The 72089-nt window shown below is 40.1% G+C and overlaps 1 long non-coding RNA gene across 1 annotated transcript; it reads left to right on the top strand.

Annotated features, from left to right (window-relative positions):
- Window positions 1-25630: 25630 nt before the first annotated feature.
- LOC144587864 (uncharacterized) lies at window positions 25631-67917 on the top strand. Its single transcript, XR_013543052.1, has 2 exons — window positions 25631-25702; window positions 26379-67917. It is a non-coding gene; the product is annotated as an uncharacterized LOC144587864 (long non-coding RNA).
- The last annotated feature ends 4172 nt before the right edge of the window (window positions 67918-72089 follow it).

Raw genomic sequence — 72089 nt, 5'->3', positions numbered from 1 at the left:
TAATCACTTTTTAATGCATTTCTATGGGCTTTTAAAAATTTCCCCCCTCTCTCCTTTTCCTAGTGTCTGTCCCATCTTGTCCAAAGTTTTTCCCCTTATATAAAATTGTTTTTAATTATATTGTTATATTTTGTTGTAAGCCGCCTAGAGTGGCCTTAATTGACTAGATAGGTGGGATATTAAATAAATAAATAAATAAATAAATAAATAAATAAATAAATAAATAAATAAATAAATAAATAAATAAATAAATAAATTTGCATTGCGACATTTTCGTTCAACAGCGATTTCGCTGGAACAAATTAACGTTGCAATGTGAGGCACCACTGTACTGTCTTTCAGCAAATGATTCTGGGGCCTTCTGCAGCTTATCTGAAATTTTCCTGTGTGTAACCTGATAGGTTCCATAGAATGGCTATACATAGAACATCACTATCATAGCATGCCACTTTGGCAGAGAGGGCAGATCTTTGGCTACTTGAAGTGGTTATATATGTGGAATGGCTTTCTAAAAGAACTGATCAGAGATTTGCTCTAACTTATGGCAAACATTTGTGTGAGCATCAGGGGCTAAATGTGAGCACTTGTTCCAAGTAGAGTACTGTAGATCTGCTGAAAAAACAGGACTTGTAACATCAGCCTTCATGTAAATCACATTGATTCATTTGGTCAGCTTCAGTTGGGACTAACATCTGGATTTATCAATTAGCTGAGCATGAGGTAGTTGATAAAGGCACACCGAAGGTCTTATGATTCTTGGGCCTCTGCTTTGATTAAAGCATCCATGATGCTTATACAGTGTTTCTCTTTCCCTGTAGTAATTTTGCCCTTCTCAACAACAAAAAACTGTAACAAAAGCATGCTTGATTGTATTATAAATGTATCTGTGGAATACCCATTGCTGGGGAGGGGGAATTATGTCATGGCTGTTGGGAATTCCAAGTTGTTTTCCTTCTGGAAGGTAAGATTAATTTCTAAATGAATTAAGCTGCGGGTGGGGGAATCTGTTGCATCATTGGTAAGCTGTCTTCTTTTTCGGTGGGAGAGAGAAGAAGATTTTTAAAAAGAAAGCACAACCTGTCCATCATGAAATATGTCGCAGTATGCACGAATCGACGCAGGAGCCATCTTGTATGTATGGCACGAGCCGTGAGTACCAGAAAAGGGGGAGAGCGGAACATGAGTTATAATTTGGAAAACTAATTGAAACCTCTGATTTATGAACAGCCCCGTTAAGCTGGGGAAAAAAAAAAGTAGAGTGAAAGGAATTTGGCAAAAGGAGGAAAGAAGCGGCGAGCGTTTGCTTACCAGTCTGCCTTTGATTTCTGAACTTTTAAACGGTCTTGGAAACAGGCTGGCACACAGCCAAAAGAGAGACAGTGAAAGAAGCTTGTTTGTTTTTTAAAATCCCGGAGGGAAACACCGAGGGATAGGATTTATGAGACTGAAACTTAGGCATTGCGACTCAATGTGGAAGAACCAGTCTGTGTGAGACCCTGAAATAGGCATTTATCGGGCTGCTGCAAGAAGACGGGATGAGTTGCTATTTTTAGATCATGAGAACAGATGGAGGAGGAAACGAAACAGCGACAACTGGCTAGTGGCTGGGCAGACCGGAAAACAAGGACTGGAGCTTCATTTAACGGACTCTAGAGACTCTGGACTTTCTAGTAATACTATATTGCTTGCTTAAATGGGACTATGGACTATGGACTAATGGAAAGAAGATCAGTTGGATTATAAGGTGATTTGTTGGAGAGATTGAAATCTGGTGAGCTGAAATCCGGATGCTTTTGGCTGGACTTCGTGGGATCCTGATAATAGAACTTTGTTGACTCTTTGCAGGAAAAAAAGGCTAACTCTGCCATAGCCATATTTCAAGCTTTTGGATTTAAAGTGGACTTATACGTGATTTATGTATGGTATATATATATATGACTATAGAAGAAAGCATTGGTTTATGGTGAGAGGAAGAAATTAGGAGTAGGAATGATGGTACAAAATATAGATAAGGAATGGCAGTTTAATATACAGAAATTAATAATTTCAGGATTTCAGAGAATAAATGAACATCTTTGCCAGATAGAAAATTTGATGAAAGAGAAATCATCAGATGGTGAAATACAGCTATGTAAAAAGGTAAACATTTCAGAACAGCCTCCACTGAGTAAGGTACCAAGCAATATAGATGGGGTAAAGAGCCATTTAGTGATCCATTCAAATACTGCAGTCAGAAAATGTGAGATTGAAAAATTGATGGTTGTGCCGGATGCATCCTCCTCTCTCAAAAATTGGAAGAAAGCAGAATTAGGGAAACAAGAGGAGTCTATTGAGAAAGTAGGGAATGAGAAAGAAATAGATAAGGACTCAGATGTGCTTAATAGTTTTTTAAGCCAAAAGAATTTAATATACAAATCGAGATGGGTCTCAGACAGTGTCAGAATAACATAGATGTTGGATAGTAAGTGGGCAAATGAATTACAAACAAAAAAAGAGTTGAGAATTGTTGCCTTGCAATATGATTTGATTGGATGATGGCATATTATGTGTTCTGCTATCCCCCCCAACCCTAACCCCTTCCTTCCCTTTCACCCCTTCCATCCCCCCCACTGCCCTCTGCCTTTTGTATTCCTTCCCCATTACCCAATAGTTTTGAAAATAAAAATTAAAAAAAATGAAATATGTCGCAGTATATTTTGTTTATTTTTCTCAGAGAAATGTTATAACAAACATGAGCAGAATAGCAATGAACTAAGCCATATGTAATAATTTATCCTAGTATCTCTATTTGCAAATAAATGTTAAATTTCCCTGTACTGTTCACCTCCCAACAAGCCACTATGGTAGTAAATGATGTAGGTATGAAGGCTAAAGATACTGATTTGCCCTTTCAGGAAACTCCATAAACAATATCACTTTCAGGAGAGCTGCAAAACTGCTGGTTTTTCAGTAGGTGTTTCTTTCCTTACTTTTAATATATTCAATAACATGTTCTCCACTTTTCTTTATGCATAGAACAAAATGTTCAAAATTACTAACTGTGTACAACAATAGAAGCAGTCATATAATATGTCCAGGTTAAAAATGTGAAAGGAAGATAAAAACATAGATCTACAATGAAAATTTGGTGGAATTAAAAGACAGCACACCTGGAGCTTAAAATGGAAATAAATGGCCATATTTCTTTAATATAAGTGCCATAGTAGAAAGGGCTCTGTCTTGCACTGAACTATCTTTGTTTCTCAACATGGCAGGATTTCCAAATTTCAAGACAGTAGCTGAGCAGGAGCATATGAGTGGAGATAGTCCTGGATCCAAACCATACAAGTCATTTTGGCACTGGAGGTCACCATCAACATCTTGAGTTGTGCCCAGAAATGGACTGGAAGCTGTTGCATGCTGTGGATCAGCATATCTTTTCCTCATGGGTTTTGCCTAACCAACTTAAGTTGCTCAGTATCCAGAAGCAGAATATAAGTAGGCTTCCTTTGGCAGCTTGCAATCCCTACAACATTATTTCTTCACCTCCTTGTCTTTTCAGCCTACGTGATATCCCAGCATGCCCCTGAACTACATTTAAGTTACTAGAAGCCAACTTGTGTTGTCTTGCTGAAAATAGGGGATTAATTGTTTTTACTCAGCTCTGTAGGTGTTTTAATGGAACCTGTTATATGCTTTATTGAGCCACTTACATCCATTTACTGTCAGAGATGAGCAAGGATGAGAAAAAAAACCCCACTTTGCCAGCTTTCTGCTTTCTACCCAGGGAAGTATGATGGTACCCATTATTCTCAGATACATGCCTTTTAACATGTAATTACCTACAGTGATTCAGGCATCAAACATCTCACTTAAAGAATTCTATTATTTAATCTCTGCTCCTACCTCTAGTTCCTCACTGGGGAGGAATTTGGTGGGGGAGTTCTTGTTTTTTTGTGTGGTGGAGGGAAGCAGAGTAATTTCATCTTAATTAGAACCCAGTGAAAACTGAGGTGTTTAGAATTAAGAGAATTCACAGGTTTCCTTGTGTCAGCCATGTTAGTTTCTCTAAGTGAAAAGCAAGAGTCTTGTGACACTTTATAGAGTAACATGATTTATTTTGTAGACAGACACTTTCATAGACTGCAGGCCAGTTTTCTTCAGTTGCTTCTGAGAAAACGTATGCCAAGTAAAACTTGTTAATCCTTGAGGACTAACAAGCCACAAACTCTCCTGTTTTTACAGCTTTCCAGTCATTACTCTTATTTGTGTATGTGTAAAACTCCATGTCTTGCATGGGAAACTGAGCCACCATTCTTTTTTTTTTTAATTTCCCCAAAAATGAGACATTCTCTTCCCATAACCCCCTCTCTCTATAGCAGACCCTAATAAAAAACCCTAATTTACAATGTCTCACTTTATGATCCTCCCTTTTTGTGTGTGTGACTGCACTAAGGGTACCCACTGCCATTTTATGATCTTTGTTACTGCTCCATTCATGCCATGAAGTATAACAGCAGAGAAGGCAGTGAAGGCTGGGTGTGAGAACACAATAGAGGACAGGTGGGAAAATAGAGAAGAATGGGGAGGATGCAAGAAAGAAGGAGCAAACAGGATAGTGGAGGACAAATGGGCAAGGATGGGAGAGGGGACAGAAAGAGCAAACAAACAGGCTGAGGATGGGTGGGGAAAGAGAGAAGGTGGCAGAGGGGGGCAGAAGAGTCAAGCAATACAGTGCAGGATGGAGGGGGAAAGGCAAGGAGGGTGGAATTGAGGCTTGAAAATTACCAAGTGTCAGACCCCTGTTTTGACAGTGAACACAATGGAGAGGTAGAGTTTGACTTATAATAGCTCATTTTGCTGCTGTTTCTGAGGAACTGATTCAGTTGTGCATTACAGGGCTCTGCTGTATTTTTATTCAAAGAGCAGTGAAAGTGAAAATTGTGGAATAAGATGGTCCAATGAGCTGGTTTGGTGTAAGAATGCTTCATTCTGTGTGCTTATACGTATTGGTCATATTATCTGTGAAGATTCTCAGTAATCCAGGTGAGGTTATCTGGAAACTGAGTCATGCCAACTGTACTTATATCTTATTAGGTTGAAATGTTTCATTACTCATCCAAGTAGCTTCTTCAGTCTGAGGAGAGTTGGTACGAGATCCTTGATGTATTCTCCATGTTGGTTTGATTTCCCCCTGGTCTGAACAGGCTTATTAGATGGACGAAGGACTGGGGGGGGGTGTGAGTGAAAATCCCACTTCTGCAGTCCTCCTCCACCCATTGTCATGGGCCATTAACAGTTGTAAACAGTGGTCTTTCTGGTGAGTGTGGTCCTAATCTTCCTGGGGATGGATGAAAGGGCAGCATGATAAATAGGAGACAGATTGTATCTGAGGCTTCCACCCCTGTTGAGTGAGGAATTTTCTATATGCCCATGTATGGTCTCCCTGACTCCTCTCTCAAACCATCTATTTCTTCTGTAGAATATAATACAGAACATTTATTTATTTATATTCAATTAATCAAAAAATATCCAGTATATGAATATGGGATATTGTGCTTCTGTATCCTCTACTCAAAACATCAGGAAATGGCCCAATATTGCTGCACAATATTGTCCCCGCATTGCCTGCAGAAAAATGGACATCAAGCTTCACATAGTAAAGAGCAGCCTAAATGTTGACAACATCAATGGCGGCAGTCAAGATGTTCTACACGATAGCCTTTTGTGCTCACTACCATTCAAAAGTGACACCACAGAAGGGAATATCCCAGAAGCCAGCTTCTTTTCCATCAATTAACTATGTCTCACCCAAACACAAAGCAGTTGCCAGGACTGTTTTTCAAAAAAATGTGAATGGTAGATGAATGTCTACCATTGTGCAAAATCTGGTGCTAATCTGAAGTCCAGTTGCAAAGTTATAATGTGTTTGGGCTGCCCCATTTTTGGATTGCTGTATCAAATGTTGATTTGCTGTGTCAACAGAATATCATAATACTGCATTTTACACCGGTCATATTCATCCTAGGACAGCCCTGTTTATGGATTAGTAAAAAGTGAAGTGTTGTTACAAAGAAGAGAGCCTCAAAGAAAGCTTGGTGCACATCTATAATGTTCCCATAGAGCTAAAGATCCTGGAAACTATTACTCCATTGGAGAAGGATGTGCATATACATCTCAGGAACCTCTGAAATTGAGTCACTGCAAGTAATTCATGAAAAACAGGCTGCTGACTGACTAATATCAATGGACTTAAATCTGACTAAAATACAATTGTCTCTTAGGGAAACCCACATGGGAAAGGAGAATCAATTCTAACTGGGAATTGGACTGTAGCGGAAGAAATTCTCAGATAAATCATTTGACAATTAATTGAATAAGCATGGACTGTATGACATGATCAATTATCTGTGTAAATATATTAGCCTTTACACACAGTGAAAAAGTTCATTAAAGCTTTAAGCCAAAGAGTTATAAAAATTTTATACTAAAGACACAAACAAACAAAAAATGGGATAACACATCAATAATGAATATCCATACAGACTTCTTTCTCCATAATATAATTTCAGTTGTGAATTTTTGGCATTTACCATAGGAAACCAAGAAACTATGATAATTATCATACATTATCATTCAATAAAAAGAGATTTTATATTTTAAGGATTCAAGGTGTTTTATGGCCATGCCTGCTATTAAGTAATCTGGAAGACCATCCATTAAATTCTTACTGATAATAGATAAATTCATGGAACTTGAGTTGAAGTTTTTGAGCTTTCTCAGCAAGCATACAGGAAAAGAAAAGCTACTATATATGAATTAAATGAGAGGATATAGCACACTCAGTGTGCTATAGTATTGGGCTAGGGCTGGGGAGGTCACAGTTCAAGTCTCTTTCTGGTGTGAAGCTCACCCTGGACCAATCATTCTCTCTAACTGCACCTGACAGGGATACTGCAATGCAAAAATTGAAATAATAACCCTTTTATATCAACATGTTGGTATATGATGCCCCTTACATGTGCATAATTGTAGTTTTGGCAAGGGTTCATAGCTTGCTTTTAGGATGAGAGTGAAAGACGGGGGGGGGGTGGTATTTATTTATTTGTTTGTTTTATTTATATTCCACTTTTCTTCCAATTTCTATCAGCCCACCAAAAGGTGCCACCAAAAACTAGTCTTCAGTGCTGTCAGTGGTAGGTCTGCTGATGAGGTCTTGCTTCATCAAGAAGAACCTCTTTGCTCTCCCTCCTGGGATAGCATGAGATGAGACAATCACATTCAGCTATCCAGGAGGGGAGAGGGAAGGGGCAGCTTTCTTATAGCTTCTCTGCTCCAACATCAGCTTCTTTTGAAGCTTGCAAGTGCAAGAGAAGGGTTCGTCTCCTTCCTGCCTCACGTCATGTCACTTTCATTTTTAGAGTTGGGGGCAGCGACAGCAAACCTCCCCCCATGGTTTGAAGTGGATTTCATAATTTGAGAGAGAGAGAGAGAAGAAAAAGATAAGAAGATGAAAGAGTATTAGAAAAGAGGACGTGCAAAGGCAATCACAGTAGTGGGGCTTAGCCCCACATTGGGTAGCACTCTCTCTTGTCTTATAGGGAGAGTGGGAGGGAAGAAGTCTGCAGGGGGTGGAGTGACTTTTCCCCCCTTACCCCTTGTGACAACCCCAGACCTACTGGAGTATGCCACCCTGTACTTATGCTGCCACCAACCATTCCCTATAAGGAGTCACACAGACCAGGAATGGATTTTAATAAATAAAAGAACAAGGTTGATTGAAATAACAAACAGGGTACATAAAAGAATCAGGTAAATAGGATAATGTAACGTGGCATAACCCCAATCACACACATACAACAGCTTGGTTCCCACTGAACCCTTTAAGGTAACGCACAGACCCTGAACCTATCAGTTCTGGCTACCTAAATAGAAACCTGAACCTATCAGGTATGTACTAACTGACACACAGTTGTACCCAGTCTGACACACAGACTCCAACTCCTCCAACTCCACACAAGCTCCAAATATATACACAGTACAGCTCCTCCCCCTGATGTCCCGCCTTCCACTCCCCATAGGATGGAACTTTCCCTCCAAACCCATGACAGACAGGTACCATCAGTGCTGTATGTGACACCCCTTCTTGTAACTCCCCCCCATCATTGGCTCAATGAACAGGCTGATAATTAGAAGAAGAAAGGAAGGGCATATTATATGGGGGTGTAGGTGTGTGTGTCTGTATGCACTCACACATGCATGATATATCAGACGAGAGGTTATAGTCACTCCCCATGGCCACAGAGAGAGAGAGAGAGAGAGAGAGAGAGAGAGAGAGAGAGAGAGAGGGAGGGAGAGGGAGGGAGGGAGAGGGAGAGGGAGAGAGGGTAAGGGAGTATTGAAAGCAAGCAAGCAAACAAACATACAAATCAACTAGAGGGAGGACCAGGAAGTGCTGGGAATCCTTGCTAAAACATAAAGTGAAGGAGTTGTCCAAAGAGGGTTGCAGACCTTTGCGCCCAGGAGAAGATGAAGAGAGGTTGGCTAGTGTTCCTTGTAGTTAGTAATTATGGGTCCTAAAAAGGTGCAAGAGAAGAGTAAAAGAAAGCAACCCACCAAGCAGGAAGCACCGCCAGCAACCCTACCATCTTTTACAGTGAAGTTTTTAATACAATCTAGGTGTGACACTGACCCACATAGTATGAGATAAAGCTTAAACAAGAATCAAGAGAATATATTTATTTAGAATATAATACGTGTGCACACGGAATTCATTTAAAGATCACAGGGTAATACACTGCTGTTAGATCAAATGTTATAAATTCAGAGCCAGCCAGGTACACTTTTAGCTCATGCTTGCTTTCAAGCTAAGATGTTTAACAGGGTGGACCGGGCCTACCGGGGAAGCCTTCCCCCAGTAGGCCTGGTCTACTCCTTGGGAAAGCCTACGTCGGCCGGGGGAACCTCTGGATTCCTTCCCCGATGCCATGGGAGGCCCCTTGAAGGTCCCCTGCCGCCGCCGATGGTGCTTTGGAGGCAGGGAGAAAGGGTGGGAAATTCGAATTTCCAGCCCTTTCTCCCTGCCTTTTTGCCTTTGGAGGTCTCAAAGGGTTTCCTCCGATGTCGGGTGGAAAGCCCTTTGAGAGCTCCAAAGGCTCCCAGCAGCGGCGGCGGCGGCAGACCTCCGGATGCCTTCCAAGGCTTCTCTGGAAGGCATCCGGAGGCCCCCCTGCCTCCACCATCACTGCTGGGACAGTCCAGGAGTCCGAGCATGGCTAGGATTGCCCGGCACGGTACGGCTCCCAGCAGCGGCAGTGGCAGCGGGGGACCTCCGGATGCCTTCCAGGGATTCTCTGCCACCATGGGAGGCATTTCGGAGGTCCCCCCCCCCCACTGCCGATAGTGGCTCTGAAGCACTATCGGTGGTGGTGGTACCTCCGAGATGCCTCCCATGGAGGCGGAGAAGCCCTGGAAGGCATTCGGAGGTACGGCCTACGGCCTGGAAGGGGGAGGTGGGGCAAACACCAAATTTGAATTTGGTGCTTTCCCTGCCTCCCCCTTCTGGTCCGTAGGTTAATTCTCCGGACGCAAGTCAAAGTTGAACTTTGCGGCCAGAGAACTCCGTAGGTTGAAAAGTATGTAAGTGGAGCCGACCGTAAGTCGAGACTTTTCTGGTTTTCTGTCAGGAGTTACTGTTTGTTTTTTGGTTTTTTAGGTGTAGGTAAGATTGCTCCATTTTTGTTTTGAGTCCAATGTGTGTGATCACTGGAATTGAACCAAAGTGTATGGCTGGCTATCCGTTTGGAGAAGCTGCTGAATTGAAAACTTCTGCTCAGCTCTGCTTTGGAGGACAAGGCAGGGAAGAAGTTCTGTGTTTCATATTACTTGTTGCTAGTGTGTCAGCAATGATTTGAAAGGGTTTTTAAAAATGTGCTATCAAAGCATTGCTGACTCACTGTGTCAGTTGCCAACCATTAAAAAAGAAATGCAAAACTTCTCCTCCCCTCTCCTCCAAAGGTGAGTGGCAAGGAAGGTTTAAGAGGAAAGCTCTTAGCCTCCCAAAGGTCTAAGATCATCCACATAGATGACCTAGAGGCTTAACCTCCAGGATGTCTGAAGATCTGTGATCTGCAGGATCCAGCAGTTCATTACTTACATTAGGTTTAAGGGACTTTGCCTCATCTTGGCTGGAAGATTCATCTGACAATTCCATAACAATCCCAAAGACTCTATAAAAATATTTAGCATCAGATTATCATGGTAGAAGAAACAAGTAAATAGTACTAAATCCAAGATAAGTCCTGCTGTATATTGCTTAATCATTCTTGCCTGCAAATACTGGACTCAGAGAGCCTCGATAAAACCATATACTCTGGTTAGAAACTATAGCTATTAGTCACAAAATACATATTCTCTTCATTTCCTTCTCTCACTCTATTCTAGTATTTTTCTTAGAAACTACACTTAGAAAAAACATCTCATTTTTTTGCTCCCACACTTTCTGGGTCTCTATGCCTTCAGGTTTTGATCAGAGCTTAGATGCAGATTTGTTCCACTTTTGAGATGTCATGCTTCAATTCAAGTATGTCCCAAATCAGTCTGGATCAGCCTCAATTTGCCTGTGTGTTGCAATTCAACCAAATGTAAATCTCAACCTATTTTAATAATGATTAGTTTTATTCATAGCAGCCAAGGCAAATTTTATCTCTCAAAATGTGACCTGAAAGAGATTAAAAAACGATGGCCAGAATCCTATGGGTATTTGCATATGGTTCAAGTAGCTTGCTGCACTCTAACTGCAAGTAATTGAGAAAGTGCTGTGGCACATTTTGGTTGCATAATCAGGCTTATGACAAGGCACCTGAATGAGGTGTATCTGGGCAACTTATAAATTAGGAGTAATTAGCTGCAGTAAATTATGCAAAGCTTACAGAAAACCAGGAGGATTCTGACTGATAGCTTACTGTCCTGAACAAGAAGATGAGCCACTATGTTACTAACTACTATTGTTAGTATAGCGATAAGGCGAGACTCATTGGAAAAGACAATAATGCTGGGAAAAGTTGAAAGCAGAAGGAAAAGAGGAAGACCAAATACTGTATGAGACGGATTGATTCTATAAAGAAAACCCCAGTTTAAGAGGTGAGCAGGGCTGTAGGGGATAGATAGGACATTTTGGAGATCATTTATACAGTGTTACCATAAGTTGGAGGTGACTTAACAATGTAAAAATGCATGTAGCAATAATGCTTTTTCACTGCCAGAAGAATGAGAAGCCTTCGAGAATACAATGCTTTTTCCTTCCCCCCCCTTCACTGTTTCTAATAAGTTTACTGTCTTGTATGTTGCATTCAGGATTGCAGCCTGTGTGTATACCATCATAGTTGTGCATGTCTAAAAACAAAGGTTGTCAGTTAATCTTCAGTGGGATGCAATATAATTAGCTAAACGGTGGGAAAGTTACCTCTGTTCTGATGAGATATTTCACAACTGCAAAGAGCCATAGCCTTAAAAACCAGTAACCTCCCACTCCTCCCTTTTGTTAGCTTAGAACACAGGTAACTTTAACTCCAACTGAGTGTGCAGACACTCTTATCTGTCATTCCCTTTCTGTTTTATTAAATCAAATACGCCTTACAAGATGCAGAGGAAACAGCTGCTTGAGATTATGGAGTCCAACTGTTCCTTGGTCCACGTAATGTCTGTCATGATGGGCTCACTATGCCTTTAATGACGGTCAGAGCTGTACAGAAGGCAAAGTAAATGGGATGACTGTCTTGTCTTTTTTTCTTGGTTTCACATTCTGGCTTATCCTATGACAGGTTACTGAGCCTCATATTGGGAAGGAAAACCTTTGGCTCCATTTTCACTTCTGTTTTGCAAACAACGTGAACTTTTCTTACAGTTCTGCAGATTTTTATTATCCTTTTTCTGAAAAGATCTGCAGCCTTGGATTCTAGTTTCTGAAAAAAGGGAGTATGATAGACTGCAAAAAGTGTACTTGCTCCTGGGATTATCATCACATTTCTTGTTGAGTTTCTTGTTTATATAGGCTATTTAACAGTCAACAGACAAACAAACATTCACAATATAAGGTGTTAAAATTTTCTGGCAGTAGTTAGGATTTTGTTACATGTTCTGAATTACTGGTATTGAGTTGTGAGAAAAGAACCTGCGAAGAGAGGAACAGATCTTTATCATTTATTTATGTTTTCCAGTGGCTTTGAGTTTGTCCTCAAGTGCTACCACTGTGCCCTCAAAAGCAGCTCCTATAAAGACAATTTGGAGGGAATCAATCCATAGGCCCTAAAAAACTGCTCTGGGAGCTAGAAAACGCTCCTGGAAAAATGTTTTTGATGCTGAGGTGGGCTACAGGGAGCAGGGAAGGAGAGCCCCAAAATTCCTGGAGTGTCACCTTGGATTTAGTTCTATCAGTGTTCTTGTAGGCAGGTTCATTTTAATCATGCCATCTGCTGGTATATTGAAAATTGCCTGTTCTTCCATATGCGGCCAGTTAATGTGGAGAGACCTGAGGAATGAATGCGATTGAAATTGCATTTCCATCGTTGTGTAGTCACAGCCTTAGACTCATGTATTTACTTTAGCTCCTTTTAAGGAACATTTTTACTTTAGCTTCTTTTCAAGAACACTTTAAAGAATACAGCTTATTTGTATCATTTGTGAATGAAGTGACTTATTCATTCATTCATTCATTCATTCATTCATTCATTCATTCATTCATTCATTCATTCATTCATTCATTCATATACTGTCCATCAAGCAAACTACTACTCTGGGCAGTATAGAACAAACTCAACATACATTATGCAGGATCTTTTCCTGCAGTAGTCTCTTTCCTCCATTCTCTTTAAGTGTTCCAGATATCAATGGCAAGACCTCTGTCAGAAACTGAAATGAGTTCTTCTGCCATTGTAATCTATCAGCACAAAAATCCAAGAAAGCTCAACAGACTGAAGAACAATGAGACACACAGGATAGGGAAGGGACAACATTTGTTCAATGCATATTTTAATGCTCACATACATAATTTTGCATTGTCCAGCTGTAGATTGAAGCTCTCTTCACTTTCAGAATCACTGTCCTCCGAATAGTGTCTGTTTGTGTGTGCATGCAGATTTACTTTTTAAAGGAATTTTAAAAATTGTTGAATAACTATTTAGTACCAAGTAAAATTTAAACATGTACTTCTATTGGTTTAGGTAGCCCTGTAGCATCAGCCTTAGCAACCTACCTGGTAGATAGTGGTGTCCTTTATCAAAAAGGTTTATCTATACGATGGGACTTTTTCTGCCTCATCTTTGCCCTGCACCCAGCACACTCACCCTAAATCTTCTCCAGATGGTCCCTCCAACTTCAGGAGCAGACATTTCACCTCTTTCTGTTCATGGACAACAGTTGTTCTGCTACTGGTTAAATGGACACACAAACCCCAAAGATTTCAATGCTCAATGCTACTTTTTCCCCCTTTTTATTGGTTTTTTAAAGGATTAATGTGCCAGCTTTGGAGAGAGTTTAAATTCCATGTCTGCAAAATGTCAGCTTTAAGTAAGTCATGCAAAAAGTCTGTCTAAATGAATGAGTCTATCACTGGGTTTGAGAAGCCAAATGGGATATGCTATTTGATTGTTAGAATGAAATGCTCTGTGTGGCGAAGAATAGATTAGGGCTGCTCACAGTACCTGAGCAGAGATAATAGGAGATGATATGAATGTGGTAATAGCAATTTGTGATGTGCTTCATAACACTTGTAGCATGTGTGTGAACAGGGAAAGCATCAAAGAACTATTTTCTTTCCCCTGCCTTAATAAAAATTGAACCAAGCCATTTGTCTGAGATTTTCAGTCATACATTTTGGACACAGGGTGACAGCATCACGGAAAATTGATTGGAAAATGTTGTCAGTGCAGCCGAACAGTGATTTGCTGTAAGCACCATGTTTCTAGTCCACATGGTGCAAGAAATAAATAATAACATTATGCAAGTCAGATAGAAATGACAGGCCCAAGTGAAGTAGAATGATGTAAGCAAACAGGCATCATTAGCATTTATTGTCTTTGATTGGGATGTGGGCAAGAAATTAAGTCCATGGCTTCATGTAAGACATGAAATGTGAATGGAGTTTGTTTGTTTGTTTGTTTATTAAGTTGAAAGAAGTGAGGTGATTGTTGTCTGCTGTGTCATATAAGAAAGCAGAAGACATTTTAGGCAGCTGGGAGTGGTAAAATCTGAATTGGAGATAGGGATATAGTATTAAATATGCTTTCAAAGAAAGTCATGCACAGCTTTAAAAGTAGGGATCACAATTTTGTGTATGACTCAAAAGGAGAACAGAAATCAGTTCTGACTGTGTGCTAACATATAGTATTCTGAAAAAGCAAAGTGTGCTGCTTATATACTGCCCCATAGCACTTCAAGCACTCTCTGGATGGTTTACAAGCTAATTATGCAGGCGACACATTGCCCCCCCCCGAGAGCTGAGTATTCATTTTGTGTGTGTGTGTTTAGTCGTTTAGTCGTGTCCGACTCTTCGTGACCCCATGGACCAGAGCACGCCAGGCCCTCCTGTCTTCTACTGCCTCCCGGAGTTGTGTCAGGTTCATTTTACCGGCCTCAAAAGGATAGAAGGCTGAGTCAATCTTGAGCCGGCTACCTGGGATTGAACCCCAGGTCGTGAGCACAGTTTTGGCTGCAGTACAGCAGTTTTAACCACTCTGCCACAAGGCTCTTTAAAAAAACACATGTATACGAAATTTGTACCTGCAATCATGGCAGGAGCTCATGCCGGGAGATAGTTTCAAATTACACAGAGCTGTTTTTCAGAGTTGAATTTTTTTAATTGAAAATATGCACAATAATTGCACTGGGTATTAGCCAATATTGCTGTAGAGCCTGTAATGAGAAATCAATTAGTTCATAAATGACCATCCAATACACATTGGGCAAATAAAGCAAATAATTAAATGAACAAAACACAATTTCATGAACCGATTTTGCTAAAGATGAATAAAATTAAATAATCCCAAAGGAGACTCACTGTGAGAGTGGAAACTACAGCAGTTCTAAGGATCTGGCTAAGAGTGGGGACAAGCTTCCTCTAATCTAGCTCACCTATGCACGGGGGGACAATGTGCTCTGTGTCATTTTAACTTGACTTTATACCCTATGCTTTAGTTTGCCATCTAATTCTGATCTAATTATCTGTGATGGCATTAAGTATTCTGAAATAAGCATCATTCATATGTTGCACATATACTCGCAAAGATAACATTATCTTGCAGAAGAACATCTAACATGACATTACCAGGCATCTAACATGGTCTTTAGTTTCCCACTACTAAACCTTAGAGACTCCAACCTTACTTTTCCTTTTCCTTGCTATCACTACCTGTTCACTGTTTTCCTCCTCCCCTTGTTAGTTTCTTTCAAGTTTGTTAAGGTAAATATTGATTTATAGTACTGTTACCAAATGTATATGAAATGTTATCTATTTGGAAGGTGAGGGTTCTGCAAGGGAAAGAAAATTAAGCCTTCATATAATTTTAACTGGAAAGGTTAATTAACAGCCCACAACACGGGCATAACACTACCAGGAAGTCTAATTATTCCATACATACCACCAAGATAATTTGCTTGTTATACATTTCTTAGTCATGTAATTATCCCCTTGCTGTTTGCTGATATGAAGTTACAGTAAGGCCCATAAATAAAACATCCAGTATTTTTGCCCAGTTAAACATCAACAGACCTAGTGCATGTGAATGTTTTAGAAGCAAAGAGGATGGAGGAGATAGAAAATACCAAGAGATGAAAACTAGAGAAATGTTGCTCCCACTACTTTTTCTGCTGAGTTCTCTTTTTGATGATGAACTAGAGTTTGCAGGAGAGGGGAGGGGAGGTGATACAGAGGCTAACTCGCCTGATATCTTTTATGACCAACTGAGTTCAGCTGCTCAGGAAAACTGGTGCCAGAATCCTTTCAAGCCATAGACATAAACATAAACTCTATATAGAAAATGAAAATATTCAGTTCTTCAAAAAAGACAAAAACAAAAACAAAAACAACTCTCCGGTTTATGAATATGGGATACTGTGCTTCTGTATCCACAATTCAAAACACCAAGTAATGACCCAGTATTGCTGCACTATATTGTGCCTGCTAGGAAGAAAATGGATGCCAAGCTTTGCATAACAAAGGACAGCCTGAATGCTGACAACAATAATGGCAGCAGTTAGTGTTGTTAGGTACCCTCTTGTGCTCATCATCATTCACACTTGTCAGGAAACAGCCCTGATATCTGCCTGATGTTTGGGTAAGAAGTGGCTAATGGGTTGAAAAGGGAGTCAGCTTCTAGGATATCCCCTTGCTTGGCATGACTGTGAATAGTTGATAGGCCTGGGAGTAGGTCAGTGTGATCTATTTCTGGGTGGATCAGAGAATGCTGTTATAGCCAATAAAGTTGTGGCCTTTCCATCTCCCAAGAGTTGTGTGTTGTCTTTTTTTTTCTTTTGTCAGTGTAGATGGCCTAGGGATCTGCTCAGCACTACAATGAACCTATTAGCTAGGCTAAACATATAACCAACCTATCAAAACAAGAACTGTTTCAATCCGTTAGTTATCTGTTTAGCCTGCTGCACATGCAAAACACTTGTGTCCCCGGTGCAGTCATTCATAAGGATACAATTATAATTCTGTTTTCATTTCCCTTCTTTTCTCTTCTGTTTTTGCTGCTCACTTGGCAGTATATATTGCTTCCTCAAAACATTTGTTTAGAGACGCAGTTCTTTGGAGTATTTGTTGCTGTTGCTACACTAGAGAGAGGCTTAGCCCAGCTCAATGGACAAGATCTTGTAACTCAGCTCATGGGTGTGTATGTATGGAGAAGTTACGCAGGAGGCCCTTGTTCCTTCACCAAATCCGTGAGCGCTTTGTTCTAGTTTTCTCTCAGATTTGCAGAAACAAAAGACGTCTTGTGGGATGCAAATAAAAAGACAATTGGAAAATGTAAAATTTATGCATGCTTACTCAGATGTTTCCTTGGGTTCAAAGAATCTTATTCCCAGATAAGTGTGCTTAGTCCCTTAAACTTTGAAGAAATAGCACCAAAGGAAACCCAAAATATCAGTATACAAATTAAAAGTGTGCTACTCTACATTTCTGTAAGACAGAGACATTCTAGCTTACTTTCCATGTTTTGTTCCAGGGCTCCTTCTCCCACACAAATTGAACATCTGCTTTAGGAACTTCTCGTGAAAATACCATGGTAGTGATGTAAACATCCAAGAAGCCTCATTGAAACTAGTGCCTACCACTGGTGACAGGACAAGGTTTGCTGGGTAGCATCTGGGAACTATTGTTTACATATTCAACATATTTTACCTTACCTTTCTCCTTAAAAAGGACCCAAGGAGGCTTACATCATTAAAAGACAATATTTAAAAACCAAAAATAGTACATATACAAATATTTTTAAAGAATCAAACAAATACCACATTAAAAATGATAAACAACATCCAAAGGTTGCCTAAATATCTAAATGAAACTTACCTTTAGAACGCAAAAGTACCAAAGGCAGCACACTGCTTTCTCATGCTACATGAGATTCAGGGAGAGAATTAGAACCTTACCCTATCTTATCTGTATTTGTACATTGTACGTGTGGATAATATCTTAAAAAGGCTTGTGACATATTTGTCTAAAAAGAATCCTGAAAGTAATAGTGAACTCCCAAACAATGTGGTATTGCCCCTACTAGACACAAAATGGACAGTTGTAATATAATTTATTTTCTTCTCTTAAAACAACAATAAACACTATAACAAAGGAAAGTTGGGAACAGTGGGGTGTCTACAGACATCTGCTCTGATCATTATTTCCTTTTTCCTGACCAACACACTGTGACTGATGTGTAAGTAACATGGGTGCTGGCAGGTATTGGTTAAAAAATAATCACCTCTTTCTGCTAATAACAAGTGTTGAAGAGCTTCCTCCCGTCGGATTACCCATTACTGTTACGGGACATGTCAGAGGAGTTTTCTTCATGATTAATGGCGTGTCAGTGACTAACAAAGCTGGTAATAACGGTTTGCCACTTGTTATCAGGTGTTTCAGGTTTCTTTGTGCAGAATGACAATTTGTCAGGGGAAATCCTGCACAGCTCTTCATTAAAGGGTTTGCAGCACCATACAGAAATTTCACTCAGGATAAAATGTTGCCATTGTTGAAGGCTAATGGTCCAAAGAGCTTCTCCTACCTGGGGATATCCATCTGATAATTTTGAATCAAAGAGTCCCCATTATGAGACTTCATATGTAGAGGGAAACATATTTAGTCCCCTTTCTGACATATTTAGTCAACCTAGAGGTGAACACCTGAAGAGGGCTGCTGATTACTGGAAAAGTAATTAACCAGTGCTGAAAGTGTGGGACATGAAATGAACTTAATAAATGAGCCAACCATAATGGTACAGCACAAATGAGCTACATGTGGGACAGAATGTTGAACTAAGGCATTCTGTATCTTCTTTACACATTTCAGTAGGGCTAAGATCTGTTGGCATGTAGACTTCAACACATATCTAAATCAAGTAAATAAATAAAAATATCTAGGCTTGCAAAATGTGAGATTACTGTATACGTGGGTATGCATGTATAATTTTATCCAGTAGCTGATTTTTAAAAAAAACATGAGACTGGGAGGAAGTAATTATTAAAGGAAAAGTAAGTCCATGAACAGTGCACTTAATTCCAGTTATATGTTGTGCACCAATGTGCATTTACTTCTTCAGATGACAATAAGTCATCAGACATCTATTTCAGCCTTGAGTGGAACTTCAACTCAGCTATGGCTCTCTACATTCATTACCTTCATAATGCAGTTGTTGAATAATACTCTGAATCACTATTAGTCCCTGTATCCAGCAAACTTGACACTCGTTGTTGATTCAATGATGACAAATGAATATAGTCAGAAGATGTCGGCTGCACATCATGAATATTACAATACTCGCTATTACTTGTGTGATTTTGCACCAAATGGAACATGGATATTACAGTGGGAGCTGAAATTTTGACCATAACCATGCCATAAGTCCAAAGTATGTATTGCTCCTATTTAATGCACACAACAATACGTCTGTTTCATTCCCTTGTTCTACACCTCTGCATACTTTTGCACCTGTTATGATGAATCAGGAAGCCAGCTACAGTGCAGGCCTGGAGAGGTAGGTAAGAATGAAGTTCTGATGATTCTGTTACAAGGCATTAGTATACAGGCACTTGAGGAATGCACAGAGCACAATATTTGTCTTGTTTATCAACCTGCTGTGCATGGAACAATGCATGAATCGTACTGTCCTTTTCAAAAATAAATGTATGCACTGCTCTGAATCCTACATTGCATTTTCTAAATCTGTGTGGTAAAATTCTGTGCACATGTAACAGTGCTATCAACAGGAAATCTAATTACCTGTATGTAACTTAGTAATTGCAGAAATGCTGTATCTACACACCTGCCTGAATGTGTTGGGCATTTACACTGGTCGAAAGATGGGACTGCAGATTCTGGCCCTAGTCATTACATCTGTACTTGACCCACCTGATCACATAATCCCTGGTGTCCTATGGCTTCTTGTATCACATTATGAAAGAGGACTGCTTGGGTTGTCCTTATTGGTTCCAGGTACTCCATCCTCCCCACCTGAATTTGGGTCAGAAAGATCCAAGAAAAAGTGGGTATGTGTGTAAAGTAACAGGTAAGCAAGCACAATTTATGCCATCACACACATCATTCCCCATCACAGTAGCCTTGGCTTTCAACTTCCTAGCTTTGTGAAGCCTGAGTTGATTTGAGATAGTTTTAACTCTGGTATTAAACTTATAGTGTTTTGTATCATTAAATTGTTCTGTGTGATTTAGCAAACCTATATAAGGAAGCCTCCTCACATTTGTTGTTATTGTTATATGCCATAAAGTTTAAACTGACTTATAGCGCTCCTAATAGGAATTTCAAGGTGAAATATTTAAGGAGTGGATTTACAAGATCCACACCCCCAGTGAGTCTCTCTACAGCTGAGTGGGGATTCAAACCCAGACTCCTGAGTCCTAGTCCATCACTCTATCCACTACACCATATTGGGTTTCCTCACATTTATAGATGCTAACAGGAAATTAACTTAAAAACTCAAAAACTATTAGAAGTACTAACAAAATAATCTTCATTTACCAGATTGTTTTTGAAATAAATCTCTGAATAAATATCCTTTCCATGTAATCTTAACATTAATTATCTGCAGTTGAACCATTAACTCTTACTGAAATAAGCACTCTTCCCAAATCTTTCTATTCTAGATTAAGCATTTAAATTCAGTCAATAGTTCTGAGAACATCATATTGTAATAGAGGCAATTGGATGCTGATATCCTGGTTATGCGATAGCTAATCAAAAAGTTGTAGAGCATCAAATTGCTCCTATTACAGTATGATATTCTTATAACTATTGAGAGTGAATGTACCCTAAAGAAAAAAGAGGTGGCATTTGCTTTGATACAGAAGGAAAAAATGAGCTGGATAAGACCTGTTCATTCAGGAATGGATGCCACATGTAGTAAATGGTACAAATGGGTAAATTTTTGTTACTCACATTTGTAGTCCTTTGTGGGACAGTGGTATCTTTTTTTCCCTACTGTTAGAGCAGACTCAGCCACCAAGTTATTTTCCCAGAAGGCCATGAATGTTTTGAATCATTATTTGGAGGAAAATGGTAGGACCCAGTGGGCCACCCTTTTTGGGAAGGCTTTTGTCCTTTTGGAATACTCTGAAGCAGCACAGTAATTGGGATATTCTGGGAGTCAGAAATCAATTCTACGGCCACCATCGAGAGACAAATACGTAATATACTAACCAAAATCCTTCTGAACAGATGACATAATTTTTGGGAGATAAATTGCCCCAAGTTAAATAAAAATACCGTAGGCATTTTCAGTAGCATGCTGGATCACAAAACTCAATATGAAACTGATAATGACTGCAATGATTTCATAATTTGGAGCAATTCACCTCCAAATGTGAGATAATTTGTGCTATGCCAGCATAACTAGGTAAGAGGATCTGGGCGCATAAAAAAAGGGGGGGGAGATATAATAATGGATAACAAAATGAATGCAAGCATGAATATGTTTATTTATTTATTAAAAATAAAAAGTTAATAGATTAGTAACAAAACAAAATGGTTTAATGACGAAAATAAATGCAGCCACAAAACAAGATTATGCTGCTACTAACGAATCTTTGAAATCCACAGGGAGAGACTTCTGGGTAACTTTTAAACCAACTTTCATTGAGTTGATCCCTTGTGTCAGCTGCTATTTATTTTAACAATATGGTATGGATCTCCTCATTGGAGCTCTGTCTATAGATAATTTAGAGGTGATCCTTCATCTTCAGTGAGAGAGAAGACGGGATGCTTTATAGCCATAAGCTTCTTTATCCATTTATAAATATGAATTGTAAAGAGAAGTGCTATGGAAATGTTTAGTAGTTGTAGAGACACTCTGCAGCAGTAGTGGTGGGAAGCCTGTGTCCATTTAGAAGTTCTATAATTTTAACTCCTGACATCCCTGATCATGAGTAGAATAGGTTGATTAGAGAGTCCAGATTGTTCACATATTTTCCATCCATGCTCTACAGGCTTCAGAAAAGGATTTCGAGGATAATTTTCATTTTGTTTTCAGTTTTGGTAAGAACCTACCAAGATCCCATGTCATGAATCAAATCAGAACACAGTAAACCATGATATTCATGCCTCAGAGTTCTGCAATGTATTTCTCTAAAAGAAAACAGTATATAAAGAAATCAGTAAGTGGAAAATTGTTTAATTAATTTAAAAAGTCACAAAAAGGCACATATTATCCAAGTTTGCAAAAAAAATGTATCTATTGATTTAAATGTACACAAAAACAGTCTGAATTTTAAAAATCCATTGCAGACTTTAGAAATATTAGAATAATACAGATATCAGATGCAATGTAACTATAATAGGAGAAATAGGACTCTGTAAACTGTTAAGACACTGGTCAGATTCATGCATTTAGAAATAAGTTAGTATCAACAATCAAGACAGTCACTGATAAGGTATTCATTGGTACGCTTTCACCATCCATTTCTAGATCTGGTTCCATTGCTCTTCCATGAGAAGAGAGTGACAATCTCAAATGGTGAAACTCTCCCATCCATGGAGACTCTTCATGTGAGTTGGACTCATGGAAAACTGTATTTCCAACAAACATGGAGAATTTCTACAAATATTGGAGGCTCTCCAGTTGAGACTTTTACTTTACAGTGGGGTCTTGACTTGAGAACGTAATCCGTATTGGAAGGCGGTTCTCAAGTCAAAAAGTCTGTAAGTCAAGTCTCCATTGACCTACAGTGCATTGAAAACCGATTAATCCCGTAACAGGCCATTTTTGTTCCATTTTGGGTTTTTTTCTGGTCTGTAAGTCAAATCTCAGTCTGCAAGTCAAACCTAAATTTTGCGGCCAGAGAAGTCTGTAACTCAAAAAGTCTGTAAGTCAAGCCGTCTGTAAGTCAAGGGTCCACTGTACATGTGTAGGAGAGTGAGAGAAGTGCCAACAGAAAGAATGAGTATAATCCTCTCATTCTGTGCATGCTAATACAACACATTTTTTCAAATGCCTGAACTTCTGTTTGCAATCATAGGAACTCTGCAAATGCATTCAAGTATTTGCAGTTACAGAACCATTTGAGGCCTTTGCACTGACCACGCAGCCATGCCTTTGATAATGTTGAGATCTGGGACTCTTACATCCCCTGCACGATTTAGCTCTACTTGTGTAATGTGCATAGTAGAGTCTAGATTCTAAAGAGAAGTTGAAATGGGTAAGTAGTTCAAACTCCCAAAAAAGAACTAGGCAGCCTTATATGACTGATTCTAGATATGACCTACTCTTTGAGATAAAATAGAAGGATGGAGACATTGCCTTCCTTTCATAGGGAGAAGCTGTATCCTCTAAAATAGAAAAGCTTAGTCCTTTAATGAAAAACACCACTGGATTACATGGTAGAAACCTGGAAGAGTCACTGAATGAGCACTGTAGAGTCAGTAGGTCACCAAGGTTAACTTGACCCAACATCTGACAGTACATTGTAAGCTGACCTGACGTCTAAAGCATTCTTGGTCATCAAACCTCTGTTTAAGAACCTTCAGTGGATAAAAGTCCATCACTTTCTGATAGATTCCGTCCCACTTTCAAATTGTTCTTACTGTCAGGATGTTTTTCTTAAAGGTATGATTCTGTTTTCCTGTAGTTTGAAACCACTGGTTTAGGTCCTGCTCTCTAGGACAGCTCCAACAATCTTTCTTCATCCTCTGTGTAGCAGCATTTCAGATATCTGAAGATGGTAATCATATAACCTCCCAATAATATCTTCTCCAAGCTAATGATATCCAACACCCCCACCTGTTCCTTATGAAGGCTGGTTTTATGAATTTTCTCACACACCCCTGGAGATGGTCTAAAGCAGGGTCCGCAAACTTTTCAACCCCGCGGACTGGCTGAGAAAGGTGTGGTACCCCCGTGCACATGAGGAGTGCGAAGGAGCGGGAGGGTGTTCATGCAGGGGTGCACACGCTTGTGTGCATGCACAAATGGTGGTGCAGCACTTGTGCAGGCACTTGCTCGCTCATGCACATGCACAAACAGTGGTGCACATTCTCTTGTGTGCATGCACAAAGGAGTGGGGAGTGAGTGCGTGCGGAGGGGGGCGGGAGGTCTGTTTCTGAGGCCCAGTCCAGCTCAGGCCATGGACTGACACCAGGCCACAGACCAGGAGTGCTCTAAACTACTGCGGCTGATCATAACCCATCATATTCCTGCTACTCAGAAAAAAGGAAAAATGTAGCTGATCATAACCCACAGAAAAAAAAGCTCAACAGGGAGCAGCTCATTCTGTAGTGCACAATCTTAGTACAAACAGTAACAACCCAGGGTCTAATGACATCAAACATTTTTCTTTCAAGACTGCTCGAGCCACTGCTGAGCTAAAGTTTTGGCAGCGTGGCTCGCCTCCCTCCCTGGGTAATGCGAGGCCCTAGGTCTCACGAGAGCAGCTGGGTGAGAGGGGGTGAATGTTACGTTATTTAAGGGATGTTCCCCCCTCTCTCCACCCTCTTCTTTTTCTGGCAATGGCAAAGGATAGAGCCATGCTGCTCAGTTGCTCCCAGTTGCATCATGGATCAAGGCCTCGTGGAACAGCGCCCAGGAGGACAGCTCCCTCCTGTGGTTTTGTTGACATTTTTGTTACTCATATTTAATTTCTATATAAGCTAAGATAAGTTTAGAAATTTACTACATTATTAATGACAAAGAAGTTTTGGGGCGGCCGCAGTGGTACGGTTCATGTTGAACATGCTCTGGTGTGAGCAGGGCTTACAAACACCTTAAGTTATTTTAAAAAGTAATAAAGGCTAGCTATAGGTGACAGGTCCAGCAGAGGTGCTGGTACCTTCTAACAGTTTGCACAACTTACATTGAGGTTTTGGTAGTTGATGAAAAGTCAAAACCCAGAAAAATTGAGATGCATTTTTCATAAAAGGCAAGACAAATTAAAGCTTTAGTGAGAGAAGCATCCAGGAAATTAATAAATGAAAAGGACAAGAGAAGTATCACTAAGAGTGGGAATGAACAGGTTCATTTGTTTCTTGACTTATGTCTTTGGAAGAATATCTAAAACAAGTGGAAATAAGGAAAACACAATCCTCTTATAGTTGCTGTTTTTTCCTCTTTAAACATTGCTCTCCATTTGCTTGCAAACCTTTCCTCCAGACTTAGATTTTCATTGTAGAAAACTAGTTAAAATGCCTGTCAGATGATCTGCACGGTCCAACAGAAAATAAACAAGTGCCATGGTTAATAAAATGAAATGTTGCTTTGCTAATATAAATTGTGTCCAGCAGCAAAAGAAAGCAAATAGCGTCTGTTTATCAGTGCCTGGAATGTAACCAAATGTTGTTCTTTCAGCTGGAACATTTATCCCCCTGAAAGAATCATTCAGAAGAGGTCCCTAAACATGCATAGGTTAGATTTTTTTATTGACCTTTCTCTTATTTATCATTACCCATGGGTTATAAATTGTACTTTAGTGGCATATTTGTGGGCTTATGTGTTTGTGTGGGGGGGTTTCAGTGTATGTATATCAACAAAACACACACACACACACACATTAATATTAAAAATGGAGAAAATTAGAAATATGTTGACTGTGAATGTAAATATTTTTTTATTTTTAAAGAAGTGATAATTAATAGTGAATGCACTATACACAATAAATTATGGTAGGATCAAATGTGAATGTCTAGCTGCGTGGTTGTTGGACTGAACTGAAAATTATGCATACTGAGAATTTAATAGCTGCTGACATTTGAACAGGATCACACTAATGAATCACCAGATAATTGTGGCTGTGATTACCAGTTGTGATCATGATTAATAAGAACTATTGATTAATCTCCCAATAACTCTGGCATAGTTTATGGTTAGAAGAATAAGCCACATTTCATGGGATGCAGGAAGCATGATTAACAAAAGCAATAATAAAAACACTTCACTCTCATTACAGAGCTGTCCTTGGGGGACAAGATTTGTGGAGGTGGAAAACATGGATAGATTTGCTTGAGGTGGAAGCCAAGGTAAAACAACATTACACCAAATATTGCCTTAATAAAAGAGACTTATTGGGAAGGTTAGGTGCATTTTTTATAATGATGAATCACCCCAGAGTTTACATTCATTACACACGCATACACATCTCCCTAACTCATCAAATCAACTTTCATTATAATAGTGCTTCACTTTCAGGCTGGCCCTGACTGGTGCTGCCTTCTTACTTCTTCACAGAGAACAGTAATAAATGTGAAAGTTCAGCATGACAAGGTGTTCACTATAAGTCCCTTCAGCATATTTGGAAGAGCAGCATTCACAGAAGACTGTGGTTGCTTCATTTTACTGTAGCCGCTGTTGAGCTAAGGCTTTGGCAGCACAACTCTCTTTTGCCTTCCCCCCCCCCCCCCACACACAGATAACATGAGACCTTAAGGTCTCATGAGAGCAGTTGGGCGGGCGGGAGGAATGCCAGGTTATTTAAGGGGTCTTCCCCCTCTATCTGCCCTCATCCTTTTTTGGCAACAGTGAAGGAGAGAGCTCTGCGGTGCGGTAGGAAATTTGACGGCATCACGAGGCATTTAGCATTCAGTATCTAGGAGGAGGGGAGGGCTGCATCAACTCCCTCCCAGGGTTCCTTCATCTTACTTTATCTATTGTTTTACCTAAATTAAGTTTGTTTGAATTATGTTTTTTTAATATTAGGTTGTAACCGGAAGACAAGAAGGGGGCGTTAGAGGCGGTGCAGCCTACGCCTATTGCGCTCAGGCATGAGCGAGAGAGAGTCGAAGAAGAAGAAGAAGAAGAAGAAGAAGAAGAAGAAGAAGAAGAAGAAGAACAACAACAACAACAACAACAACAACAACAACAACAACAACAACAACAACAACAACAACAACAACAACATAAAGTGAGGCAGAGGTGCTGCCTGATTCGTAGGGGATCCCTAGACTGGCCTCGGGAGGCGCGGAGGTGCAGCTCAGGCGTTTGGGGGCAGCTGTTAGGTGCAAGCGGCTTTGCTCAGCTCCTAGGCCATGAGTGTTTAGTTGAAATTCTTCACCCACCCACCCCGGTTTCTTCCTCAACTGGTGGACTTGTGTTCTAGCCCCTGGAGGGTTGTTTGGTACTGAAGCCAGTACCTTACTGGTTTTGTGAAGAACAGACCTGCATTGTATTAAATAAATAAATAAATAAATAAATAAATAAATAAATAAATAAATAAATAAATAAATAAATAAATAAATAAATAAATAAATAAATAAATAAATAAATAAATAAATATTTGGGAGGGCAAATGGCTGCACACATGAAAATTGGTTTTCCAGCTCCCACTCATATTGCTGAGAACACTTGCTACCACCTAGACACATGTACAATGAGAAAATGTAGAGGGAAAAAATAGTTTTTTTAAACAATAAAAGGTACCTCCCCTTATTGGGAGAAAGGCAGTGTATAAATAAAACAAATAAAGAATAAATATTGAGCAGACACAGGAAGCATTGCTTTTTTGGTGAGACTATACAACAAGTTAAAAGAAAAGCCAGGAACCATATTTGGGTTATGTGTTCTCTATTGCAGAAAACAGCTCTGAATGGTAACTTCCAAGTAAGAAAAGCCAAATAACTTCACAACTGTCACGTGACTAGAGGGGATTGATGCAGCTAGCCTGAAAATATCCCCAGAAACCACATTTTGGTGTCTATTCTGGGCTAAAAATCCATGTTCCAGAAAAAAGTCTTCTGAGTGTAAAAAATCAATCTTATTTACCACTCTCAGGGCTCATTAGGAGTGACTGAACAAGCCACTCAGAACAAGACAGAATGGAACCATATTCTATTAAAACTATTGTCCAAAGTTCCATATTCAGGAAAACAGTCCTGAATAGCAACTTTCAGATAGGGCAAACCTACCAAATAAAATGTAATTAGCCACAAACTGTCTACTGAAACCACATTCCTTCTTTTTCCAAGCCAGAAATCTGTTTTCTGCAGTGCATCTCAGAACAGTAACTTCTGAATGGGCCAAATGAATCATATTGAGTGTACCTTCCTCTGATCAGTCAAAATGCAGATCCCTAGTCTGATTATAGAATAATAAAATTGTTGAATAGTGAAGTCTGAAGGGGCCTACAAGGCCATCAAGTCCAACCCCCTGCTCAATGCAGAAATACAAATCAAAGGATATCTGCCAGGTGGTTGTCTAAGTTTCTCTTGAATGCCTCCAGTGTTGGAGCACTCACCACTGTCTTACTGCTCTAACAGTTAGGTAGTTTTTCCTGATATTCAGTTGAAATCTGGCTTCCTGTAACTTGAGCCCATTTTTTCATGCCCTACACTCTTGGAAGATCAAGAACAGATCCTGCCTCTTCTCTTTATGGCAGCGTGTGAAGGGAAAGACCAGAAGCTCCAGGGCGTTCTGGTAGAGCCGACTCTCTTAAAAACATCAAAGTTGACCCAAACTAGCCCTCCTTCCATCCCTGGTCGTAAGAAAGATCAAGGGACCGATGCTTGTGAATCAGAAGAAGACAGACAGGGAGGAAAGGTGTCCTGTGCTGTGGATACAAGTGACCTGGAAGAAGCCCTCAAAGGGTTAATGACAACCAGCCCTTGTAAGGAAGATTTGGAGGAAGAAGAGGGGTGGAGTTAGAGGGGAAAGAAGGGGGGGTTAGGAGATATAACAGGGGAGAGGGATAATATCCCAGGGGGATGGGAGATGGTTTGGATAGAGGATCCGTGGACTGGACACTGGGAGCAGGTGCGAGTGCCGAAGGAGGAGGTGAAAAGGAGACGTAAGAGGGGTTTCATCCAAATACCCTCTTATTGGGGGGAGACTGAGGCGAAGGCCTGGTGCAAGAAGCTTCATGAGGCGAAAGAGGCCAGTGAGAGGGAGAGGGAAGCCTGCCAAGCATGGCATATAGAGCAGCTGAGGCAGATGGCCTGTTACCTGGTCCCTGGAGTGCCTCACCACGAGAAGGAGACCCATCCTGGGGCTCGATGGGAGATGAAGAAACCCTCCCGCTATTAAGTCCACATGATCCAGTCAGAGAGGACAATCCGTTGGGGCAGGTCCCTGTTGGACCTTGGAATGTTACGCCCGTTAAGACATTTGATGAAAGTGCAAGGGTACCCTTGCCTGAACTGTTGTCGGAGCAAGAGACAAAAAGCAAAACAAAAGTTAATGTTGAAGTTCCTTTTATTGAGTTGAATAAAAACAAGTTGTTGGCAGAAAACCCTATTTCGACTCCTTTTCGGGAAGAGCGGAAAGTCCCTGTATCCGAACCCTCACACAGCATTTCAAGTATTTAAAAAGTGCTATCATATCACCCCTCTGTCTTTTTTTCTCAAGGTGAAACATGTCCAGTTCTTTCATTCTTTCCTCACAGGGCTTAGTTTCCAGCCTCCTGATCATCCTTGTAACCCTACTCAAAACTTGTTCCTATTTGTCAGGATCCTTCTTGAAATGTGGTGTCCAGAACTGGACACAGTACTCAAGGTGAGTACTCAAGGTGAGGCGTAACCACTTCTGAATAGAGGGGAACTAGAACCTCATGGGATTTGGAAACTATACTTCTGTTAATACAGCCTAAAATACCATTAGACTTTTTTGTAGCCACATCCTTCTTCCTCATAGTTTGCTGAGCCAGGTATCCCCCATCTTATAACGGTGCATTTGGTTTTTTCCAAGGTGCAGTACTTTGCACTTATCCCTACTGAATTTCATTCTGTTGCTTTCAACTGAGTGCTCCATCCTATCAAGGTCATTTTAAATTTTGTTTCTGTCTTCTAGGGTATTAGCTATTCCGCCCAATTTTGTATCATATGCAAATTTGAGAAACATTCCCTGCACTCCCTCATTCAAGTCATTAATAAAAATGCTGAAGAGCACCAGGCCCAGGACTGAGCCTTGAGGTACCCTACAGTGGACCCTCGACGACGGCTCGACTTACAGACTTTTCGAATTACAGACTTCTCTGGCCGCAAAATTTAGGTTCGACTTGCAGCCTGAGAATCGACCTACAGACCAGAAAAAATCAAAATGGAACAAAAATGGGACAAAAACGGCCAGTTACGGGATTAGTCGGTTTTCAATGCATTGTAGATCACTGGAGACTCGACCTACAGACTTTTCGACCTGCAGCCACCGTTCCAATACAGATTAATTCCGAAGTAGAGGGTCCACTGTACTTGTTACCTCCTCCCAGTTAGAGAATGACCCATTAATAAGCACCATCTGAGTATGATTCTGTAGCCAATTGCATATCCACCTGACACTTGATCTATCCAGCCTACACCTAGTTAGCTTGCTAATCAGGATATCATAGGGCACTTTGTCAAAAGCTTTGCTAATGTCAAGATACACTATGTCTAGAGCATTCCCTCTGTCTATCAGGGAGGTTACCTAATCAAAAAATGAGATCAAAATAGTTTGGCAGGATATGTTCTTGACAAATTCATGTTGGTTTCTAGTTATTACTGCATTGTTTTCTAGGTGCTTACACAATGACCACTTTACAATCTGTTCCAGAATTTTGCCTGGGATTGATGTCAGACTGACTGGTTTGTAGTTCCCAGGTTCCTTTTTTTCGCCCTTTTTGAAGATAGGAACAACATTAACTCTTCTCCAGTACTATGACACCTAACCCATTTCCCATGATTTCAAGAAAATAATAGACAGCGGTTCTGAGAGTTCTTTGGCTAGTACTCTCAGATGCCTTTCCTCTGGCCTTGGAGATTTGAACTCATTCAAGGTTGTAAGGTATTAATTGAGTGTTTATCTACCTCCAGCTGCAATCTTGACCCCTCCACTTGCACTTCATATTTATCTGGAGGTTCATAGTCTGCCCCATGGGAAAAGACTGAGCTAAAATAGGAATTGAGCAACTCTGCCTTTTCTTTGTCATCAGCTATCATTTTTCCATTTCCATTCAGTATCTTTGCCACTGCCACTTTTCTTTTGCTTCACATATACCTGAAGAATGCTTTTTTATTGTTGTTAGTGTCTCAAACTAATCTCAGCTCATTCTCAGCATTTTCCCTCTAAATGTGATCCCTGAATTTCCTTGCTACTTGTCTGTACTCATTCTTTGTGGCCTGGCCTTCTTTCCATTTCCTGTACTTTTTTCTTTCATTCAAAAAAAGGCATGATGATTAGACAGGATCTGTGGAGAAGGAAGGGGAGCAGAGAGGAGGCAAGGCTGCATAAGTGATATTTTCTAGACCTTATTCCATAAGGTCCACAAGAAGTTCACTTTTTGTTGCACCGGTTGTACTGCGTAACTGTCAGCTTGAGCCCTCAAAGAATCCAAGGTAGGATCCTTCATCTGTTTTAGTTTGAACTCCACTGATCCCATTGATATAGGTAAATCCTCTAGTTCAGTTTTTGACTTGGCTGCACTATCCGGTTCGTCCACAAGGGGTTGCTGCTGCGCTAAGTGTCCGTCTGAGTACTCCTCAGAGTTATCTTCAGGTGGAACTTGCTGCGTTGCTTTGCTTTGCGAACGTGTTACTGCTTGTACTGATGCAGATTCTACAGTGTGTTGGTGGTTCAAAACTGCCAGATCATTTCCTAACAAAAAATCAGGTTTGCCTTCATGTACTAATAGGTATTTGGCACCTTTCCAATTTTTGTAGCTTAGTTGCACATAGACAAGTGGTATGAATCGCTCAATTATTTCTCCAGACCCATAGGTTCTCACAGGACATCACAGGTTATTCAAAATCAGTGCTGGATCCACAAACCGTTTATTAATTGAAGAAATGTCCGCTGCTGTATCGCGAGAGGCATTTATATTCAAATCTCCTGAAGAAAAATGTAGAGTCACGGGTTCTGAAAAACTTTGCAATGACCAGTAAAACTGCTCCTCCGGTAGAATACAGCTCGGGTCTATCACAGAAAATTTCTCCCCTGAGGGTGTCTGTTGATTTACCGTTGTTGAAATTTGGGCTACCCGTAAACCCATTATCCTTGGCACAATTCTTGGTACAATTGTCTGCATTCCACTGGCTTCAGAAGAAGTATTATTTAAGTTGACTCCTTCTTGTCTCGGAGTTGGCAAAATACTTGGTTGGTAAACTACCTGCTGTTCTTCTGGTATCCCTTGTTTTTCTAGTGGCGTAGCACTAAGGTAATTCACTTTTGGGGTCATTGGTTTGAATTTCCGTGGTGCAGGTATGGGTGTCTTTCCAACTGGCTTTTTGTCTTGGCTAGCTGGTATCCACAGTCTCGGACAATCTTTTCTCAAATGGGCTCCTCCACATGAGAAACAAGCCAGGGGTGACCTAGTCTGGCTAGGGGCTATGCTTCTTCGCTCCCCAGCTAAGGACTATCTTGGTTCCTGAACCACTGACTTCTTAGCTTCATATTGGCTCTGCCTCCTAGGCACTTCAGGAATAGGTTTAACTCTGGTGGTAGTTTCGCTCCTCTTAAAGGAAATTATTTCATCAGTTTTGAGAGCCAATGTTTGTAGATCCGTACAATTTTTCTCCAATAAACTACTTTTCATCTCTGGGGGTACCAAATTTAGAAAATGTTCCATATACACCAGCATTCTCAAGTCCTTGAATGTGTTGACCTTGGCAGCTTCTAACCACCAGTCGCCTAACAACTCTATCTGATCTGCCAGAGCAGATTAGCTCATTTGAGGGGTCTTCCTTAATTTTCGAAATTGTTGTCGTAGCAGTTCCGGGGTAAAACCTCTTCTTTGGTAAACCAAGAGTTTAAACTGTTCCCAAGTTAAGTCTTGACTGGAAATTCGGGCCAAAAGAGTGGCTAATTCTCCAGCGACTTGAGATCGTAGAACTTTTAAATAATAACATTTTGGCACATTCAGATCTCCACACGAAAGCTCAAAAAGTGATAAAAATGAAAATAAATCATCTCCTTCCTGGTAATAAGGCAAGTTTCTTCTATCAATATTACCTACAGAGTCTCTGGTCTGCTCCTTCTCAGCAATTTCCCTCTGTAAAAGGTTCAGTTTCATCTCATGGTATTTTCTTGCTTGGAGCTCACTAACTGTATGTGCGTTCACCCATTGTTTCTGGCAACCTAATAAATCAGCCATCATTTCTGCTAACTTATTCTCCAGAGTTGACCTGTCTGCAGCACTGCCACTGATGTCAGCCTCGGCCGTTCTCATCTGTGCCTGTATTCCTTCACCAGGAATTTCTTTGGTAGGCAGGTCCGTTTGAACTGCCTCGCCTACGTCCTCTTCATCCTCTGAATCAACTACTTCCCGTAATTTGGACCATGTGGCATCTGGATCATTCGCCAAAATCCTCTGGACAGTGTTTTCTTTTTGGTGAGGCAATAATTTGCCAGTTTGTAATCCACTAGGTAATTGGAACGGAGCATTTCTAGTTTCTTTAGGCAACTGTCCTTTTACTCTTTCAGACACAAATCAGGCATCTGGGCATTTCAAGAGCCCTCTGCCTCTGACTGACTTCGTCATAGTACTTTGCTCCATTGCTTCCAAAATTTCTTTATCCACAGATAATTCAGGCAGTGAAGAACGCCTCCTAAAAGCCATATTTTTCTCTGCTCTCTCCCTGTAGCCTTAGCCAAAGCACTCAACTCAGGGAGAAGCTGTAAAACAATAAAGCTGACAGATACTATCAGTTCCCTCAGGAATCTGTCCTTTTGATTCTGGCTTAGGGCTGGAAAAAATTTTTAACCTATATTTAATTTCTTTTTCTATCCTGGTTGGCTTCTTATAGACTCCTGCTACTTAAAGCAACCAAAAAAACAAACAAACCAATCTTGCCAGTCTAGCACCTTGATGACTCGAGCTGGCACTTTATCACAGCAAAAATTCCTGTTCCTACTGAACACTTAAACCACTGGCAGAATCTCTCCTTGCATCAATCAGCCTAAACCTTCTGCATAGGATTTTTCTCCAGTCAAAACACTTACCAACTTTCCCTGCTTCGGCCTGAATCTTACGCCAGGGAAGTTTCTTTAGTCATAAATTAATTAGCAGGTCTGTTCTCATGTTTGCTTCCATAAAACAATTAACAGCGCTATCAAGCCCTTAAGCAAAGCGCGTGTTTCAGATTCCAGCTTCCAGCCTGTTGTAAGCACTGCGCGTGATTAATATCCCACCGCTGCCACCATGTCATAAAAGCGAGCTTCCTAAGAATCTGCTTTTACACGGCCCAGAGAGGGATCCGGAATGATCAGTTCCTAATCAGGTAAAACTGGGTCCTTTAATTTTACCCTAGGCAACTGTTTCACCCCTTCTCCCAAGTCTGAAACGATTTTAAACAAACAACATCTAGGAGTTCTATTAGATTTAATCTTCCTCCTCTCTTATATGTAGGACCCTAAATTGGTAGCATTTAATAAACATGGCCTGATTAAAGAAATCAATTTAAAGTAGCTAAGGAACTATAGTAGCAAATGGTCTATGCAAGAAGCCAATTTTCAGACAGTTAGACATTTTATATTTTATTAGAAAAATAGAAATTAGTAAAGGAATTTAAATAAGCACACAAGATATCTTTTCATAATCAATTATTTCCAAAAAAAAAACCCAGCCATCACCACAAGGCATTTTCCTCTATAAAAACCAAAATAATAAAATAGCTAACTACATTTTAGAACAGAGATCTGTTTTACTGTCAGTTCCAAAAATAAAGTTCATTCGGAGCTTTTCCTCTGGCATTCATTCCGCTGTGCAGGAATTCTCTCACTGTGTTCGGGCAGACGTCCAGGCTGTCTCTCCATCCATCTTCTAGGCTGTCTTCTCCTTCCATCTTCTCAGCTGTCTTCTCTCTTCCCATCTCTCTTAAATCAAGAAGTTATGTCCTTGTTACGTCTGAGCTGAGATTGTTGCCTGGCGACTAGATAAAGGTCACCTTGTTCTTCATAACTTTTTTTTCTACTGAAAAAGAAACTGACCTTGGCCATTCTTAATCTCTCTAACTCGCACCTGGTCACAAACGGATTTCTAACTTAACTTTGCTCCTATAAAAATAAATCTCTATTCAACTTTCATAATCAAATTCATGACAGGAGATAATGGCAGAATGAGTAAGGTGAATAAGGTGAGTGGTGAATGACTCTGTACAGCAACACAGGATTCCAATATATGTAAAAGAGACAGCATAAGATCTGCTGAAAAAGCTCTTATTGAATGCCACCATACTGTATAATTACTGTTGAGTCTCCAATAGCCATTCTTATAAAGATGCTGGACATATGGTGGTCTTTCAACGATATACATGTTTTACAGTGGTTCCATTTCTTCCTGTTGGAAACTATGCCTATTGGTCTGTAGGATTGCTCATGACTCTATCATGCCCTCCATGCTATTTAATACCAACCTTTCACTGTTCGGACTGTTCTTCAAGATTTGGGGTGTTTTGTTCTGATTGTATACTCATGGCACTCAACTCTATTTTTTCCTTTCCATCTATAAGTTATTTTAGTTCCAACCCATAAATCTGTGACTGATGTCAGAAATTGGTTGGGTTAGAATGAAAAAAAAATACTCTGGACAAGGCAGAGGTGCTTCTGGTCAGACAAAAGGCAGATCAGGGAGTTGGAATTCAAGCAGTGCTGGAGAGATTACACTTCCCCTGAAAACACGGTGGGTAGTTTGAGTGTACTTCTGGATTCCTCACAGAGCCTGGATGCCCAGGTTTTGGCAGTCTCGAAAAGTGCATTTGCACAACTAAGCTTAGTGTGCCAGCTGTTCCCATCTCAGCAGATATATAATCTGGCACATTGAAGCATGCCCCAATTACCATCGTCCCTGGAATACCTTAACACACTCTGTAAGGGTCTGTCTTCGAAGAGTGCTTGGAAACGTCAGCTCAGCCAAAATTCTGCAGCCAGGCAGCTGACTCTAGTCCTTTTTATAACAGTGTCACTGGATTCTGGGCACAAACTAAAGAACTGGTTATGACCTAAAAAGCCCCATATGATTTGATTGCCAGACTTTTGGACAGACCATATTCTCCCATCCAAGCCTACCTCGACTGTGACATCTCAGTCTTTTTCCATATGTAAATATATACACACCCCTCAAGTGTTCATCATGGTTTTACAGGCTGTTTTCCAGCTTGGTCATGCTTCTCTGGAAATGTTCTAGCTTGTTGATATTTTTAGACTATAGAACCCAGTATTGGAAAGGTAGATTCTGAGCAAAGCAGAATAAAGGGAGCTGTTTCTTCTCTTTTTCTAGAAATAATAATTCTGTTGATGCAACCTAGAATTACATCTGAAGAAGTAGAATGCAGTGCATGAAACCTTTTGCCAAATAAAAATTGTTAATATTTAACATGTCACAATTATTTCAGCTGGTTTCAGCAAAACAGATTACAGACTAACATTCTTATTCTCATGATTAGCTCATGGTGATGAACTACAGCTTTCTTGCATATGTTTCTCCATGCGCACTCTGTTCAGCAACAAAGGTCCTCCCACATGGTACCCACCAACTGGGAATGGCACGTTGGTAAAAGACACGTGGTCTTTTTTTGTTGCCATGTTAATATTCTAGTATCCCTCCACAGGGAAGCCTGCCTAGGGACTCATAATTGTGTGTGCTTCATTGCCTGGTAAATATTCTGGGATGCCTCTGAAAGGAACTGTCTGCACTTGTTTTTTAAAAAAACTTTTACACTTATATCTATTGTTCCCTTTTTCTCTGCTGAACAATATTAATGCATTTTTTCTTTTTATTGTTGCTAGTTACTGGCATTTTGATGATTTTTAATGGAAACACAGAACTGTTTATGAAATTTGCTCAGGCTTTGAAGACAATATGATGCAGAATAACCTGATCAACTGCTTTCTTAACACATCACTTACCCCAGTTGGCTGCCTGTAATATTTGTGTTTCTTTTTTCAGTCAAATCAGCCATACCCATAGTGCTTTGAGAAGTTTTCTTTGTATGGTGCACCATGTACAGTATTTCAGAGATGACTTGGTAAGTTGAGCAGACATTCTGCCTTATGTACTGGAGCAGAGGAGGGGGACTAACAATATTTTAATTTTTGATACAATATCACCTGCTGAAGAAATGGAAAGGAGAACTCTAGCCATTCCAGAAGTTTTCTCCTTTAGTTGATTTAATGATAACCAGTTGTAAATGGTGTAGAAAGAACAAGTGCACTGAAATCACCTCTTGTGTTGTTGGAAAAGAGAGTTTGTGATGACCAGCTTGTTCCCTTCACTAACTCTTACCAAATCAATGGGCAAGAACCAGGAAAATGGCAGCTTGTGATGCTTCGTGGTTTATTACTATTCATGAACCATGTGCCACAAACTTTCTGACAAAATGAACAGTTTCGTAGTTCATACAATTTGATAATTGTGGTAGAATGGCCCCTGCACAAGTCAAAGATGCCAAACTTGCAGTGAATCTCCAGTTCACTTTCCTCCCCACCCCCTACAAGTTTGGCAAAGATAAGATTTGAGAAATCCAAGTTACCCACCCACCCCCAAAATCAGGACCTCCCCCAGGAAAGTGCTCTTTAAAAGACAGCACACTTGGGCAAAATTAAATGTGAGGGAACTTGAGACCAGGTGTTGCTCATCATGAGATGCACTGGAGAAGAAACAAAAAGGGGACAGAGATGGGAAGAGGACTAGCTAGCTAGCTGTCTTCTTGTGCCAGCTGCAGCAAAAGTGAAACCACCAGCTGAGCTGCCCAGGGTGTGGTTTCTCTGAGATGCTCCCAGAGAGTATACTTCGACTCCATGGTTGGCTGCTTGATCTGGCAATAAATGTTACACAGTTTTCTCTAGGTCCACCCTAGTGTTGATTGAGTGGTGCCAGGCTATCTGGCCGGGGACCATGTGCCAAAAATGAAGCATACAATCACCAATACTGATAACAGTTCAGTGTTTCCTTTTGTTCTGGGCAGGCATATTTTCCTGAAATGTGTGTGATCATTTATTTTGTGTTCATCTCTACTCCTGATGAATAATAAGCATGGCATGTGCTTCCTATGGTGTTAGTCCTATGGTGTTATGTTGTCCCCGTATGAGAGACTTCAGCTTGCCTCATAAAAAGTGGTGGGAACCACTCAACAAACTGTGCAAGAAAAAAAGTGATGAAACTCTGGGCTGTCGTCTAATCCTATCAATAATCCTGTAAACTAGATTGTTCATGGTAACCTGTGTGTATTCACCCCATCATGGACTTTATCATTTAAACGATCCAAATGAAACATAACAAAGACAAACTCTCTATTTCCCTGGAATCTTAGTCTTCTGCTTCCTTCCTTCCCTCTTACCTAATCTATCGCTTTCAGTTAATCCACTCATCAGTCAGTTGGGAGATTTGTTTTTACTCTAATTATAGGAAATAGCCATGCTGGCTGCTGTTAATAATTGCACTATGTATATTCTGTATAAAGTGTTTCCTTAACCTAGTAAAACAGAGCTATCAATTGATCCACTGGTGAACTGTCCCCGTCACATCTTTAAGTTTCCCTGAAATAGAAACCTGGTAGTGCTCAGTTCTTGAATGAGACCAATACAAAGCCCCCCCCCCAAAAAAAAGAAGAAGAAGAAGAAGAAGAAGGGGGGAGCCAAAACCCTGTTGCTGAGTTACGACTGAGGAAGACAGCCCAACTTGCAGCAATTTTTCCTACTAATTAACCGGTGCCTTCTTGGATTTTCATGCATATGAATTGTGTGGCATGCACACAAAAAACCAAGCTGGGACCTGATAATTGCCAGTAAGAAGCCATTGCAGGTTAGGCTATGCATCATCTGCAGGAATATCTGCACAACTGGATCTTGGCTGATAAATATCTGCATTGGCCACACAACCTCTCTGTAAAATACAGTATTTAGCTCAGTTGTGAAAGAGTCAAGATCCATCTGCAAATGCTCATAAAGACATATCTTGAAAATTCACACCTAACAGTTCACCAAATCCAGTTTATATTGTATAGAAAGAATCAAAAGAAGTCTAAAGGCGACTTTCCTCCAGGGTCATCCGAACTGCCACTCTGGTGGGACTTAATTAAGTTTTAGGGTTTTTTCTTCTTTTAAAGGCTCACAGCACAAAAAGTTACCTTCTTTCTTCTTGTTAGAAGCACCACTTTATATGTAATTAATAATTATATCAGATAACTTCCATCTAATTGTGGGTAACATTGAGCACACTGGGAGCAGGTAACATTCACTCTTCCATAATGCATATTGAGACACATAGAGTACACTGACATATGTATGAAGTTACCTGCTGTTCTCCACACTCACACAGGAATGTGGTTCATCAGTGAGCAGGTTCATTGGATCTCACTGCTGCCATTTTCAGTCTCTTTGGGATTTCTTAAACCAAACATAGTATTTCTATGTTGAGACCTAGAGACATGGGAGAGAGAGAGAGGATGCGGACTTTAGCCACTTCACCTGCCGCTTTTCCTTTGAGCATCAGACCTTTAAAATATTTATGGCCATTTTTCTTGCTGTCTTAACAGTACACTAACAACATGTCAGAAATTGAACCAATCCAGTATATTCTGGAAGAAGGAACAAGATGCCTTTCCTCACCTCCCATTTTAAGTACAGAAGCATATCAGACTGGTGATTAATTCTTATATCAATACTGCCAAACAGATACTGTAATTTCCTTCCCTTCCCCTGAGTGCAGCCAGGTAGATGAGAGGCTGTAGAACAGTCAACATGGTGGCCCACAAAACTTTCTCCTCCAACAGACAGGCATGGCCAGGGAGCTCAGGAGGAATGGCAGGGGTGTTGTCAACACACACACACACACACACACACACACACACACAAAAATCTGCCACTTGAGACTTCGTGCCACATACCCCAAACCTGGCTCAGTATGACACAAACCAGCTCATTTCCAGAACTGTAAGAGACCAATGCAAAGGTCTTTTTTCTCCAATACATGTTACTCCAGGAAATTGTCTCACATGTCATAAACATCATAGTAGGCCATGGTGTTGCTTCCTGCAGACATTTCCATTTTGCATTTTTAGATGAGCAGTTTGGTTAATGATGTCACTCAGCAACGTGAAGTCATTTCATTTTTAATTAGCTCTGGAATTAAAGTGGGTTACATTTAGACCTTATTTAATTAAAAATGGATAAGCTATATTTCATAGGAAAAGTACATCTGATCCCTGCCCCCCCCTCTCTCTGCAACACCATGAATGTAATTAACAGGAAAGGTTCCAATAAATTCTTAAAAAGAAAGGGCAAGAATTTTCTTTTCCTTGAATTGTAATGGCAAGCTGTGCTTCAACTCCATCGGCTTTATAAGTGTATAGGCTGAAATGTTTATTATTCAGCTCAATATACCACACTGACATTTCTTATCATTTCTGCATAACGGGGGCCAGAGGGTCTGTAAATAGTATTTGGCTTCTGGCAGTGTTGCACAATGATAATGTCCTTTGATGTCTAGACTGTGCCCGACTGTCAGAGACCCTGAGGCTATCTCTGTGCTTCCAAAAGTTGATAAACCTTTTTTTCCCACAGCAGTTAAAATGAGAGGGGAAAAAACCCACCAAAACCCAAATATAAAGCAATAAAATGTGTTTAGTGTTGGAATTCATTTTGCTACTAGAAAGGCAGGAATGACTGGCTTCAAGGTTATAGGAGAATTCTTGAAAAGAAGGAGACCCCTGGAAATCAGCCTTGGGGATCTGCATACATCTGTCATATTGCCACATACAAAAATAATTCCTTCCCACAGTTCAATAGCCAGCAGTCAAACAGTGCAGCAGCACAAAGTACTGCAATGAAGTTTCTATCATGCCTAAATGATTTACAAGTGACACATTCTTGAAGTCAACTGTGGCCTTGGAGGAGCCTTGGACTCACCTCAATTCTCAGTTGCAACCAAGACTAAGAGGGTGGCTACATTAGTCATTTATCCCACAGTTTGCATTGGATATAGCATGGATGAAGTCAAATTTAAACACCAGTGACTAGACAATGTAAATCTAAGCCCAGAAAAGCTTGGTGTGGAATCATCTTTTTTTCAGTGGGGAATCATCTGTTTTTGTTCAGCCAGCAGGGATGGCATAATTTTGCTCCAATCAGGTGGCATCACTTTTCTCTGCTTTCATATAAAGCAGAGATCCAATGCAAAGGGACAGTTGTGAGGGTGTCAGCCAAGCACCTGTTGTCTCCAAACAGTGTTTCCTTTTCTTTTTAATGCTTTTCAAAGTTGCTACTGATCAGATAAGTGCTATTTCATTTTGGAAAAATTAAAAAGAAAATTAAAAGGAATGGGTGTTCCTGGTATAAATTGCCAATCTCAAAGATGGCTCTTTTCGGACTTTCTGTTTCTGCCCCTGATGATTCCTATAATATGAACATTTGTTTTTGTCAGGATTTCAGTGATTTCATCTGTGGGAATCAGCAGAGAATACAAAATGATTTTTTTTGGTATCATACTGGTTTTTCCCATTGTGTAGTTGGATCTGAAGACACAGAGGAGGTGGAGACACCTGGATGAGAACTTTCCATGGTGCAGCAGAAGTGCTAAATCTAATCCAAGAGTTAAGTGGAGAGCTCAGAATTAACTAGTTGCAAATAACTTGGAATTTAGGGATAGGGAATGGATCCCAGTATAATCGGCCTAGCATTTTCCTCTCTCCAGGATACCTTCATTTGACAGATGTCAGCTTTTGTATTGAATTTTTGCCTATTCTAAAAGGTTGAGACAGCCATCCTATGACATAGTTCATGGCAAGAGGAGCTTTAAGCTAAAATAAGCTGGTATTTTCGGTCCCGCCCATTTGCATTTGTGCCTTCCCACCACTGGAATACAGGCCCTGACAACATCTCTGAAACTGAACCAATTCATCAAACCAAAAGAGCTTATTCACTGTAATTGTAACCAGTTATTTTTTATAACAGTGTGGATATTGTTGTTTAGTCGTTAAGTCGTGTCTGACTCTTTGTGACCCCATGAAGCAGAGCACGCCAGGCCCTCCTGTCTTCCACTGCTTCCTGGAGTTGGGTCAAAGTCATGTTGGTAGTTTTGATGACACTGTCCAACCATCTCATCCTCTGTCATCCCCTTCTCCTCTTGCTTTCACACTTTCCCAACATCAGGGTCTTTTCCAGGCAGTCTTCTCTACTCATGAGATGGCCAAAGTATTGGAGCCTCAGCTTCAGGATCTGTCCTTCCAGTGAGCACTCAGGTTTGATTTCCTTCAAAATGGATATGTTTGTTCTCCTTGCAGTCCAGGGGACTCTTACAGTATGGATATACAACTATGTTAATTACAGTTGTAATTTTCATGAGATAACTTTGGCAGGTCACAGTAATGCTTAGCCATTTTTACATTTACAGAGATGTGGACTCTTTAAATTGCACTACAGTAATATCAAATTGTTCAATACTTGGCTCATGTTGTGCCTTGTGAGGCAGTTCCTTGCTCTGTCATGAGCATTGAGGCATCCGGAAAGTGGGCAGATGAACGGTGTGTTTTGTACCAAAGGCTTACAGCATTTGGTACAAACGTGTTCACATTTTAAAAATGTACCTTAAAGTAAATTATTTTAGTTGCTTTTGAGACATGGAAGGGTAAAGAGCTACTTTTAAATGTAACTATAATGGCAACTGCTTACTTTGTATACCTTGAAATGATAACAATAGCTATTTACTTTTTAGAAGGATTTTCCCAGGTTCTGGCCTACGAGTACCTATTCCACAATGAAGATCAAAGCCGTTAGAACAGCCATGACAGTTTCTGTCCACAGAATTGGAAGGGGATGGTTCTACTTTATCACTGCACCCTTTCATGCAACTCCTTAACCACTTCTTCTGAAGTCTGAAATCATCCAAAGTCTACTCCAGGTGCTGTGAAGACTGCAGGAGGGAGGAACAGAAAGATGTCTGAGCATGCTACCATGTTTGCCTTGATATTGAGGCCTGATCAAAAAGGTGTGCAAGAGATCATCCTGTAAATTAGGCATCTATTGGCAGGCAGTTTGTCCCAGCCATTGTGGAAATGGAAGCTGATAGTGCCTTCTTTTGTAAGCATAATTGCCACATGCCCAGAGGGGAAAATGTAGTTAAAAGTTGTAGTTAAAAGTTCCAACACTTGGAAAACTATGCACACCTCCCCTTTGCTAAAGGAACAGTTCCGGTTGCCAGTTGAAGAGTTGGCATCCTAAATGACAAACAAAGACATCCATCTCAGTCCTTAAAGGAATCTGGGTCTTCAAACACGAATGTCTGTAGCATTTCCTTAAAAATAGCACTGGTGTTGCCCCCCCCCCACACACACACCATGCACTCTTCCTCCCCAATGAACATTAAGTGTCATAAAAACAGGAACAAATCAATGTGGTGCCTTCACTTCTTGTCTTTGCATTCAGGGCAATGGCAAGTTTGAAGGTGTCTTTTGGGGCAGCTTCAATGCTTGTTTTCCACTCAGAGAAAAACTGTGAGATGAAAAGGGGCCTCTGAGATTTAATTATCTTTCTCTATTACCTCTTGCCAGGAAGAAGAAGAAAAAGTTAGTGTTTTGCAGAGTTCTTCTGACTAAGAGTTCTGTTCTGGATGCTTTCCCCCCCCCCTTTTTTTTTCCTTTTGGCAAACATCTATCATTTAAAATAAACATCTCTTCTCTATACTGCCTTATTTTCTATGAATAGATAATAATAATTGTGTGTCATCCAGTCAATTAAGGCTTATGGTGGCCTTTTTCAGGGTTCTCCAGGTAGAAAATATGCAGAAGTGGCATACCATTCCCTTCTTCTGGGGGTGCCCTGGGACTGTGCGGCTTGTCCAAGGCCACACAAGCTGGCTGTACCCCTGGGATGCACAATGGGGAACTGAACTTCCAACCTCTGGCTCTGGAGCCAGTTACCTAACTCACTGAGCTACCCACATATCGGTATGTATTTATTTAAAATGGAAGAATTACATTGCTATTAGAAGGAACTCCTACGTTCTTGGGTTGAATGTCTGTGGTTTCTCTCCCTTCATCCTGAACTCATGACCTAATTTTTGGAGACCCACATTCAGTCATTTAACCCTTTCATGTGTAGGTGATGCTGCCAGGAGCTTCACGGAAGCTGGACTGATCTTGTGTTGCCATTCTGTAAGTTGGAGATGTAAGATGGGTTTGTTAGTTGTTGGAAGTGAGTGGGTGCGACTCAGCTTATACTCAGGGAGATTTCTGTCATTGCATGGAGCAATGAAGACAGAGAGAACCTCCTCAGGTTTCTTAGACTGTCTTTTATTTGCTCTGACCTTCCTTCAGCTTTCTGTTGCTATTCTTAAGGTTGCTGATGTCACTTTGTTCTTTCTTATGCTCTCTTCTTGTTCTTCAAAAGGGAGACATTTTGCTTTTCCTGTTGACTCCAGTTTAATACCTCAGAACTGGAACTTCTGTCTTCTTTCATATTTCAAGTGTGTTCTGCAACAATGGTGGTGCAACAACTGTGGTGGTGCGGCAGGAGGAGGTCCCCTCCACACACACACATGAACTGAAAACTGTACTGTGAGCTAGTTCAATTTTCGGACTGGTTCATGGTGATTCATGTCTAACCACGGACCATCACGAACGACCAGTTTTTAGGTTAGTGCTTGTCACACACCCCTAGTCCCCCTGTTTCTTTCTCTACACATCCAGGTTCCCTTTCGGGCATGACATGTCCTTTTCAAACCCTTTTTGCTGCCACCAGAGGATCTGTTCCTCACTATATCACATATGACTAATAGATCAGTGTTGTCCCATAAAACAATATTTATTTATGTGTTTGTAAGTCAATCATATACAGAAAATCAAGGATGGTCTTTTATTATTCATTCAATAAACTTTGCTTTGGATACATTTATATTTGCTGATGTAGATTAATTTTAATCAAGGTATTTCTATTCTCTTTATTTCTTATCTCTTCTAATTCTTTCCAATCTTAACCACATAAACTATACAAGACTTGTCCTTTTCTTATCTTATTCCCTATCTCTCTATTACTCTTCTCTCTAACTGCCTAAACTGACTCCTCACTAGTTCTAACTCTTGGCTAACTGAAATCCTAACTCTAACTGCTTTTTAACTGTCCTCTATTCTCTTCTTATATTCCCTTGGTTCCACCCTCCTGCTCAACCATTGGTTGCTAAATCAGTGTTCCATTGTGATGGACAGGTGTGGTTTCTGGCCTGTCCATCACAGTGCCCATCTTCAGTATCCAGTGTGGTATACTAGATTGAAAGACAGACTATGACTCTGGACAACAGAGGGTTTGTTTGCTTGCTTTTCTCATGTGCCTGACTCACTACGGGAGAATACAGTCTATTTACATGGAACACCAAGCTCATCCTCCTAGCCTTTGTACCCCCTCCTACGGTTTGCTCTGGCTGGAGGGTATGGTCACTCTGATGCCTGAACATATTTTGTGGCCATGACAGTTTTTTGGAGGCTACCAGACATCAAATGCAGTCCACTGGCGTGCTAGGGCTTGTGAGCTGCATTTGTCTTGGTGGGTCAAAAAGCATACAGGTGTGATAAAACAGTTCAGGCTCATCAAAATCTGTTCACTGTGATATAATCCCATGCATGTGATGTGTACCAGTGGTCTATTGTAACAGGCAAACTACAAAATTAGATGGACTTGCCATCCCTTTGAAGCAGAGGATGTCTCAGCAGGTTTGGTTTGCTATGCCATTTCAGCTGTGTTTATCTTTATGACTGGGATGCTTGTAATCCAGAGCCACCTCAAGGGTAGAAGTGGTGTCAGACTGTTCAGCTCTGGTACAAAATTTATGGCGACATTTATTCTTTGAGGGAGGGAATCCATTACCACTTTACTCTGGGCCTTGACCTCTCTCTCTTCTTATTTTCTTTTAAGACAAAAAGGCTTTATCCACTATAATAATTTTCAGGATATAAAGCTCTTTGCTATTTAGCAGTCTCTGTGCTTAAAATCCATTTTGACAAAGTGGATAGCTAAATGCTCCATTTGCAGTTCAGATACCTTTATCTCAAGATCTCTTTCTCTTTCTGTGTGTGTCTTTTACTTTCCTCAAGATGACAATCCCTCAATTTGTGAAATGGGTTGTCTGTGCAATTTTTGTCTCTCACTGAAATGGACAAAGAAATATACCTGCTTTAGATATAAAGAAAGACATACTGTATAGTATAAGAACAAATAATTGAATGATGGAATAAATAAGGAAAAAACAGAAACTGTAACAACACAACCTTCACAGTCTTTTCCTCACTGACACCCTTCCATTTTTCTTAGTGTTTAAAACAGGGCAGAAACAGATTTTGAAGGTCCATATACTGAGGACAATAACTGAAGGAGTTATTCAAAGTTGCACAGAGCATCATTCACTTTCTCAGCATACTGTTAGACTGCCTTTTCTTGCCTCATGCTCCCCCAAAACTCCTATGCACATTATCTTGAGTTTCAGTGTGGAAGAAGTAGGCTATCAATGTATTCGTGGATTTATAAAGGCACAAAGGTCAGACATTTGAACCAGTGGTGCATGATCTCACTTTGGCTGATAACCCCATCACTGAATCATCTGTTCAGATCTAGAATCATTTGGTGCCTGTTATGCTGTGCTTTAAAGGCCTGTTTTGATGACACTGCTTTCCAAGAGCTAAAGGCTAATCCAAAAATGCATATTCATCATTTGATGACTGTAAAATCCAGGCATGACTGGCAGGGGTACTCCCATCAGCCCAACATCAAAGGATGGGCTTTCATGTTATCCCAAACAAAATGGCTTTCATCAGAGTAAATTCATATATTCTGTTTTATAACTAGAAGCGTAGGAAATTAAGTTGCATTATTTGCATATGTGAACTATTCTGACATATATACAATTAGAGGTGAATACATGACTGCATAACGTAAGTGAGCTATCAGATGTTTGCTACATGACATTTATGTGGCTACACATACTATCTTGAACATGCATGCACCCCAGATGAGGGCAGCCTACCTAATCAATATTCTTGCATAACTTTGCATATACAGCAGTTGCAATACATGAAGGCAGCCTAAGTGACAGAGAAGATGCAGGATTGAAGGACACTTTACAAGAGTATCCTTTTGATTTAAAATCTGAGCATTGTTGCTCAAGGGGGGAAAAAGCCCAGGAGAATACTGGAATATTATTTTATTAACTGACTTGCTTTGGAGTACAACAACACTTTGAAGTACACAGAGTAGTCAGTACATAAAATACTTGAAAGCATTACATTCCACAGTAACTGCCTAGCCCAAGCAAGTTAAACCTAATTTAAATAATTCTGGCTTTTGCATTGCATCATTTTAAAGCTGACATAATTAAGCACTCTTCAAAGGAAAATAGACTCTGATGCTTCCAATATTATTAAATATTTAAATAGCACATCAGTGCTGTAAATTTCCTGATGGATTTTTTTAAAAAACCTAAGCAGATCAAATGAAAACATCTCACCCTGTTGTAGTAAATGTATCCAGTTCCTTGAATTATTCACCACTGTATATCTATATGCATAAAATATAGATGCAGTGACTCTACAAAGCAGTGCTGGGATAAGTTTATGAAAGGATGTCTGGAATATGTCTTGGAAGATCCCAAACCTCATTTTAAGATAAAGTAAATCTGTCTCTATGTGCCTTTGGAAATTTTCCTGAAAGATAAATAGACTGAATTGAGATAAACACATAACTGTATTGCCTGAAAAGTGGTTTTTCATCTGAGAGTTTTCCCCTCATATACTAAGGAATTCTGCAATATTACATCAGGCAAAAATAAAACAAAAATATTTTTTTAAAAAATAAAAAAAAACATTGTGACATCTTAAAGACTAACTGCTACAATGTGGGCTTTCATGTACAAATCCACTTCAGACATTATGGTTTAGCTTGAATAAGTACCCATGGTAGGCAACAATACATTTATGTACTGCTGTAATCATCTGTGTTCCTGGTTATTTATGCTTGCAAATTACAGTCCCTGCATTGGTCTTTAAGAAGGGCTCAGTATGAGAACTCTTCTTTGAGGTTGATCTTCCTTACTTTTGGGGAGCAGGGGCATTGTTTTCATTGTTCAAGGATAAAGAAAAGAAGGGACATCAGAGGAGTGAAATTAGCAAAGCTCAAAGTCCATTCCTGTGGACATTTTCTAGATTAACAGAATCATAGTATCATCGAATAGTGAAGTTGGAAGTTGATGGCCCTATAAGTCAAGTCCAACCCCCTGCTCAATGTAGGAATACAAATCAAAGGATATCTCTCAGCTGGTTGTCTGTATTATTCTTGAATGCCTCCAGTGTTGGAGAACTCACTACCTCTCGAGGTAATTGGTTATTTGGTTCAATTGCTGTACTGCACTAACAGTTAGGAGGTTTTTCCTAATATTCAACCAAAATCTGGCTTCCTATAACCTGAGTCCATTGTGTCCTGCACTCTGGGTTAATTGAGAACAGATCCTGCCCCTTCTCTGCGTGACAGCCTTTAAAGTATGTAAAATGTACTATCATATCACTCCTCACTCTTCTTTTCTCAAGGCTAAATATGCCCAATTATTTAAGTTTTTCCTCATAGGGCTTGGTTTCCAGCCCCCTAAATCATCCTTTTGACCTCCCTTGAACTTGTTCTAATTTGTAAGCATTCTTCTTGAAGTGCAGTGTCCAGAACTGGACACAATACTGTAGATGAGAACTAACTATACCGAAGAGAGGGGAACTAGTACTTCATGGGATTTAGAGACTATCCTTCTATTAATGCAGCCTAAAAGATCATTTGTCTTTATTGTAGCCACATTACACAGTTGGTTCATATTCAGCTCTACGGCAATTCCAAGGACCTTCTCGCTTATAGCATTGCTGAGCCAGATATCCCCCATCTTGTAACTGTGCATTTGTTTTCTTTTTCTGAGGTGCAGCACTTTGCATTTATCCCTGTCGAATTTCATTCTGTTGTTTTCAGCCCAGTGCTCAAGTCTATCTAGAACATTTTGAACTTTGTTTCTGTCTTCCATGGTATTAGCTAGTCCACCCAATTTTGTGTCATCTGCAAATTTGATCCAGGTCATTAATAAAAATGTTGAAGCGCACCAGGCCCAGGACTGAGACCCGTGGTACCCTACTTCTTGACCCCTCTCAGTTGGAGAAGGAGCCATTAATCATCATCCTCTGAGTACAATTCTCTAGCCAACTGTATATTCACCTGGAACATGTTCTATCCAGCCCACATCCAGTTAGCTTGCCAATCAGAATATCATAGGGCACTTCGTTAAAAGCTTTGCTAAAGTCAAGAAACGCTATGTCTACAGTATTCCTTCTGTTTGTCAGGGAGGTTACCTGTCTGGCAGGATTTTTTCTTGACAAATTCATGTTAGTTTCTAGTCATTACTGCATTATTTTCTAAGTGTTTACATAGTGACTGCTTTATAATCTGTTCCAGAATTTTCACTGGGATTGATGTCGGGCTGATTCATATGTAGTTCCCAGGTTCCTCTTTTTTGCCCTTTTTGAAGATAGGGTCAACATTAGCTCCTTTCCAATCACCTGACACCTCACCCATTTCTCATGATTTCAAGAAAATAATAGGCAGTGATTCTGAGAGTTCTTCAATCAGTTCCTTCATTACTCTTGGATACAGTTCATCTGGGCCTGGAGCTCTGAAGTCATTCAGGGTAATAAGGGATTCCTTGACTATTTGTTTATCAATATCCAGCTTAAATCCTCTCTTCTCTACTTGCACTTCACATTTGTCTGGAGGTTCATAGTCTATCCTTTGGGAAAAGACTGAGCTAAAATAAGAAGTGAACACTTCTGCCTTTTCTTTGTTGCCTGTTTTCATTTTTCCATCTCCATTGAGTAGCTGAGCCACTGGTTTTCTTTGTCTTTTGCTTTGCATACACCTGAAGAATGGGGTTTTTTATTGTTGCTTTTAGTTCCTCTAGCTAACCTTAGCTCATTCTCAGCTTTTCTTGTTTGCCTAGCATTCTTTCAGTACACGCTGAAATTCTGCATTACCTGGTTTAAAGAACACCTTTGGCTTTGAAATGTGGACCCATCCTTACAGATTGACAGAATTGTTCCTAAGCACTATTTTTTTGCTAAGTGAAGCCTGTTTGGTCCCCTGGTGTGATAATGAGCTTTCTCAATGAAATGTAGATAGTGCATAGCCAAAAGAACACAAGACAATTGTGGCGTTCACCCTCGTGCCCCTTTTTTGACCATCAAAACTCAGAGCACATGAAGGCAAAAATCCCTTCTTTTACACTGCTGCCACCAGGTGATGACTAAATCACCATTACTTCTGGAAGATAAAGATTCAGGTCCACACTCAAAGTCTTTTAAATAGGACTTTCGTTTATTATAGAAATTGATTCATGAATATCTTCTTTATGTAAATTTATTATTAACAACAACCTTATATTTGATAATACACTCCTAACGCTAACACCTCAGAATTCCCCAAACTCCACATTCTATCTCCTTCTCCCTTCTCTCACTCTACTCGAACTCCCTCTAACTGACCCTCTCTCAAGCTCCGTCTCTTATCACATCTCTCTCGGCTCCGACTCTTAGCAACATGAATATGCATGAACAATTAACATAACAAACATGAACCATTGACATAATAAAGAGGAAGCTACAATGACCAAGAACACTAGAGAGAATTCTTGACAGTCTGTTCTGATTTGTTTGCTAAACATCTGGCTGAAATCATCACTTGCATCTGGTCCAACATGACTGCTGCTTTCAATGCAGTGCATAAACTGGATGTTGCTAGACCACCAAATCCTTATGTTTATTTGGATTATTTCACTTAGCCTGAAAGGAATGATTAGTGGAGTTTAGTCAAAGATCCTTGATCTTGGTTGAGAACATTCAACTGAGAGGTAATTGGCTGGGTCGCAGAGGTAATTAACACATCATCAGATGAAGGAATAGCAGGCCTTGTTCTGTTATTAGGTAGAGTGAAGCAACTGCCCCAAGTAGCAAATGCAGGAAGAGGGAAGTAGTGACAACCACTTGCACATACTCTTTTTTGGAGGACAGGGCTGTGTAAGCCATTCAGTCTCTTCTGCATCCCTAAACTAGCCCATTACCCTCAGGTGCAGCAGGGAACCTTTTGACAACACCAGTGTAAATGTAAAATTCAAATGTCAGTACAATTCTTTCTCTTTCTGTGGAATGTGGTGGAGTTAGAATCTTGCCCTTTGCCTCAGGCAGCAAAATGTTTCAGATATGAAGGATAGCCTTCATCTTCACATGCTATTTCTTCTCATTTCAATTGGCCCAGTGTAGCGTTTTCTATTTATTAGGTCTATGGTTCATGTTATATTATGTAATGATTCATGTTTGTTATGTAATGGAATGATTCATGCATATTAATATTGCTGAGAGGCGGAGCGGAGAGAGATGCTATAAGAGGCGGAGTCAGAGAATCAAGGGGTAGATTGAGTAAGAGAAATGTAAGGTGGGCAGTAGAGGGTAAGAGTAAGAGACTGTAATAAAGTGTGTAGTTTGAGAAATTCTGAGATGTGATTAGCTACTGAAGATATTTATGAATCAATCTCTGTAATCAATAAACAAAAGTTTTATTTAAAAGAACTTGAAGAGTGGACCTGAATCTTTCTGAGATAATGGTGATTTAGGGATCACCTGGTGGCAGCAGTGTTAAAGAGGAGAGTGTTTGCCTTCCTGTGCTCTGAGGCTTGAAGGTGAAGCAAAAGGGGCACGAGGGTGGACACCACACCCAGGGTTATGGAAATAATTTAAGGATGGATGCAGTTTCATTCTCATATGTATGTGTGATATTGCCTCTACCCTAATCCAACCCAAGTTCCTGACACTGGGGTCAGGTTAGCCACACTCTGCTGCTTGTATCAGGTCTCGAACACAGCCCTGAGCCAAACCACAACTTGCAGGAAAGGCTTGTAGTGCCAGTCGCTCACTAAAATCTGGTCTTCCCAAGTCCCTTTTGCTGCTGCCTCTGGCATTCCTTCCAGTGCTTGCAGGGGTATGAGAGCAGATATCCTCCAGGGGAAGAAGGACAGACCTCCTTCCCCCAACCCAGGGTACTTAATCAGAATTTACCAAAATTCATGAGATTTTGGGAGACAGCAGAAGTGCCATTAAAATTTGCCTATACCCTAAGGAAGTATAACACATTTGATTCAGATTTTACCAACATACCCAAAAACTGAATGTAAAAAATAAAAACAAAAAAACCCCTCAAAAATGTGGTCATCCTTAAAGTAGTTTACTATACTTATCATTAATTCATGCATTAATTCATACATTAATTCATTGAACCTTTTTCAAGGGGATTTCCAAGTTCATAAACACAATCCAGGTCAGAGTGAAATGCTGTCACTAAGTACCCAGCTGTGATCCAGATGGAGAAATAAGATATGGTGGAGCCTGCTGATCTTCCAGTGATATATATTTGAAGACACACTGAAAACAGCCATCTGCCTCTGGTTCTCGGCAGTATCCCAGAAAACTAATGTCTCATTAAAGAGTTATTAACTTTCCCAAAATGTTCTTATAGGTGTCATGAGGGACATTTTGAGAAATACTGCCTTTTCCAGCTTTGTCATTTAACAAAGCAAGTATAGAGTTTCACTGGAAGTAAATACACTCGAAAACCACAATCTAATGCACTGACCAGCAAGTGATTTGCTTCCATAAATGAATCATTGTTTTTTTTTCTTCCCTCATCATTTTTATCACGTTTTTGAAATGAAATGAACTGGAGCACAAAGGTTTTGTCATGGGAAACCAAAACGTGGCATATAAAGTGCTGTGTGAATCAAGATATGCTGAAGAAAGGTGAAATTGAGAGGTTTTTTTTAAAAAAAAGTATATTGAGATAATGTTTTATTCAGAATGTTAAAATTTGTGAGAGGATATATTCTTCAGAATCTATTCATCAATTTAAGATGGGTGGGCTAGCACCATTGCTTCCTGAACTGTTGATTTAAACTAGACAACCAATTTTTGTATGTATGTATGTATGTATGTATGTATGTATGTATGTATGTATGTATGTATGCATGTATGCATGTATGCATGTATGCATGTATGCATGTATGCATGTATGCATGCATGTATGCATGCATGTATGCATGTATGCATGTATGCATGTATGTATGTATGTATATTATTTAATACATTTATTAAAATAATAATAGCCATGTGCTGTCAAGTGAATTCTGAAGTAAGATGGCCCTTTTCAGGGGTTTCCAGGTAGAGATTTATCATTCCCTTCTTCTAGAAGCATCCTGGCATCCTGTGTCTGTGCAGTTTGCCCAAGGCCACACAGGCTGGCTTTACGTGTAGGAGGCACAGTGAGAAATTGAACTTCCAACCTCTGGTTCCACAGCCAGATACCTAAACCACTGAACTAGCCAGCCAGCTGTAAAATATAGTCTGATGCATACCACAGGATCTCAGGATAGGTTACAGGGCTATGAAAAACAATTTTAAAACATGAAATATTTACAAAAGTTTATAATCGTTCACTTTAAAAAACAAAAATAAAACATTCCAACAGTAAAACCATGACACTAATTTTTAATTAATTAATTAATTAAGAATGCAAGAATAGAAGGAAAGAAAGAGAGAAGGGAGAGAGGCTAAGCATTGTGTTCCATATTGGATTTATCTGGGAGAAGAGTTCTGTGAGTAAATAAAAGGTCTGTAATCTAATTCTGGCAGTAGCCTTTTATTTTTCTGATTGAACTCATTGCAATTAAAAAGGCTATAAGAAATGAAATTTGATTTAGTGGATCGCTTATTTATCATTGTCATTTGGAGGTGTGTCTTTTCTTGGTTATTGTCCTTTTGATATATGTACATTGACTTCTGTGTGGAAACAACAGCTCAACACTACAGAGAAAGCAGGTACAGTATGTCACCTTCAATTTCCTTAACACAAGGAGACAATATCATGAGGAGTGTCAGTGAAGATTTATGAGCTATTGCGCTGCCCATTTCCCCCCTTCCCAAGAACTAATGTGAGCAATAAAGTACACAAGAACATGAAACCTCATAAGTCTTTTTGTCAGCTTTGTCACTCGGATTCAATATATTCTGGTAAGAGGTGACAGTGGTTTCTGTTATTGTGTGGGTGACTATCCTTAAAAAGAAAGAGATGTTGTTCCTCTCTTTACCTTCAGCGCAAAAGGGAATCAGAATCCTTGCCACATGAGTAGATCTATCTAGGAGATATATTAATCCATTTGTCTTCTTTATACCTAAATTTTTGAGTTTCCTCTTCTCTGAGGTGGCTGCCTTTCCCACCTCCTCTATATTGTTGTTTCCTTTTCAGTCCTTCCTTCAACATATAAGAAAAAGCAGAAAGCTATCAGAATGTCAATATTTCCTGACAGCCTACTCCTTTTTAGGTCAAAAGCAAACCCATCAAATCCTTGTTGGGTGGGTTCCTCCCCTCTCCCCCAATTTCTAAATGTCATAGATAACTGTCCAGAAGAGAGATGTCACCTTCAGAAAATGAAAACTCACAGTGAGTGATTGGGTAACTTTAGGCTGAACTTATCACTGCAGTTTTTATTGTTTTTATTTTTGTCAGCACTTTGTTAGTGAAAACAGCATTTCAAGTACCCAGGAGGGGATTGTAGCACAGGGCATGTGAGTTCACCAGCATGGAATCATACCACAAAATGTAGCAGAATACATATTTCAGCAGAAAGTTTGTTCCAGTTTATATTTTAATAGAGAATTGGCAGTAAGTAGCTAGAGGTCATGGGTTCTCCTGTTCCACTCAGGACTCCCTGTCAACAATGTATGATAGTGCCCCATTTAGTCAGGGGTACATGGCCTTGTGTTTCCATAACATGAGGTGTCCTGGTTCCCCACATTGCATACAACTCTCCTGAAGTGCCCAAACCTGCCAATTTCCAGTCATTTTTGTAGAGACTGCTTTTTGTTGGCTGCTGCTAGTGGTAAGGAGAAAGGAGTCTGTATCTGCTACTGGTGGTGACAAAGAGAAGGCTCTTTGCTTCCACCTGCTGATGATAAATAATTGCTGGGATGAATTTATGTGCATATATGTTTGTGAGCATGTGAGCACATACTCCCATATAAACAAGCACAGTCTCTGTTCCTCAAGCTAACATTGCATGCAGGCCATCCTGATTCCTCAGGGAATCCCAGTCAGCTTTCATATGTTGAAGTGCCTTTCCCTTTGATCCACCCTCCCACACTCACACTGAGCTAGTACTGAGGGTGATGAATTTCATTTAGGACAAGATGCCAAACTTGTGTATATACTGTATGTAAGGAAGGAACCCAGAGTAGGCCATCTGGGTAATCTGAGCCTGATGGCACAGTTTTCCACCAGCATTAAAGGACCAGCCTCTCCTTGTACAACTTCCTTGCACAAATTTGCTTTGTTTAGTAGTTAATTCATGTCTGACTCTTCGTGACCCAATGGACCAGAGCACGCCAGCCCCTCCTGTCTTCCACTGCCTCTCAGAGTTAGGTCAAATTCATGTTGGTAGCGTCAGTGACACTGTCCACCATCTCATCCTCTGTCATTCCCTTCTCCTCTTGCCTTCACACTTTCCCAACATCAGGGTCTTTTCCAAGGAGTTTTCTTGTCTAATGAGATGGCCAATGACTCAACTATTCTGCCAGTTACCAGTGAGATAATTAGAACACCTCATCTCCATCAAAACGGAATCATGCATAAGCCTTCCAGCAAAACATCCCTAATTTGGTGTATATAAACACGCATGTATCACTATATCTTGTTACGTAATAGGTGACACTATTAAATCAAGGGTAGAGACATTTGTTTAGAGAAAAGGCAGCAGAAGGGGTAAATTTAAGGTGTGACTAGACAGGGAAGGTGTCTCAGGTTGGATTGGGCTCAGTTGGGGTGAAAGGGCCACCTATATAGCATTTAGATTGATGCTTCTGTTCCCATGGAAACACTGTCCTTTTAACAGATGCTATGATGAGGTGAGGAAGGTGGTGAAGCTTTGGGGTGTTATCTGACTCAGCAGTTATCTAACAAATATCTGCTATTGATAAAATAGTGTTGGGTTTTCTGTCTTTGTGTGTGTGTGTGTATGTGTGTTTTAAAATATTGGAACAGAGACTGAAGAAGAGGAAGGGATGTTCCTGCTGTACACTGCCAGAGGAGGGTGGGTGATCAGTGGAACAATGGTTAATCTGCCCAGCACGGAAAGAGAAAGGGGAAACAATTTGAGCCCTTCTGGGATTGCAGCAGAGCACTTCACAAGAAGTAGCCCCAGCTCCACATGGCCATCATAGCTCTCATGTCACACCCCGTTAAGCATTTCACAATTTGGTGTCGCGCTTGGATAGATCTGCCATTGTTGGTTGGGATTGATATAGGTGACAACACATGTCAGAAACTGAAAGGAAACAATGTCATCCCAATTGCCCCCCAAAAACAGTAGCCCCTGCTGGTCAGAATGGCAATGGAAAAACACTGGGCTTATTTAAAATTACAGTAGTTGTACACTCTGTAATTGCCAGAAAATATATATTTCTCAACAGTGAACAAAACAGGGGATAAATCTTAACATAGACACACACTTTGCCCCTTCTCCTCCTGACAAACATCTGGTTATCACAACTGCCTGTGGTTTAATAGGATTATAACACATTAGACTGTGGACCACTCTCATGCCCCTAGCTAACAGTACATTGAATATCAGCGCATCAGTTATGAAATCCACATTTGTGCCAATTTAAGGTCCATTTCATGTACTGCAGTTGAGACTAAAGACAATTTATGTCTTTGGCTTCTTTTACCACAAAGCAAGTGATATGGCATGGAGCATATCTGAAAGCTTCCTTACAAACTTTAAATGGAGACCTTTTTGAGATGTGTTTGAATTAGGAGAATCTTTCCCTCACCCCGCAGCAAGGACAAACCGACTGTCAGAGCTATTCCACGCACCCCTTCTAATTTTGTGTTTTCTTGGGTTCTTAGCTATGTCTCATTACTTTGGCTCCCTTGAGGCAAGAATGACATTTTTACAAGGACAAAATACATGACTGATATAACACAAGTAGTGTGTGTCCAAGAAACAATCTCAGGCAATCTGAAGTTATAAGTAAGGGTCTAAATGACACAACATAATGAACTCTGTGCTTTTCTAATTAAGCATTATGCTATACTTTGGAAAAGGGTTTTCTATTTCTTGTTTAGACAAAGTGCTGGCTGAAAAGTTATTCATCACTGAAATATTTTTCCTTACTTATGGAACATTTCATGCAAAAGAAAAAAAAGGGAGGAGGAAATTACAGTTATAATAATATTGCTTTCATTCCACTGTTTTTGTTCCCATAATTAAGATCATGTTCTGCACTGAAGAAGGATGAAATTATACCCTCATTACAGAAATAATTAAAGTCAAATTAAATGAATTGATTCATTTTTCCCTACTACTGAATTTTATCCTTTTTCTGGCAAAAAGCCAAAAGCCAAAGTCAACTATCATACCAATGACTGCAGGATATCATAGAGAGATGAGGACTGGATTGCATGTTTTCCCCAAATTCCAATAATGTTAACCTGGGACTTGAAGATTAATAGCAATAATAGCAACAATGATTTGCTATTATTCCATTATGTTTTACCAGTACTCTTATCTACCTCTCATTTCCTGTCCTTTTTTATTGTTGGAATTCTTGCTCAGAATGCACAGGATGGTTAATGCATCCTCAAAGCATGAATCTTCACCATGAACACTCACCAGCACTATCATCTTTCTCTTGAAAGAACTCACATGAAGTGTGAAGATTCTGATCTTCTAGCAAAAATATGTGCTTCACAGCAAAGAGGCGCCTCCACACTGAGAACTGAAAAATGGATATGTAACACCATTTTTAAAAACAGGATTTGTCATGAATCCAAAAACAAAAACGAAGAAAAAACAAAAAATGGCCAGTTGACTTAACATCTGTTCCAGACAAATTGGTGGAAAACATTCAAGATAAACATGTGAAGTACATAAAAGAGCAGGAGTTGCTGGACAAAAATCAATGATGATAAGTCTTGATTTTGAAAGTATTGATAAGATTTGAATACAGGTGCTTTGTTACTCTTTGTTTATTTGAATTTTTTAAAAAGCAGTTGATTATATAAACTTATAGGGCAAGGGAGAAGATTAAAGATCCTCTTACGTATTGGTATCTGGTTAAACTGAGGCTGTCATACTTCAGGCAGTCATAAGAAGGTAAGATTGTCTAGAAAAGACAATAATGCTAGGAAAAGTTGAAAAACAGAAGAAAAGAGGAATGTGAGATGGATTTATTCCATAAAAGAAGCCACAGCCTTGTGTTTACAAGAGCTGAGCAGGTCTGCTGGACTGGGCATTTTGAAAATTACTCATTCATAGGATCACCATTAGAGGAAACTTCACAGCTTGTAACAACGGCAACTGGTTAAACAATGAGAAGCAGAGACCAGGAACAAATAATTAGTCCTCACAAGGGTTGTTTGTATGGTGGGACCTGCCCCCCCCCAAGCATTTGTAATTGGACCAGTGCTTTTGATTTTGTTCATGACAGATCTACATAAATGGGTGAGCAGTGTGTGGACCATGGATGTTGGCAAGTCCAAGTATTGAGTTCAAGTCTGAGTCTTTGGGTGCGAGTCACGAGTCTGAGTGTGAGTCTTTGGACCAAAGTGTCAAGTCCACTACTTTGAGTCCGAGTCTCAAGTCAATAGAGGGGGTGCATGCACAGACAGGGAAGCAGAGCTAACATATGCACATGCACAGAGACAGCAGGCCAGCTTCCCTTCCAGAAGCTAGGCCTTCTGCCTCTGAAGATGGCAGCAGTGGTGGCAGTAGGGGGGCCCATAGGGACAAATGGGTCTGAGTCATGAGTCGAGTCGCAAGCCCCCTGAAACCCCCGGTCTGAGTCACCAATGTGACTTAAATCAGACCCAACAGTGAATCATGACTTGTGAGTGCCCGTCCTTGGTGTGGGCTACATTTTCAAACTAGTCTGATGGTAGCAACAAAAAGTCATACATACTTTGGAATCATGGAGTTGGCACTATCTTCTTTTAACAAGTCTTAAACTATGATCCAGACTTCATTGGTAGGTGGACACAATACCTACCACTCTAGGAGCCAGTTCCTGGTATTGTCCTACCTCTGTTTTCATCCTTAATACTAGGAATAGGATGAGTGGATACATGCTGTTACCCATCCCCCAATACAAAGTCTTGTCAAGATTGTTGACTTACAAACCATGCCAGGAAAATGAAAGAATGAGGGGTCAGATGAATCAAGTCCAGACAAGGGTTGAATTGCTAGAAGGCATTTAAAAGGAAAAGCAAACTATATTCATAATTTAACCGAGATTAGAAGAGAATTGCACAAAGCAAGACTGATGTAGACAATGTATTGCTCATACATTCAGGTGTATGCACATTTAACTTTAATTAGGTTCCCCTTGACATTTAGTTGTCGTGTCCGACTCTAGGGTGTGGTGCTCATCCCCGTCTCCAAGCCATAGAGCCGGCGTTTGTCCATAGACAGTTTCCGTGGTCACATGGAACAACTAGACACGGAACACCATTACCTTCCCACCATGGTAGTACCTATTTATCTACTTGCATGCTTTCGAACTGCTAGGTTGGCAGGAGCTGGGACAAGTGACGGGAGCTCACTCTGTCACATGGATTCGATCTTATGACTGCTGGTCTTCTGGCCTTGTGGCACAGAGGTTTCTGCAGTTTAACTGTAATTAGAAGAAGGCTATTTGCTGTTCCAACAGAAATAAACTCTCAACAACGAAAAGAGTGCCACAGGACTCCCTTGGTAAATGCAAAGCAGAATTACATTCCTATTAAGTAGAACAGAAAGATCAGCACAAAGGTAATGGGAAGGAGGAGGAGATGCCTATGAACTGCTTCCTCAACAGACTTTGGGACACACAGCTCACGGGCAGTTGCAAGTTGCAAGTACAGGACTCAAATATCCAGGCTCAAGGCAGCTAGCTACGCAGCTGTGCCAGAGCAAAGAACAATGAATCAAACCCAGCTTCCAGAAAGCAATGTTGAGGTTATGGCCCATGTGGAGCCAGCAAACAAGGTCAATAAAAGGAAAATTCAAGAATCAAAGCTTGGGTCACAACAGAGCAGATCTTGCTGAGCATATGTGGACACCAGAGACACAATCCTTAATCAAGCCATGGTCAGATACCAGGAAAGCTGAATGTAACAAGAATTCCCTGAATGCATAGAGCCCGATACATATTGGCAATCTGTATTTTTCTTACATAAAACATTCCCAAGTCCCACGCAGGGCACTTCTCTCGTGAATTAATGGTCTCTTACTCCTGAGGAGTCCTCTGCTGCAATTTTAGTACCTTCTGTTTCTTTAAGTGCTGGTGTAGCTCTGCCTCAGGCTATGTTACAGAGCTCCTTCTGCCTGAGGGCCCAGGCTCTGTCTCTTTATTTCTTGTAGTTCCAGAGAGGGAAGTATGAGCTGGGGACTCTGATTCTTCAAACTTTTCCATCTGGACCATGGAATAAGATGGCTGAAATTTGTACTACAAGAATGAAATCCTTGGACAAGAAGCATGTTCATAATATCTCTTCTTCACATAAGCCTTCTATAAGTGTAATAAGGGATGCATATCTCCTTCGAGCAAATTAATGGTGAATTATAATGTAAATTCATCCCACGGCTACTGCCTCTGAGGACAGTACAATCCAAGATGTTTTGTTAGTTCATAGGCAGCTACCAATCAATGCATATATTATACCTACATACACCTAGGGAAAACTAGGTTCAGATCAAAGATGTAGATGGTCTGCATGCCAGGCTAGATCTATCCTCCAACCCTACAAATTTCAGTGCTGGCAAGTATGGCTCTAACAATGAGTGTCATTGTTCCTGCCATTAAAATAAAGAAGTACTCTAGAACTTCACTCTCATGTTGCTGCTTTATTAGATCACATAAGGGAGAGAAAAGACATATCCCCGATGAACGCACTGAGGACAACTTTCTAATTTAGTACCCACAGTAAAAACCAGCAGGAAGCTACTAGTATACACTCCAGAACCTTAAACTGAACATTCAGTTAGAAGGCACGTAAGACTTTGAAAGCCAACCCCGTGATATAGAGATCTCTGATGCTTAAGGTGTATTTTTATTCTCCCGCTACTCAAGTAATAGCAGCTTCAGGGTTTGGGTGGGATTTATTTCAAAGAAATGCAGTCAAAAAAGGAATAGTCTTCTTCCACTCACAGCACCATGGCTTTGGCAACCCTATGGGGGAGCTGAAAGGAAGATATTGAGATATTTATTGATTGATTGATTGATTTGATTTATATCCCGCCCATCTGGTATATTCTACCACTCATAGCTCTCCTACGTCACTGTCTTGTGGGGCTGCAGCAATTTAAGGATGTCTCAAAAGAGCAATGTGGCATACCTATGCTGGACTGTCAGCCTCAGAAGAATGTTATCCTTGGTTTACTAAACTGCAGGATTTGCAGATCAGTTTGTTCACAATAGTGCAGACACTGGCTTCTTCACCAGTTGTCCTAACCAAAGTAATTCTTCCCAATCAGCATAGCTTGAGGGCAACCTTTCTGATGCACACCTAGTGGAGGGCAATAATAGATGGAGAAGATTACATCATATATGTAAGACTACATTGTGATGAACGCATGGGCATCTCCCCTGGGAATTCTAGATTCAGGCAAACTGCTCCTCTCATCCAGCTCTATGAGCTGCTTCTATTTACATCTCTATGTATAATAAGCCAAAAAACAGGTAGGCACCTAGTGTGGCTTGATGGGCAGAGAGATGTACTAGGACTCTGGAGAACAGAGTTCCATTCCCGGTCAGCCTTGGAAACTCACTGGGAAAGTGGAACTGGTAAAACCACTCCTTAAATATCTCACTTACCTTGAAAGCCCAGTAAATTGGTTCCAGCTTGACAGGATATAATAATAAAATTGCCCTGTTATTGCCAAGTCCTTTTCCCAATCCACTAACTTGAGCTCATCAAATTGTGGGTGAGAAAACATGCTCCATCATTGACTGGTAATGCTGTTGCAGGAGGAGAATAAAATAGCTAAATAAAGACTGTGCCACTGATTGGACAGAATCCTAAAATCATCAAGCTAGTTCAGAGTGATTTGGATGAGTTATGAGGTACATCAGATTGATCTGAATGGGATCCAAAGCAGATCAGTCACTTTATACATATCATCTGAGATTAGAAATGGGCACAAACTGTCAGTTTGGCCGTTTGTGTTAGTTCGTTTATTGTATGAGCAGGTTTCAGTGCTTCAAAGCTCTGCTTCCTCTGGTGGGCACCCACTCAGAGACAGCACCTGGAGGAGGCAGGGCAGGGAAACTGGGCCACGGCCTCTGATCTACTGGAGAAAGGAGGGCTTTGCAGCACTAAACACCTGTTCAGCCAATACATGAACCAACACAAATCACCAAACTGGCAATTCATGCTCATCTCTATCTGAGATTGATCTAGAGATGTGAACTTTAAAAGAAAGCCAGAAAGTGTCCCAAATCTGTTTGTACAACATTACACACAGAAGCTGATGATGTCATCAGCTGGCAATATCAAAATTTATTTAAAATTAATTAAAAGCTTCTAATCCACACACCCCCAGGCTCTCTAGAGCTTACTCTTCCCCTGAAGAAGCCTTTGGGAGCCTTGGGATAAGGGAGCCTTTAATTTCTAAAACACACCATCAGATTACTGCAAAAACTGCTGATCCAATCATCCCAACTTTCCCGAAGGCTTCACCAAGGCAAAAGCAAGCTTGGAACCTAGAACTGGGAAACAGAACACATTTAATTAATTTTAATTAAATATTACCAGTGCCAGCTGATGACATAATCAACTCCTGCCATGTAAAGTTACTCAGAGGATGTTGCAAAACAGGACCATACAGTATAAAGGAAATGTGAGGCTGGTATGATGGACAGAGGAGATGAGAAAGGAGCAGACTTTGATGGATCTAGTTTGCAGTCTTAGAGAATTTCACCATTACTTTCCATCCTAGTGTTTCCAAGAGAGGATTGTGTGCTGTCATTGAAGAAATATATTTATTTCTGTCATGCATCTATTTTTTTTTCTTTTGCTTTTCTTTAGCTGCTGGTAGTAAATTCTCAAAAAAGCTACAGAGAGTGTTTTTGTGATTGCTGATTGTCTTAAGTAAGTTCTGTCCCCACTTTTCCATATTTTTGTCTTTTCAGTTTTGGTATTTCTTACTAATTTGTTTATCTGCACAGTAATTTTAATATATTAGGTACACATACCATTTTCCCCTCCGTGGGGCAATGCACATATGTCAATATGTGTGTTGACATACAGAGGAGTAAAATTATGCTTGGATATGTGAAAAAGAAAGAGGGGTCTCACATGAATATTCTGAATCATCATTCCGGCATTAAAAGGGACCTCCTAACAGAAAACAATTTCAGCCTCTTCTGAACTCACTCAAAGAGAGATGCGTAACCTGAATGATCTTATTGACATCTCCAGCTGGTATAACCTTGAAGTACTCTAGTAACCAAGGCTTTGCAGGACGTTTTAGGGCTTTAAAGCCAAGATTCACAGCATTTTAGATTTAGACAAATTCATAACTTTGCTTTCCACCAATAGATATCAGTCATAGAGAAATGGCTTGTCAGTCTAGACAATGGACATTTAATGGGATTAGTGGCAAATAGGAGCTGCAGAGGAATACAGAGGATTTATCTACCAACGTTCCCCGGAAAAATGTCCTCATTTCTTTGTATTTCTCTCAAAATTCTTCAAATCCTTGGTCTAAAGAGACACTCCAACTTGCTTTAAAATTAGTTGTAGGCAACAATGAAAAGCAAGCAAACAAAACAAAACAAAAATAGACACAAAACAACAACCCCAAGATGAGGTAAGAAATGGAATAGAATTGAATGGGCATTTGATAATAAAAAATGAAGCCAAAACTATTCTGATGTGATGGACACAAATCAGCATAATATTTTAGAAATCAGATCCCTCAAATATTATCTATAAATAGGTGCAAATTGCAAGAGAGAGAGAAAGAGAAAGAGAGAGATTGATTCTAACTCATCACTAGGAAGAACTTTCAGATGGTAAGAGTTGTTCAAAAGTGGAATAGTGGAAAGTCAGACTATCTGTTACTGGCATTTTTTTAAAAAATTGAGGTTGGATGGCTCTTTAGCAGTGAATTTCCTACAGTGGCTACAAGTTGGATTATAGGACCACTGAAATCTCTTCAAATGCTACAAAATTTGACCTGGAATGGATCCTGTAATCTGGCCCCTGAGGATGTTTGTGGTTCAGTCTGTCTGGTCACATGTGGCTGGTAAACCTGGTTGGTTTTTTTCTATTTGTAAGTTGCTATTCTGGACCATTTCCCACCCAGAATAGATGCTGGAATATTGTTCCTCACAATGTTTGGTGACTTGTTGCCTCAGTCTCTTCTAGGCCCGTTTGAGTGGTGAATTCTTTGGATGCTCTGCCCGGAGGTTTCCTGAGGCCTTTTCAGTCTGTTTTAACTGGTGAGGACAGTACAGAGTTAATACATGAGTAATATAAGATGGATTTCTAGAATACTGTATTGTTCTGGCACCTTTCCTTCACATTCTGATTGTACTGGCAGCAATTTTTATTACCAACTACCCATTCTGGCCTGGATTTTACCTACCTCCCCCAAAATGGTAATGAATGAAGCAGAAAACCATACTTGGAAGTGTTCACACAAACATAAGGAGCTAAATCCAGTTGCTAGTCCAACAGAAAATAGACTCTTGAAATGGATGTGATATGTTAGGTCAACCTTAATACAAGCCTCATTGATTCAGTGGCTCTACTCTAGTTGAGACTGACTATGATACACAGGCAATGCTATTTCACTCTAAGAGTTTGCTTGGTAATCATTAAAAACCCCTAAGATGACTCATTTGAGGAAGAACACTTCATATTTTGCTTCAGGAGAAATTTTGCTGACAAATTCAAACTACCTTTTGTGAAGTTATGCCTCCTTCTATCAATATTATGGGCATAGCTGTGTTGTTTGTTTATATCATAACACTTTAACTACTGTAGACTCCTCTGGCTTTTAAGAATTGTTGATATCCTTAAAATTTAAGTACTGTATGAGGAAATAGCCTGGTTCAAACAAGTAAAGAATGAAGTCTTATAACATTTTAAAAGCTGACTACATTTGTGTATTTTTCTTCCCTAATAAAGTAATTCTTGTATTGCCCAAAGACTATTGACAGGTGTCCTGCTACCTCCTCAGCCACTTCTAACTTACTTTGTCCCTCTTAATCTCTCTCACCCCTCCTGCTGCTTCCACACTACAGGATCCCAGTAGAGGCACCTTTCAGCCCAAGCAGGAATGAGTGTCACTCCTAAATTTGAAATTGATGCAGTGGAGACTGCTAACTCTGAATCAGATGCTACTCAGGGGCTGAATCCTCCTCTCTCCCCACCCCAGGCAGATTCAGTACCTTAGATAACTCCCATAAAGAACAGGTAAAGATCCATGTGGACCAGAAAAAAGCAACATTACCAGTTATATATGCTTTTCTAAACTGCAGATTAACCTAGTTAGTCTGGAAAAGGTGTGTACCACATGGCACATTCAAAAAAGACATCCCACAAAAATTGTATTCCATAATAACATCCATTGCAGTTAACTGGGTGCAAGTTTCTGTCACAGCATGTACAATGATTGTGAAGTTTAGCTACAGGGTTTTTGTTTTTCAAACCACCAAATTGTCAAATCGATACCCCTATTCTTTTCCTCCACTAATTCTTTCTCCAAACCTCCCTGTCCTCATTTTTCATTTCCCTTTTCAATGTTTTCATTGTTCTCAACCTCCATGAACTATTTGTCCTCATTGACGAATGCAGTCATGCACACACACCTAACTTTCTTGTGCTTCCTTCTGTTGTACCTATTGTGACAGAGGAATTTTGCCATTCTCAGTTGTACTGTCAGAGGATGACTTATTCCCCTCCAGTGGAGAAAACAGGTGGCTTTTACCTGTCCCTTTGGAAGGTTTTGCTTCCCATGACTTGATGCATTGTCAGCTGTGGGTAAAATATACCATTCCCCTGAAGAGAAATGAATCTGCATTCTCAAAGGCTTTCACGGCTGGGATCCGATGGTTGTTGTGGACTTTCCAGGTTGTTTGGCCGTGTTCTTGAGGTTGTTCTTCCTAATGTTTCACCAGTCTCTGTGGCCGGCATCTACAGATTCAGGATTCAGAGTTCTGAACCCTGTCCTCTGAAGATGCCGGCCACAGAGACTGGTGAAACATTAGGAAGAAAAACCTCAAGAACACAGCCAAACAGCCCAGAAAACCCACAACAACCATCGGAAATGAATTTGTTACAAACATTTTCCTAGAGGCCTGTAGATACAACCTATTATAATATTAAGGGATGGAGGGTGATCTCCTGACACCCACCTATCCATAAAGAATTTTAAAGGAAAGCACCAATCCTGTTTACTTTTTTCAAAACAAAATGGGGCATAATGGGAAATGTAGAAGGGCTGGGGATGCAAATTTGGCTCACATCACCCACTGCACTTGCCCACACCTATATTACAGAGTGCAGATCCTGCACCTCTTGATCATGGCCTCATGATATGCCATAGGTGATGTGGGCAAACTTTATCTCCCCTTCTTTTAAGTTGTGAAAGATTCACTTTCCTCTAAAGCTGAAAGGCTTGGTGGGAATAAACTTGGCAGATATATATCTGTTGTGCTTCTCCAATGGAAATAATCTTGAGTGCCACTCAGGAAACCTTTCATGTCTAAAGCAGTGGGTGACACTGACAGCATATAGCAAACATCCTCAGAGAGATAAAAATGAAAAAATTATCATGGGTGAGTAATGGTTTTTGCACAGATTGCACACGCTCTTTTTGTCTTTTGAACAATTCCAACCCTTCTGCACTGTCCATGTGTGCCTGTGCTTTGGTTCTCAAAGAGACAGGGCACTTGTTTTATGTAGAAGTATTTTGTGCAAATTGCAGATACCTTGATGGGAGAATAAGAGTTCCTTGTCTCATTCTTGCACTGGAGGTGAGGAATCTTGTGAAACTTGAGAATTCTATACCAAAGCATTTCATTATATTATGGTAGCCTAAATAAACAGGACTAAGGGGTTTAGCAAATATTCATCACACCCTTAGGATGGCTTTGTTTCTTTGCACAGTACATCTAGTAGCATGACAGTGGTGTTGAAATTATTGCTTAACTGCATTTCATCATGGACTGACAAGTGTCATGGATGCATGAGGCACCTTCTGTTCACAAGGCTCTGAGTATTGTGCTATCCAGCAATCTCAATTTTCTGTGTCTTATTTGCTAGAGTATAAAAGCATCAAAAGACTACAGAACAATTTATCTATGAAAACTCTAAATTACTATCAAGGGGTCTTTGTTGTTATCTTGATTTAAAAGCAAACATACATAAACTGTATAAAAACATCTGTCACAATGCTGAAACTATACTTGATTGCATTATCACAGGGGGAAAAATAGGCACACAAGGAATAGAGGCTGGGAGCTGTAATTCATCAAAGCAATTCAATCTCAACCAAGATAGTCACAAATAACAAAGGAGACAGCATGAAGATACCAATTCTCACCATACTGGAAAAGACATGATGTGCCATCTACCGGCAGAGTACCAAAGACAGGTCCGTCTCTCATCACAGCAATTCAAGCATTATTTTGAAAAATATAGGAGTTGCTGTCCTCCAAAAGTTTCATTTAAATCTTTTGGCAGGGAGAGAATTGAGTGATTAAAGACCAAGTTAAAAGTGACGCCTTCCTTCCTGTCTTCCATTAGGGTTGGGAAAAGCTAGCTTATCATGGGGCAAGGTTTATTCACCAGTGTATGCCCTGACCATTAAAGCTATAGGCAAGTTAATTGACACATTAAATCAGCCACCAGCAAAAGTAGCAGTAAATAATGCCTCCTAAAATAACTGTAGGGTTTATGACAGACATTTGTGCTCCAAACACAAGATTTGATTTGGGTTTCAATTTGGCAGCCTGGAGAATGTTTTAGTTCAGGTCAGAGCAACCCTGATTCCATCCATTACATAGGGCCTGAGCCTGTAGAGATTAGGAAATCCAAAGATTTGTGCCTTTTGGAAAGAAAGGGGTATTGCTTTAAAAAAAACAAAGAAAAACACCTTAGTTTCTTTTAAGCAAAGCAGACCTGAAATGCTAAATATTATATTGTATTATTCAATTTCTTGGTTGTTTACTTTTTCTGAATCTACTTACGGTGACACCATTTTATTTGTGTTGCCTTTCTCATTATTAGGGATGCCCAGTGTGGTGTAGCAGATAGAGTAATGGACTCAGAAGACTGGGTTCGAATCTCCATTCAGCCATGTAAACTCACAGGGGCTGTGGAAGTGGTAAAACTACTCATTTAATATCTAACATAGCTTGAAAAGCCTGTTAGGATTGCTGTAATTTGGTTTGGACTTGAAAGCACATAACAGCAACAACCATCTCATTAAGAGAAGTATTTCTCTCCTCATTAATATCCAGCCCTCTTTGTAATAAGAATGAAAAACAAAGCAAATTCTGCTTTTGGTGCATGAAACCTTCAAGTCACATATTAATCTGTAGCTATGTGAGAACGTGGTGGCGCTGTGGGCTAAACCACAGAAGCCTGTGCTGCAGAGTCAGAAGATCAAGCAGTCATAAGATCGAATCCACATGACGGAGTGAGCTCCCGTCACTTGTCCCAGCTCCCGCCAACCCAGTGGTTCGAAAGCATGCAAATGCAAGTAGATAAATAGGGACCACTTTGGTGGGAAGGAAACAGCGTTCCATGTCTAAGTTGCACTGGCCATGTGACCATGGAAGATTGTCTTCGGACAAACGCTGGCTCTATGGCTTGGAAACGGGGATGAGCACCGCCCCCTAGAGTCGAACACGACTGGACAAAACTTGTCAAGGGAAACCTTTACCTTTACCTATGTGAGAACAACATGCAGGTTGAATACTTCAGTCTGCAGGTTGGTTGGTTGGTTGGTTGGTTGGTTGGTTGGTTGGTTGGTTGGTTGGTTGGTTGGTTGGTTGGTTGGTTGGTTGGTTGGTTGGTTGGTTGGTTGGTTGGTTGGTTGGTTGGTTGGTTGGTTGGTTGGTTGGTTGGTTGGTTGGTTGGTTGGTTGGTTGGTTGGTTGGTTGGTTGGTTGGTTATATCTTGCCCATCTGGTCTGGTCAACCACTCTGGGCGGCTTCCAATAAGGTGTACTGTATATGATAAAACATAAGGATTTTACAGACAGTCCATAACACATACAATAATAAAACAAATAATAAATGAAAGAAAAAATAAAGAATTAAATATTGTCAGGAGGGAAGGCCTGAACATACAACCATGTTTTTAGTTGACTCTTAAAAGTGCCCAGTGTAGGGGCCACACAAATCACTGGAGGAAGGTTATTCCAGAGGCGAGGAGCCACCGCTGAGAAGGCCCAGTTTCGTGTCCTTTCCTTCTGGGCCTCCCTCGGCATTAGGCTCCTCAGCCTCACCTCCTGGCTCGTGCAGGTGATCCGAGTAGATCTAGGTGGGAGCAGGCATTCTGCCAAGTATCGGGGTCCTAAACTGTTTAGGGCCTTATATATTAGCATTAACACTTTGAAGTCAATGTGGAAACGGATGGGCAGCCAGTGCAGCATGGCCGGAGTAGGAGAGATATGTTGGTGTTTTCTCACTCCAGTAAGGAGTCTGGCCACCGCATTCTGCACCACCTGAAGTTTCCGCATCAGCTTCAAAGGGAGCCCCTGATAGAGCGTGTTACAGTAACCTAATCTATAGATTACAAGTGCAATTTTTGCCAATACAACATAGATTTGAAGATATTATTAGAAATAGGCTACCCAAAGGTAATGAAATATGAAATTTTGGCTATTTCAATGACCCTGAGTAAGACCAAAATAACATACTTGGTCCACTTATTCTTTTTAAAGTATCATGCCATATATTAAAATATCGTTGTTAATCAGGCAATATTTCTCTATGGTACATAAAAAACCAAACAAACTATATAACTATTTTTTTAAAAAACTATTTTATGTTAGTTTTTGCTCTGATTCACTGTGCATTCAGGTGTAAGCTAATAGTTGTTGAGGGTTCTATGTATAGAAAACTCAGTGGAAAATAAACTCTACTCATAGTGTGACAGGCATTCCAAACATTTTTTTGGCTTTGATTTAGTTAGGGGATTTACAGCAATAAGTGTTATGTAACAATGCAGTAACCAACACAGAAAATCTGTTGAGCTCTCATAATGAAAAATCTGCATCTCGTTTCTCAAACACAATCTCTTCTACTAATGAGCAGATGCAAACTTCATCTTACTGCATGTTATTATTACTACTATTAGTACAGCTATTATTGGTAGGATTTAGCCAAATATTCTCTTTTGTTACCTTTTCAATATCTGCTTCTTTTTTGCAAAGGTCTCACTTTCTTAAGTAAAAGACCATCAAATCTCCTTCACATGTCTGATATGATCCATTTGGAGGTTTGTTGTCTGGAGTCAAAGAAGTCTGATTACTGTATTCACAAGATAAATAATAGCCTAACTGGGAAGTGCTGTTGGCACACACTTCCCTGGGGTCAACTTTACAGGGCTAGCTGAAAGGCTTATGAGGCTGGGGGCAACTGTACTGTTGGGGGCCATGCTCCTGTACCCTACAAGGACTCATGCATGTGTATACAATGTCTACTAATTTTAGTGAGTGCAAATGACATCACACTGAAAACTGAGAAAGAAATTTTAAAACTGAGTGAAGGAAGATCAATTTTGTATTTAACATCCACATAACCTTGATATAAAAAGTTCTAGGCATTGTTCTTTGCCACTCAGCTCACTTCAGACAGAAGAGGAGGGGGCAGGAAAAAGCACAGATCCTCAGCTCAGAGTGATTCCTATATCAGTTAGATGCCTCAGTCCAGTTCACCCACTCCTAAGCCCAGTTCTGTATTATCACTCCACAAGATGATATTGTGCAGCAGGGCAAATCAATATACTACAAGGCAATTCTAAAAAATGGGGGTAACCCCCCCCCCAAAAAAAAAGATATATAACTTGAAATGGGACTTCAGATCAGCACCAGATTAGGCACAGATATAACAGACAATCTGATTCTGCTCTGTGACAAATATGGGGAAGTTTGGGCAACAGATTTTCAAGTTACGACTTTTAAGAAGTTAAATTGTTCTCCCATGCAGAAACAAGTGATGTTAAATGTCCCAGATTTTAAAAAGATCGGATAAATTTAAGAGACCAATTTTGCTTATCTTGAAAGAGAATGGTTTGTCCCACCTCCTTTTTATTTTTTTTTTAATTAGAAAGCAATCCAGCCTGCAGGGGATGAAATATTGGATTTCGATTAAAAAATTTCAAAAGGATAAAACAGCTACTTCCTTATAAACTGAGCATGCATAGAACAGACTTACCAGCAAGAGAGTTCCAAAGTACATACATCATTACAACTTCATGTGGGAAAGCTAAAGGCTAATGAAAGGCCACAGAAATAGTAAAAAAAAAAAACCATCCCCTCCCAAAAAACAACAACAGGTTATCTTTGATAACCAGGCTTGCTCTAAATAAAGTAACAGAGTGACAAACCTTCAGAAAGGGGGACATTTTGCCATGTATCTCCAGGGAATTAATATACAGATTGGTAAGGTATATTCCAAATATCACAAAGGCAAAGAGCATTTATGTTTGTTCCAGGTCTGAATGCTTTCAGTAAATGTTTTCTTGGGATTTCTGAGACCAGGCTCCTGATGCAAGTCTTCAAAGGGAAATGAGCTCCAGGTCTGGAGCAGTCTGAACCTTTCACCCTGTCAGTCAGGACCCAAGTAGCTAACTCTCAGAAGAAGAACTTTTTAATTTCTTCCTGGTTAAACAGGCATTGGAGCTGGCAGAGGAATTCTGTGTCTGTTTGTAAAAAAAACATTTAAAAATATTTTTAAAATATGTTTTTGCTCTGTGACTGAGGATGGTCTTACTTGAAGATAGCAGAGCTTTGGTGCCTATATTCTGTCAAGGTTTCAACCTCTCTATACACAACTACTATACAAACTATACAATTGTTTCATAATTAACAGTTGTGTCTTCCTTTATTGAATCAATCCTTCTCATGTTAGGTCCTCATCATCTCCTACTGCACCACCCCACATTTCCAAGCAATACTGTCCTTCTTGGTCACATCTGTATTATCCTTACATGTGCATAGTAGGAGAAGCTCAGTTTATTCATTTTTGCTCTAGCGAGAGTTCAGAATTAACTTGGTTGAGTACCCACCTTTCTGCCTTTCTAATTATTTTGACTTTAGCTTCCAGTGACAATCTTTTTAAACTCCCAACTCTCTCCGTTTTTGAATTTCAAAAGCTTATAGAGCTTTTGGCCTGACATGGCTTCTTCAGG

This window comes from Pogona vitticeps, chromosome 1, assembly GCF_051106095.1.
Source record: "Pogona vitticeps strain Pit_001003342236 chromosome 1, PviZW2.1, whole genome shotgun sequence".
Taxonomy (NCBI): domain Eukaryota; kingdom Metazoa; phylum Chordata; class Lepidosauria; order Squamata; family Agamidae; genus Pogona; species Pogona vitticeps.
This window is presented reverse-complemented; position numbering and strand designations above follow the sequence as displayed.